Genomic DNA, 70,146 nt, shown 5'->3' on the forward strand with positions numbered 1-70,146 from the left:
CTATAATAATAATAATTTATACACTTCCTTTTGAAATTAATATTAAGAAAAATATTTCTTTTTGTCTTATCTCTTTAATGAAATCAGGGATGCTCAGACGGGGAATTGAATATAAGATTGTGCGTCTATGCACACTATTTTCAATTCGTCCTAATCATCTCGACTATCCACAAATTATTCCTTTTACCTTATCTCTTTTGCACCTTATAAGAAGATATCAAACACTAAATGGATTGAAATTTTCATAATAACATTTTAGAAATTGATTTTTTTTTAAATAAAATATATTTAAAATTTTTAATCAACTAGTTTTTCCTGAAAAATAATTTTACTCATAACACTTTATACAAAAAAAAAGTGGAGTATGTTACTCTAAAGTTGAAGTTTGTCACTTCTCCGCTTGTAGCGAATAACAACATTAGCTACTAAGATTAGCTTATCAGGGGTCTTGTATTCGAGTCGTAGAATTGTACCTACCATATTTGTGTATTACCTTGGTCCATTGGCTTTCCGTGGCTCTGAGGGTTATGTAGGCTTTAATGTGGGCTTGTAGGTGTGTTTCACGGCCCTAAGATTAAGCAAGCTTCAATGTGGACTTATAGGTGTTTCGTGATCCTGAGGATTAAACATGCTCATCTGGGCTTGTAGGGTGTTTCGTGATCTTGATGTTAGCAGGCTCCAATGTGAGTTTGTGGGGTGTTCCGTGATCCTGAGGATTAGGCAAGCTCTAATGTGAGCTTGTGGGGTGTTTTTTGATCCTGAGGATTAGACATGCTCCAATGTGGCTTGTAGAGTGTTTCGTGATCTTGAGGATTAGGCATGCCCCAGTGTGGGATGTAGGGTGTTCCGTGATCCTGAGGATTAAGCATGCTCTAATGTGGGCTTGTAGGGTGTTTTTGTGATCCTGATATAGACATGCTCCAAGGTGGGCTGTGTGGGTTTTGGATCCATTATTAGACATGCCCCCAATGTGGGTTTGTAGGGTGTTCCGTGATCCTAAGGATTAAGACATGTTCCAATGTAAGCTTGTAAGGTGTTCCGTGATCCTGAAGATTAAGCGCCCATGTGGGCTTGTAGAATGTTTTGTGATCCTAGATTACGTATCTTCCAATGTGGGCTTGTAGGGTGTTCTATGACCTTGGAGATTAGACAGTTTTTAATATAGGCTTAATAACCTCAAATACCTTAAAAAATAATAAAATAAAAAAGTTTGTCTTCGATTCAAGGAATTCTCCACGTGCATATGCATGTGTTTGTGATTATTTGTTCATGATTTTAAGGTTAACTCATTTCTTTGATTATCTTGTTCTAGTTTATCTCGTTATATTGTGAAAGGGTTTGTTAGATTGAAATTTGAGACAAAGCATGTAAACATAGAGTATGTACACTAAAGACTATCACATTTTGGTACTGTTATTAACTTGAAATTTTAGTATTTTCTGAAAACATTTAAATGTTTTTTTCTTAATTTAAATTTAATTTAAGCCCAGCTTTCTCTTTCTTTTCATTTTTGGCTTCTATGAGAAATTTATTAATACTCAATAAATAAAATAATGTGCCAAAAAAGCCAATTTCATGAAATCTTTAGATCAAAATTTGCAAGCATTTTTTTTCATATTTCGTTTGTTTTTTTAAGAAGATTTCCAAGAAATTTTCTAATCTAAAAATACTTTTATTTTATTATAATAAAAAAAATTACTTTAAAGTATTCCAAAGAATACACTCACACCATCCTTGTGTGTATTTTATTCCATAAAGTTGCTTTCACAAGGGCTTTGTGGCAAACAAAGCTCCAAGCTTTGAGCCCCCAAACAATTTTTTTGGGCCTAAATAAACAACCCCAATGTAAAATTTCAAGTGGGGTAGCTCACAAAACCCCATCTATCTCATAAGGTAATGTAATGTAAAAATGATTTTTTTTTTTTTTTTTTGGTATATTTTTCATACCAAATTCCCATCTCCAATTCTTGATAAGCTTCCCAAGTTCTAGGGTTGTGATTTTATAGCCAGGATGTTTCTTCTTTGTTCGACCTCTACAACAACTTTAATTCTACGAATAAAGATAAAAGTTGAACGTCAGTTTGATAACATGTATTGTCAAAGACTCCATTTTCCAATTGCTTGAGATTTTAGGGTTTTATATTCAATGCCACTCTTGATTAATTTTATTTCCATTGAATGAATAGGGATGCCAAATTTTTGCTTAACTAAATTTACATTTGTTATTCTTTACGATATGATATTTAAAATTTATAAATTAATCCAACTAAAAATTAGAAACCTAAGCTTTTCCCGAACAATTCGACCCTAGCCCATGGTTTTGACATCCTTAAATAAAACATCATCAATAATTATTGGGGCCAAATCATTACTTGGGTGGTTGAAATTGCAAAATAGAAAATGAAACCTAAGTTTACAAAGATTCATCCACATTGTGATTTGTGGGTGAGTTAACGCCTTTTTCCTCTCAAATAATGGTTTAATGACACTTTTCTACCCACAACTTTTAATACCATTTTACTATTTAAATTTATATTTCGTATTTGATTTCGATATCGTTGCACCTCATACCGCTACCATTCTCTTCCTCATCATCACTCCCTAAAACCCCTCAAACCCTACTCCATCCAACCGTACTATAATTGGCAATCGAGCAATTAATTTTACAAAGCTGCCCCTCCCAAGTCAAATTGCAATCAATCCCAACCATCAAAATCCAACCTCCACAACCAAAAACTCATCGCGCCCCATCTCTTAAAAACCCCAATAATAAACCGAGTTTGCTCTCTGTTCGCCTCCAGAATATAAATTTGATAATAAAATGATATTTTAAAAGTTTATAGATAAAAAGTGTCCTTAAACCATTATTTGGATGAGAAAAGTCGTTTACTCTTGTGGGTGGGTGAACATCCAACTCAAAGCTTGAAAGCAATTTTATCTTGGGCAACTTAGATTCACAAGTCATAATTTAGCAAATAAAATAAACAACAAAACAAAGTCTAAAATTTTAAAATTTTAAAATAAGAATGTCACTTCTAGATAGCTTGACTGACCATGAAAAAATGTAGTTATATAAGAACATGTTTTGATTGGATTTATTGATATATCTTGTAGAAAGCACATGGTACATGTACAAGTTTCTTAAAACTAGAGAAAGTATTATAATATTATTCCTATATTAATTTATACACTTCCTATGAAAAATATAAGAAAATACTTCAATAAAATACTTCCCTTTGCCTTATCTCTTTCTCTAATGGAAACACTTGATGAATGAAAACAAAAAATGTTTTTCAATGACAAGATGAAACAAGTTTTAACATGATCGAAAAAACAGACTCTCACACTGCCATCCATCCACACTAGAAAAATGAAAACAATAAAAACAACGGCGCAACGTAAAAACCACTTTCTAAAAACAGAGTGGTTTCAATTTCAATTTCAATTTCAATTTCAATTAAACACACACACACACTACTTTTTGTCTTCTTTTTTTGTGATGGACAGACATTGACATAAATATATTTGTATTTGTATTTACTTTTAAAATTTTGTGCCCAGTAATTAATAAGAAATTAACTTTACATCAATTATAGTTAAACACATTTTTAATAAGGTGGATAAGTTAATTGATATATTATTAATCAACATCAGGGGATAAATTATTAGTATTGGAGAGCTGTTAAATATTTAATATTATTAATAACGACAATTTATGAGAAATAAGTGGCTGCAATTTACGTAAATAATGCGGCTTTGTTTTCTCTTTAGCATACAACTTTGACAGCTTAAATTAATTAGTATACGAATAAGCTTATTTAAGTATATGTATATCAAAGAGTTCAACAATATGTTTCGTATAATCAACTTTGACAGCTTAATTTAATTATATTTTAATTAACTTAATTACTTGTATATTAACTAGGATAATTCATATAATTAATTAAAGAGTTTGACATTATTTGCAATACAACCCCAACGGATAGGTCTAGTAATCAAGGAGGTTTGCGTCCTTCCTCGAGTTCTAGAGTCAAATCTTGGGGTCACCTATCATAATAATATTATGGTTTATCTGGTCCTTTAGACTTATAGGGTATTCAATGGACCCTGAGACTAGTTGAGATGTCTATAAACTGGTCCAGACACCTCGGTTATGTATATATAATAATTTTTTTTTTATTTTGCAACCAAAATGTTTAGGCTAGCTTACACGCACCTTAACTAATCCTTGAAAGATACTACCTCAGCAACCCACTGAACGAAATAGAGACAACAACAGGAACAAAATAAAATAGTAAAACAAATCAAACAGTGAACAAAGAAAATAACATGCGTGATTTACCCTGGTTCACCCAATGTGGGATACGTCCAGCTGAGTCAATATTATTGCAATATGTCTCACCTCTCTCATTTATAATGAATGAATTGCTCTCATACACATAATAAGAGAAAAAAATGTTTATATACTAGGTTTAAGAGACTAAACCTAGTTTGACAAGGATTCATATTTCTAAACCCAACCCAACCCAATAAAGAATTAGTAATTTAAAAGAAATCCTACAACAAGACCCCCGAGTGCGTATCTGTTACCCATTAATGTTGAAGTAGTCGACAACTCCAACACCCACCTCCACGGCCTCCCATTTAAATTGCGGATATTCAAATGAGGAATCGAACTTGAGAATGTGCATCTATCCCAACTATCTCCAATTTGCCCTAACTATCTGGGTTTAATAAATAATTTTGTTAATACATCACGTCAAAGATACTCTTTAAACAAATAAAAAGCCAATCAAATCTTCATAGTGTGAAAACAAGAATATTGAACAATTATAATTATGTCAATTGTCTTTTTCTAATTTCTCAACTTATTATATAAGTTTCTTGTCTAAATATTCTTATCCAAAATTAAATAAATTGCAAGGAATATTTATTCTAATTAAATGGAAAACAAAATTTTCAAATATGGGTAGTGTTTATTCCTTTATACTTTGAACATATTTGGTACTAAATTACCATCTTTTGAAATGAATTTAATGATTTAGATAACATAATTAATTAACCTTATCCATCTTGTATAAATAATTAATTAATTTTCCTAATTAATCTAGGATTTAAACTCATCTTTTAGTGTAAACTTAATTAATTAGATAAACTAACTAAATTAGCAATTAATAATATTTAATAGGATATGAAAATTGAAAGCCCAATGGCTACTTCAAGTAGAAGTAATGCTTGGTTGGGTAAAAAGGTGAAGAAGAAGATAAGTTAAATTAAATACAATAATTAATCATGATTGAGATGGTAATAATAGTTTCTTTGAACCTAAACAAAATTCCAAACCAACATTAACATTATAGGCCTAGGGAGAGATTAGCCTAGACTTAATTTTTTTTTCATGTTCACATCCAGCCTGTTAATTTCAATTTCTGTAACTTTGAAGTTGACATTTTTCTAAGAAATTAATGATTATTCATTTTATTTAATATAATATAAAGTACTAAAAAGGAAAAATTATTTTGATAGTAGTTTTGGGCTTCATCATCATCATCATCATCATCATCATCCCACCCATGTTTTTGTGTAATCTTAAAATGGCTTGTGACACCACAACTTTCATGGCTCCAATTGATGACTTTGGACTATCTTGTAGGTTAGGGATTTAGGTATTTCCTTGCGTCTACACTAAGTATCAAATAAAGAGTCTTGTTATTAACTCGAGAGACACTAAGGACTGTTACCTCTTAACTTAAAACTTTTGAGTATGTTACTCTAAAGTTGAAGTTTGTCACTTCTCCGCTTGTAGCTGAATAACAAACATTTTAGCTACTAAGATTAGCTATATCTAAGGGGTCTTGTATTCGAGTCGTAGAAGATGTACCTACCATATTTGTGTAATTACCTTGGTCCATTGGCTTTCCGTGGCTCTGAGGGTTATGTAGGCTTTAATGTGGGCTTGTAGGGTGTTTCACGGCCCTAAGGATTAAGCAAGCTTCAATGTGGACTTATAGGGTGTTTCGTGATCCTGAGGATTAAACATGCTCAATCTGGGCTTGTAGGGTGTTTCGTGATCTTGATGATTAGGCATGCTCCAATGTGAGTTTGTGGGGTGTTCCGTGATCCTGAGGATTAGGCAAGCTCTAATGTGAGCTTGTGGGGTGTTTTGTGATCCTGAGGATTAGACATGCTCCAATGTGGGCTTGTAGAGTGTTTCGTGATCTTGAGGATTAGGCATGCCCCAGTGTGGGATTGTAGGGTGTTCCGTGATCCTGAGGATTAAGCATGCTCTAATGTGGGCTTGTAGGGTGTTTTGTGATCCTGATGATTAGACATGCTCCAATGTGGGCTTGTAGAGTGTTTCGTGATCTTGAGGATTAGGCATGCCCCAGTGTGGGATTGTAGGGTGTTCCGTGATCCTGAGGATTAAGCATGCTCTAATGTGGGCTTGTAGGGTGTTTTGTGATCCTGATTATTAGACATGCTCCAATGTGGGCTTGTAGAGTGTTTTGTGATCCTGATTATTAGACATGCTCCAATGTGGGTTTGTAGGGTGTTCCGTGATCCTAAGGATTAGACATGTTCCAATGTAAGCTTGTAAGGTGTTCCGTGATCCTGAAGATTAAGCATGCTCCAATGTGGGCTTGTAGAATGTTTTGTGATCCTAAGGATTACGTATTCTCCAATGTGGGCTTGTAGGGTGTTCTATGACCTTGGAGATTAGACAGGTTTTAATATAGGCTTAAATACCTCAAATACCTTAAAAAATAATAAAATAAAAAAAGTTTGTCTTCGATTCAAGGAATTCTCCACGTGCATATGCATGTGTTTGTGATTATTTGTTCATGATTTTAAGGTTAACTCATTTCTTTGATTATCTTGTTCTAGTTTATCTCGTTATATTGTGAAAAGGGTTTGTTAGATTGAAATTTGAGACAAAAGCATGTAAACTATAGAGTATGTACATCTAAAGACTTATCACATTTTGGTACTGTTATTAACTTGAAATTTTAGTATTTTCTGGAAAACATTTAAATGTTTTATTTTCTTAATTTAAATTTAATTTAAGCCCATGCTTTCTCTTTCTTTTCATTTTTGGCTTCTATGAGAAATTTATTAATACTCAATAAAATAAAATAAATGTGCCAAAAAAGCCAATTTTCATGAAATCTTTAGATCAAAATTTGCAAGCATTTTTTATTCATATTTCGTTTGTTTTTTAAGAAGAATTCCAAGAAATTTTCTAATCTAAAAAATACTTTTATTTTATTATAATAAAAAAAAATTACTTTAAAGTATTCCAAAGAATACACTCAAACACATCCTTGGTGTGTATTTTATTCCATAAAGTTGCTTTCACAATGGGCTTTGTGGCAAACAAAGCTCCAAGCTTTGAGCCCCCAAAACAATTTTTTTGGGCCTTAAATAAACAAACCCCAATGTAGAAATTTCAAGTGGGGTAGCTCACAAAACCCCATCTATCTTCATAAGGTAATGTAATGTAAAGTAAATGATTTTTTTTTTTTTTTTTTGGTATATTTTTCATACCAAATTCCCATCTCCAATTCTTGATAAGCTTCCCAAGTTCTAGGGTTGTGATTTTATAGCCAAGGATGTTCTTCTTTGTTCGACCTCTACAACAACTTTAATTCTACGAATAAAAAAGATAAAAGTTGAACGTCAGTTTGATAACATGTATTGTCAAAGACTCCATTTTCCAATTGCTTGAGATTTTAGGGTTTTATATTCAATGCCACTCTTGATTAATTTTATTTCCATTGAATGAATTAGGGATGCCAAAATTTTTGCTTAACTAAATTTACATTTGTTATTCTTTACGATATGATATTTAAAATTTATAAAATTAATCCAACTAAAAATTAAGAAACCTAAGCTTTTTCCGAACAATTCGACCCTAGCCCATGGTTTTGACATCCTTAAATGTAAAACATCATCAATAATTATTGGGGCCAAATCAATTAACTTGGGGTGGTTGAAATTGCAAAATAGAAAATGAAACCTAAGTTTACAAAGATTCATCCACATTGTGATTTGTGGGTGAGTTAACGACTTTTTTCCTCTCAAATAATGGTTTAATGACACTTTTCTACCCACAAACTTTTAAATACCATTTTACTATTTAAATTTATATTTCGTATTTGATTTCGATATCGTTGCGACCTCATACCGCTACCATTCTCTTCCTCAATCATCACTCACTAAAACCCCTCAAACCCTACTCCATCCAACCGTACTAATAATTGGCAATCGAGCAATTAAGGTTTACAAAGCTGCCCCTCCCAAGTCAAATTGCAATCAATCCCAACCATCAAAATCCAACCTTCCACAACCAAAAGACTCATCGGCCCCATCTCTTAAAAAACCCCAATAATATGAACCGAGTTTGCTCTCTGTTCGCCTCCAGAATATAAATTTGGATAATAAAATGATATTTTAAAAGTTTATAGATAAAAAAGTGTCCTTAAACCATTATTTGGATGAGAAAAAGTCGTTTACTCTTTGTGGGTGGGTGAACATCCAACTCAAAGCTTGAAAGCAATTTTATCTTGGGCAACTTAGATTCACAAGTCAATAATTTAGCAAATAAAATAAACAACAAAAATCAAAGTCTAAAATTTTAAAATTTTAAAATAAGAATGTCAACTTCTAGATAGCTTGACTGACCATGAAAAAAATGTAGTTATATAAGAACATGTTTTGATTGGATTTATTGATATATGCTTGTAGAAAGCACATGGTACATGTACAAGTTTCTTAAAACTAGAGAAAGTATTATAATATTATTCCTATATTAATTTATACACTTCCTATGAAATAAATATTAAGAAAAATACTTCAATAAAATACTTCCCTTTGCCTTATCTCTTTCTATAATAATAATAATAATAATTTATACACTTCATTTAAAGTAAATATTAAGAAAAATACTTCTTTTACCTTATCTCTTTAGTGAAATCAGGGATATTCAAAGAGAGAATCGAATTTGAGATAGTACGTCTATCCACACTATTTTCAATTCATCCTAATCATTTAGAATTTAAACTATTCTTCTTAATATTCACTAATTTGTATTATAGTGGCGACGTGACAAATGAGGTGACATCTGTCATTCTAGATGTCATGGCATGATATGTGAGAGTGGTGAAAGAGAATGATGTATGCCTAACATTATTGCTCAAACTAATTGCCATATATATAGTTAATAAAAACTAATATTAATTGCTTTAAATAAATAAAAATTGAGAATAAATGTGGTCACAACAATAATAAACGTGTATCTAGAAGCAGTATGATAAATATACAAGAAAAAATTCAATGAACATAAATTCTAATATTCCAGAAATGGAGAATACTTAATTAATTTTAACAACTTCTTCGTCCCAGTTGCATGAACCAACTACTTACTTCTTGTCGCCCTCTTACTTCTTTACTACTTGATATAAATTGCGTATGTTGTAGTTGTCAGAATTGAAAGGGCAAAAGAGACAATCAAAGAGAGCTGAAATATGTCCGAGAAATATATTTTGAGAGGGAAAGAGAGACAACTGAAATGGTTGGAGTATGCTTGAAAAATATCTTAAAAAAATTCAATTTAATTGTATTAAGTTGTTCTATTTGAATTGTGAATACACAACTTATTTATACAAAAAGTGTAATAGCTATATAATGATATAAAATAATGATACAATCTCAATAATAAAAAAAAAGAAAATTACACATTAGCATAATTACAAATGAGAATAATTCACATATTCTCATTCCATATCCAGACGATATGTAAATTAATGTCACATATTTTTTTCTCATATTTGCATGTCAACACTCCTCCATAAGTTTGTCATTTGTATAAATCATAAACTCCAAGCTTGCGTAATTGATGCAAATATTGTCAGCCATTAGATTATAGTGGATTGTTTACCGAAAGTTTGATTATGAGTTGAAGCATAACTTGAGGCTAGAGTGGGTTGATTAACAAAACAACTCAATAACCTATGATAATAGTAAGAGCTGAAAATGATTCAATATGCACCAAGAAAATTCCTAAGAAATTTCAAGTGGCTAGCTCACAAAACCCCATCTATGTTCATAAGGTAATGTAATGTAAAGTTCATATATACCAAATTCCCGTCTCCAATTCTTGATACAAGCTTTGCAAGTTCTAGGGCTGTGATTGTATTGCCAATGATGTTCTTCTTTGTTCGACATCTATAACAACTTTAATCCTACAAATAAAACAGATAAAAATTGAACATCGATTTGATAACATATAGTGTCAAAGACTCTCTTTTCCAATTACTTGAGATTTTAGGGTTTTATATTGGATGCCACTCTTGATTAATTTTTATTTCCATTGTATAAATTAGGGATGCCAAAAATTTTGCTCAACTAAATTTACATTTGTTATTCTTTACAATATGATATTTAAAATTTAATTTTTAAATCCAACTAAGTATTAAGAAACTCGAGCTTTTCCGAACAATTCGGCCTGAACCCAGGGTTTTGACATCCTTAAATGTAAACATCATCAATAATTATTGGGTCCAAATCAATTAACCTACGGGTAGATGAAATTGCAAAATTGAAAATGAAACCTAAGTTTACAAGAGTCATCCCACATTGTGATTTGTGGGTGAGTAACCATCCAACTCAAAGCTTGAAAGCAATTTTTTCTTGGGCAATTTAGATTCACAGGTCAATAATTTAGGTCAAATAAAATAAAGTATAAACAATAAAATCAAAGTCTAAATTTTTAAAATAAGAATGTCAACTTCTAGATAGCTTGACTGACCATGAAAAAAATGTAGTTATATAGGAACATGTTTTGATTGAATTTATTGATATATACCCTTCTAGAAAGCACAGGTACATGTACAAGTTTCTTAAAATTAGAGAAAATATTATAATATTATTCCTATATTAATTTATACACTTCCTGTTAAATAAGTATTCATTAAAATACTTCCTTTTGCCTCATCTCTTTCTATAATAATAATAATAATAATTTATACACTTCCTTTTGAAATAAATATTCAGAAAAATATTTCCTTTTGCCTTATCTCTTTAGTGAAATCGGGGATGTTCAGACAGGAAATTGAATCTGAGATTGTGCGTCTATACATACTATTTTCAATTTGTCCTAATCATCTCGACTACCCACAAATAATTCCTTTTGCCTTATCTCTTTTTCACCTTATAAGAAGATATCAAACACTAAATGGATTGAAATTTTCATAATGACATTTTAGAAATTGCTTTTTTTTTTTTTAAATAAAATATATTTAAAATTTTTAATTAACTAGTTTTTCCTGAAAAATAATTTTACTCATAACACTTTATAAAAAAAAAAAAACAAATTGTCACATCGTATATCGTTAACTAACACGAGTCTAAATCATATAAAAATAAATTTGTGAATTTTTAGGTTCCAACAAATAAAAAAAGACAAGACCAATGACAGCTTTTTTTTTTTTTGTTTTCCTTTTTTTTTTTGGTTCCTTCTTTAACTACTATAAGATCTGTGATTCAATCCATCAACATAAAGATTTTTTGTACCAAGTTCTATAATGATATAATTAATTCCTTAATTCGTTTATAATATGGCAAATTATTATGTACTTTCAAAGGAGAAAATCATTTATATGCTTCAATATTCAACACCCTTTGGCCATCAGTCTTTAGTCAATAGAATCCGGTGACTAGACCAAATCAAAAGATTATTTATTAACTTTAATTAGTGGGGAGTTTACTTTTTAATTATCCATTTTTATCTTAACTGATCTTTCACATTCCTTGAGTATGCTTCAAGTAATGAGTTTAAAATGGCAAATTTAGTCAACAAAACTTTAGAATTTCGTAGTAGATGCTCTTCTTTCATCCCATTTCCCCGAAGTTTAATACCACTAAGAGGAGGTTTTTTACACGGACATCCCTTAGGTTTATTAAACGAACAAGGAGACCTATAAGTTTTAGAATGCAACACATACACACTTACGGTTGAATAATGTTTTTGAAAAATAACTATAATAAGGATAGCTCAAGCAATAAGACGAGCGTTGAAATATGTGGTTAAGGTGTACAGTCTTAAGTTTTAATTCTCTTGGCTCTCAAGATTTAAGTGGGTAATTATGACAGTGGGCAGTGGGATGTTATACTAATCATCTATAAAGATTAGTCGAGATGCACGCGAGCTAGACTGGACACCCTGTTTCATAAAAAAAAAAAAAAAGTGTTAAGTGTTTCATTATGAAACATGTGGGTTTCTTTGTTATTTTACTAAACCTAAGGGGTGTCCACGAAAAACCTCCCACCAATGTAATTAACTTTTAATTATATAATTAACTTGTTTGTCTTACTTAGTATTAATGATGATTATTGGAACAATTGTCAAAGGAAAGCACTGACCAGCTTCTACCAGAATCTGATGTTTCTTCAAAGCACTTTCTGAAAAGCCAAAAGCACTTTAAGTTCTTTTCTTCGAAGTGCAGGTTATGATAACTATAGTCTATACCCAAACGTATATCTTTAAGATAATATTAAAGATGTATACAAAGATAATAAAATAAATTATATTTATTAATATAATTATCAATTAATAATATATTTGTAGGACGTACGTTAACATAATCCTTATCGATAAGGTGTTAAAGTCTAACAATGGTATCATTCTATGTGCTCGTATTATTACGTGTACAGTTATTCAACCGTAAAATAAATGATATAATATACTATTATTATGCATGCAACACATGTATTTGAATTTTAGTTTCGAAAACAATAAAAATATTTTCTGGCAACAAGTTGGTGGAGAAATTTATTGTTTTTTGTTTTTGGTTTTCAATTTTCATACTTCATTGCACACCTCATTTTGGTTTTTTGTTCAATAATTTGACATTTTCTTTCTTCATATAAATTCCCAATTTCTTCTCTTTTTTCACAACTTTGAGAAGTCGTTTACCTAACAAAATTTATTATTTTTTATTATTATTATCATTGAAACCTCGAAATTATTGAAAATTATTTAAATAAAAAATATATTTTTAGACATAAATAATTAAACAAGAACTTTAATAAATATAGGGCAAACAACAACTTCCCACCCAACGTTTGGTGTAACGGCATGCCTACCCTAAAAGTTTCAAAACGACAGTTTCCCACCCATTCATCCAGTTTTTCCGATAATTTCAATTGTAGAAAGACATAATGTTATGAGTGAAATTACTTTTAAGGTATTTGATCAAAATAGATAATTAAATCGTTTACAATATTGTTTTGAAGAGAACACCACATAAATGTTTCTCTAAGAAAAAGTTTTTATTTTTTATAATTATTCAAAAAAATATATTTTTATACTTTGTTGAACTACAAGGCACTTTCATAAAGTAACACTTATTATATAAGGTTAAGTATAATTTTAAACATGTAAATAACATTATCAGTTGACAACACAAAGACAAAAAATAAATAATTAATTAGTTATCTAGATGAAAGAAGATAAGATGGAATCAAATTACAAAACAATATTCATATTCAAAAAAAAAAAAAAAATCATAAAACACCTTGTATGATTGATTATTTCAAAATACACCCATGATTATTATAAAGCGTGATCACCGCTATGATTAAAAAAAAAAAAATCATTATTAAAAGTATTAAAAAAAACCGTTCTTTTAGGAGTATATAATGTTTTTTTATTAAAGTAATGTTAGGTCTATAACTCAATCTCACAACCCCAACATAACAGTTCGTTATTGGCCAGCTCAAAAAATGGGTATTGTCTGCTTGTATGGGTCTTGCTTGCTCATTTGCGAGTTAACCAATAACGAGCTATCACGTCAGGGATTATAAGAGAAGGTTGAATCTAGCATTATTGTTTTAATTATCGTGTATAAATTTTAAACTAATGAACACGTATGAGATTACTTAATAATAAACCCGAGTTTATTTCATCCGTTCTAAGATATCGTACTGTCTTAAACATAGCGGCGACGGAAACCCTAGGCAAGTGAGGCAATTTTATCCTATAATTTTATTTATTTTCTCTTTTATATATATAAGAAGGAAAGAAAAGAAAGGGGTTCCATCAATTAGTTTGAAAAAGACAAAATTTTTTTTTGTAGTTAGTGAGTTGGTCATGGTCTTGCATGGCTGCACAAAAAAGAGCCATTAAAATAAAAATAAAAATAAAATAAAATAAAAAACCCAAAAATGAAAATAATATTCCATTTAAACGACTAGTACTAGTTGTTGAGCTTGGCACCGCCGCACTGAGCCACCCACATGACTAGTTTGACTAATTTGAATTGAGTAAAGAGGACTATAGATTATTCTAGATCTTGAACTTGATCTTGAAAACTTATCAGTTGCCAGCTCTGCCTTTTGATATTTCATCACCACCGTCTGATTTTGGTTGCTGTAGACAGATAGAATAAAGGAAAAAATCTTGACTTTAACAAGAAGAAGATGATAATCATGACGTCAAAAGCAAGATAAAAAAGATAAAAAAGGTCATAAATGAACAAATAATAATAATAATAAAAGGGTTTTGCATGTTTAATGCATTGAGGATGGTTTTAACATTGAGAATAGTGAGATTCATGAGATTAGAAAGATAATTCATCAATTTTTGAGATTATTGAGCGTTATAATGATGTCGGGTGATAAAAAAAAGAGGGGTTTCTATCAAAATTAATACACAATAGTAAAATCAATCAAGTAGTTACGTGATTCACGTGATATACAAATTATAGTGGATTTTATAATAAACAGGATGAAATCTTATAAACAGTAAATTCAATAAAATTTAATAGTATAAGAATTGTTGAGACGGCAAATAATAACTATTTTCAAAAAAAAATTTACATCCGTCTGGATTTACCCGCAAGGTCACACAGTGAGTTGTTGTGAGATTAAAAAGATAAATTCATCCATTTGTTAGATTGTTGAGCATTATAATGATGTCAGATTGATTAAAAATTGTGTCTCAATATAAAAAAAATAAAAATAAATTGAATTATGTAATTATTGAATAAATATTTTAAATCAATTTTACACAAACGTTAAACATTCCAAGTGGTATGTTTGGTAAGTAAACTAAACTAAAACCACTCAGTTATTAGTTGGTAACGAATTAAATGCCGCAAAAAAACATTTAACTAACTAAACCACAAAAAACGTGCCCAAAAATAATTAATTTCTTCACCATTCGAACCTTCCGTCACCCTCACCCAACATATATAATATATTAGCTCCTCCACGAGTCCTACCTCTTCACTGTCGAAACCCCTTACGTCACCACTCCCTTGCCCATCACACAAGTAAAATGTATCAATCTAATCATAAGATATTGTTTTAATTAATTATTACATGGCGGAGTTTCATTTGCTTTGGTATTGGTATATCAATGAATTGGTACTTCCAATTACACCGGAGACTTTCTCTATGATCAGACATGGAAGCTGCTTAAGCTTCTCCCAGGCCCCACACACTTTCTCTTGCTCTACACGAACTCTTTCTCTCTTTCATTTAAATTCCTGATTTCTCTCATTCATTCTACTCTTCACTCACGCTTTTCATCCAAAACCTCCATGGATCTTAAATGTCGCTCTGTCCCGTCGGGATATTTTCTTCTTCTCCTCTTTCTCGTTGTGGCTCCTCCGTTTACGGCGGCGCAGACCAGTCCTGACCCGCAGACCGACCCGTATGCAAACATGCGGTTCAGTCCGTCTATGGCGATAATTATTGTGGTCCTAATTGCGGCGCTTTTCTTCATGGGGTTTTTCTCCATCTATATTCGTCATTGCTCGAATGACGCGAATGGCTCGAGCGTGCGAACGGCGACTGGTGGCCAGCGGTCCCGACGCGCTGCAGCGCGTGGGCTCGACGTGTCCGTGATCGAGACTTTCCCGACTTTCGTTTACTCTGAAGTTAAGGCGTTGAAGATTGGGAAAGGCGCGCTGGAGTGTGCTGTGTGTTTGAGTGAGTTTGAAGACGAAGAAAAGCTGCGTTTAATTCCCAAATGCGATCATGTGTTTCATCCTGAGTGTATCGATGCGTGGCTCAGTTCTCATACCACGTGTCCGGTTTGTCGAGCGAATTTGGTCCCGCAACCCGGGGAGCCAGTTCCTCAAGTTAGTGAGTTACAGTTACAAAACGAACCAGACCTCGAGGCACAAAATGACGTCGTGGATGGGGGACAGGAAGATTCGAACGGAAGCGGAGAAACACCTCTCACACAAGCGCCGGAACCCGAAGTAATAAGCGTGAACAGGATGTTGAACAGGAACCGTACACGTGGCTCGAGATCTAACAGGCCGCGTAAGTTTCCGCGGTCACATTCGACTGGGCATTCTCTATCTCTTGTGCAACCGGGCGAAGACACCGAGCGGTTTACTTTGAGACTACCAGTTGATGTGAGGAAACAGATAATGAACCGGGAACTGAATCGCGCTTATAGCTTGCTAAGTTTCCCACGGGAGAGTAGTTCGAGGAGAGGGTATCGAACCGGAGCTGGTGAAGGTAGTAGTAGAGGGAGAAACAGCCGGTGGATCGACCGGATGGACCGGTCCTTTAAATCAGACCGGTGGTTGTTTAGCAAGGCGGCACCCTTTTTCTCAAGAGCATCTTCAGTGAAGTCAACAAAAGTAGCTGCGAATGATGACAATGGAAGTACGGGTGGACCGGAGGCTTCATCGGCTCAACCGAGTCGGCCACCGGTTTAATGGTCTTTTTTTTTTTTTTCTTTTTTATAGTTGTACGACCAATTTTATGTAGATTATTGTCGATATTTTTTTTCTTTTAATATTTTTTAATTTGTAATTTGATTTGTAGGACTAGTGTATGTAAAATGAAATCACGAGAGACCAATTCCATTTGAAAAAAAATGGACTGAAAAATTAATTATAAAATCATCCCTTAGTGATTATAAATTTTACCCCAATAGTTTATGGGCAGCGAATTTTAAATTTTAGGGTTAAAGTCATCTATTCAAAGTGATAAGTTTAGACCGTCGTAAACCTTACATAAGAGTATAAAAAACTCACCGATATATATAATTAATAGTAATAAAAATTTTAAAATTTGATGGACTGTTTGAGAATTATCAATCTGAAGACGAAGACATTAATGTTTTTTCCTAAAATAATAAATATAATATTTTTCACACAAATTTCACATAGAAACTAGAATTAAATTTTCTCTAGTTAGTCGAATGGTTTAATAAAGACTTTTTGGTGCATTACTAAAAAAATCTTAAGTTTAAGTCTTTTTTCGATTGTTAATAAAGAATATTCATTGAAGTTTTTACTTGGTTTGTAGTTTCAGAATTCTGAAAGATTAATTAATATACGCATAAACTAATTCGAACACTTTCAATTATAAAGAATTAATAATTTGACCAACTCAAAACAAAGAGAACAAAAGTGTAGCAAAATCAGATTCAGTCTACCTAATTTCTCTAAACATGTATAATATAATTTCCTATATATATATAAACCCTTTAAAGGGTAGGGTTTCCTTTTAAGCTAGCTAAAGGATTTGAGTGCATCGAAAAATCCAAAATTAATTTAGTTTAGTTTGCGCTCCACGTTACTCTACTTTGAATAATAGGAAGAAATTGCTTTATTTAATTTGAATGCATCAACAGTTCAAACATTGAATATTAAGAAAACAATTGTTTCGTCATTTCATGGAAACAGCCCCTTTGTTAACAACGGCAAATTTCGTCATTTCATGGTCTATTCAACATGGGTTGGCTTGGAGTTTATTGTAATTATATATACCGCTCTTGGATTTTGGTTTATTACATACTTATCCGGAAATTTAAGATATTGGTATAATACCCCCTCATTCTAACCAAAGTTGAGGACAAATTGATAGTCTAATGATAGAATGGAAATTGCACAAATTGAAAACATGTTTCTAGACGAAAGGAAAAGAATCCTAAACCAAATTCACCTTTTCCCATTTCCTCCCGGTCGCTCTCCGATACAACTAATCACTTCTTATGGACCCTCGCCCACTTGTTGTCACAATGTGACACTCAACCCGCCTATACCGTTCTTGGATTTTGGTCTATTATTTCCTTATCCGACAATTTAAGATATTGGTATAATACCCCCTCATTCTAACCAAAGTCAAGGACAAATTGATAGTCTAATGATAGAAAGGAAATTGCACAAATTGAAAACATGTTTCTAGACGAAAGGAATAAAATCCTAAACCAAATTCACCCTTTCCCATTTCCTCCCAGTCGCTCTCCGATACAACTATTCACTTCTTATGGACCCTCGCCTCACTCATCGTCACAATGTGACACTCGACCCGCCCTCTTATGAAATCCAACAACCTAGCCTTCTTGCCGTCATTCATCACCACTCAAATATTATTATTATTATCTAGATGATTTTTTTTTTTTTTTTGTTGTTGTGGGGCAAATTTAGTGCAAAAAAATTACAGGACCTGTACAAAGGCCTTAGGGTGGAGTAAGTTATTCTCTTGGTTGGCCTGTGGTCCTTGCTTCATTTGGAAACATAAAGAATTAGGTATCATTGAATAGTTGCTTTTGCCTTTGAACTTCCACGAAAGCAATCAAACTTGAAGATGATGCACTCTACTTATATAAATACCCTATCACTTATTTAGTGCCACGAAATCCTCACCCGTCCTAATATAGAAATGTCAAATGGATCGAATCAGTTGATATGATATAAAATTATACAATTAAATATAACATGATATCAAATAATATAATGGAGTTCAATATAATAACAAAATCATTAGTTTAATATACACGAAGAAAAATATCAATTGATGTGAAGTGAAACGTGGGAAGTCTCCAACCTGACCACATTGCACTCCACATCAATCATGATGAGAATTTGATATGCAGAATCGGTAAGCGTTGTCTTACTATATACATGAAATACGTATAATTTATTGTACCAAATGTCTACCCATGCATCCAAGGGCGGATCCAGCCCATGGCCCACCCTCAAATTTTTTTTTCTTTAAAATATTAATATATATAATTTTTAGATTTTGACTCACCCTAAAAAGATTTTCTGGATCCGCCCTTGCATTCATCTAGAGCAATATATAATTTTGGAGCAAGTTTTCTTTGTGCATTGATCACATTGTAACTAACTATGGTTTGTCCTATAGTTAGTTAATTAATTCTTCCTCTCATAACAAGAAGATAAAGAGTTATAAAAATGCATAGATATGTGGGGTTTTGTGCCTAACTTAAAAGTAAGTTAAAATTGAAGCCTGCAAGAAGCAAAGTGACCTCCATCCCTCAAAATGTGCCATATTGAATGATGCCAAAAACCCTAATGTCTAGATTCAGTTTTGCTCCATGATTTTATTATTGGTACATACATACATACATACACACACCCTCTCGGTTGCTGATTTTATAGTAAAGTTTGCCCACAAACTTTTTCTTCGATATTATTTGATATCATGTCATATTTGGTCGTATTATTTGTATTTCAACCTAAAATTGCTGTTATTACCAAAATCAAAGCACGAAAACGAAAGTAGATACAATACGAAGATGCCACAAAGCAATATAAAGCTTATAACATGACATTTCATAGAAACAAGTGATTGGTTAAGGAAATGGTCCATTTCTAAATATGTACAAAGCTTTTAAATGAATAAAGGACACAATTATTGAACCCATGGCCATAATTTTGCTTCAATAATGTTTACAACTTCATAACCCAAATATTTATTTATTTATAATTTACGGCATGCTTTTAGAGTCTTTTTTACAAAATAAATTTGTCACATCTTAGTAAAAGACGTTCAGGATTCAGTTTATAAAGCTTAGATACCCATAACCAAAACCAAGTAAACACGTTTTCGGTGAAGGATGTTTGCATGAAATTTAAAAAGAAATCTACGTGAATCCTGTGAGGTTGTCATTTAGTTTCATCGGGTATATAATATTTTTTTATTTAAAATTATTTATTGGATTATTATATATATATTAATTTTTTATTTTATAAAAAGAGAAAAAAAATGTATTTTTCAGTAAATTTTTATAACACACAAAAAAAATTTAATATGTTTAAAATTCTATATGAGCATTTTTTTAATTTCCTCTTCAAGATACTATATTCTGAAAATTGGTTTTATCATGACACAGACGACGGGTCGGTCCTGATAAGAAACGCATATGATAGGTCGTTCGATTAGTATATGATGACAAACGAACTATGAATTGTTCTGACAAGTCGTTGTACTACGATTAAAGACAAACGCCATGTCGTCCACATACCAAGTGATCATCTTGCTTGAGGAAGGAATGAGGGAAGAACATTGAACAAACGAAACTTTTCTCGCAGAACAAAGATTCCCCACCAAGCAAAGCCTCAAAGCCGTCAATCCACGAACCCAAAATTGAAACTTGATGGAAAACGAAGAGCAGAACGCGCCATCAACACCACAGCAATCTTCTCAAAATAAGAAGAAGACAGTGATTACAATACCATCTTACCAAGAAGTAATAGCAAGCTCACAAATTAAATCAACGCCTCCACAAAATCTCTTCGCGCCATCCCAGTCTTTCTCTCAAGCCTTCTCTTTTATCAAAAACTCTGAATTTTATGACCCTCCACCTGTTAAACCAACTAATACCCAAAATCTGACTTCAAGGTTTGTTTGTTTGTTCTTTTGTTGTTGTTGTCGTTGTTGTTTTTTCTTTCTTTTTTTTGTTAGGTCCTTAATTGTTGTTTTTATTTTTTTTATAGTCAAGGTGGTGAAGTGAAGGGGGTGGTTTCTTCAAGTTCTTCTTCACAGCCGAATCTGGTTTCTTCAAGTTCTTCTTCAAATCCTAATCAGAATCGAAATGCCATTCTAGTTAGTCACAGGCAGGTGAGAGCTGTTTCTAATTTTTTATTTGAAAAAAAAAAAATCGATTCTTTTGGTAGTTTGCTGTGTTTATTGAGCTTTTTGAGAGAAACCAAGCTAAGAAAAGGAAACTTTTGTGTAGTAATTTAGCATACTATGAGTGGTTCAATTACAATATTTGATGAATTGGAGGAGCTTAATGTTATAAATGTTGTTGAATGAATGTTTGCATCTTTGTCAAATTTGTGTAAAATCTCTTTCGTTCTTGTTTAATATTTCTTGTGAGCTTGTTAAGAGTACGGTTAGTGCTTGTTTTTAGTTGGTATTCATGAATTAGCCTGAATATTGAATTTTCCTCCCGTTTGCAGAAGGGAAATCCCTTACTAAAATATATCAGAAATGTGAGATGGGCTTTTGCAGATGTTGTTTGTGACTACTTGATCGGGCAGAATTCATGTGCTTTTTATCTAAGGTTTGAAGTTCTGCACACTCTGTCATCTATTTCATTTGTCTTGTTTCTATTAGTACTATTAAACAGTTAAAAGTACTGGCAAAGTTAGTTGTGAATGTATATAATCGTGATGGTCAATAGAGATACATAGTCATTTGAAGTTGTAATTTGGTTTATATATATGAAGGTGCTGTGTGAAATTGAGAATTATAATGTCTACCTCAGTTTAAAAAAATTTCTGTTTCATAGTTTCCTCTTTAAGAATTTTGTAATATAATGAATGAATGCCTTAGAAATGACTTGATTAGCAATTACACTTGCAATGCACTTAAATCATGTCTGTTGCCTTTGGTTTGTATGCCTTGGAAATGACTTGTTGGCATTTATGCATGCAATGCACTTAAATCATGTTGCTTTTAGTTTGTGTTCGTGGAACAGCTTTGGGACTATTTCATCCACAGGCTTTTGTGTTGAATAGAATAACTTATCAATATTTGTATCAGATGCATTTTAAAATGAGATGAGCTCTTGTGAATCAAACCTCAATGTATTGATTCTTTGATGCAGTCTTCGATATCATCTGCTGCATCCAGATTACCTGTATTACCGTATAAGGGAATTACAGAAAAGCTTCAAGCTTCGCGTTGTTCTCTGCCATGTTGATGTGGTAAGTGTCCCTTCAAGGAGTGATAATCTTTCATGTCTTCTTAAGGATTCAATTTGACTTAATATTGTAAATGAAATTTGGATAACATGAAGACAGCTAAGTTTGGATTTTTTTACATCAATAAAATAAAGGATGTGATTACTCATTTTTCTTTTTTGTTTCAGGAGGATGTAGTTAAGCCTTTACTGGAAGTTACTAAAACTGCTCTACTACATGATTGTACCCTGTTATGTGCTTGGAGGTAGATTATCCATTTTTTTACTCGCAAATAAGCGTATAGGCTAAATAAGTTGTTTGTTTAGTAATGAGTCTGAGACTGCTCCCCTAGTTTGTTGGATAATTCATGTATGTATGAAAATCTTATAAGATTGTGTATATATTTCCTAAGCCTTCTGTTCAACAAATAAGTGGCTGTTGTTTCTTCACATTTCAGGTCCTGTTGTTATTAACTCTTTAAGAATCTGGAGTCTTTATGCAAGTGACTCAGTTGTGATCGAAGTTATGAAAGTTGTTTATTAAAATTTGAACGACCTGAATATGGTTCTCTTTTGACGAACTTCTTTTATATTTTTTGGTTGTAGCTTGGAAGAATGTGGTCGCTACTTGGAGACTATCAAAGTCTATGAAAACAAATCGGCTGACCTTATTCAAGGTCAAATGGATGCAGACTATTTATCACGGGTATGTTCCTTTTTTAGTTCTCCCGTCTCATGATAAATTTTTATATTTTACACTGGCTGAGGAATCTTTTGAAGTGATTAAACTGATCCTATGCTTCTTTTGATGTAGCTGACCCATGCCCTCACAACTGTTCGACATGTTAACAAGACTGATGTGGTTACCTTAGGGTCAACATTTGGGGTATGCTTGTGTGATTTGTTCAGATTTATTTACCTATCAAAGTATGGTAGTTGATTTGTTACTCCAAAACTCATTGACATTGTTTTGCAGTCTCTTTCACATATCATGGATGCATCCATGGAAGACTTAGCTCGTTGTCCTGGCATAGGAGAGCGCAAGGTATTATTTTTCTCCAAGATGAGACATGACATATGATGGGATTTCATTATTTTTTTGTGCATGTACCTATTTTGCATGATGCCATCTAGATGGTTGCTTAGAAAACTATTACCCTTTAAATGGTGTCTTCTTTATTTTATGTTTTTAACTACTAATAACCTACCTGGTCAATTTTTTTAATGAATCAGGTTAAACGTTTGTATGACACTTTTCATGAACCATTCAAGCGCGTAGTTTCCAGTCAACCTGCTATTCCAGAATCCACTTTTCAAAAATATGCTGAACCTCGCTCATTGAGTGAAGTGACAGAAGTGGAAAAAGACACAGAAGATGCAAGCAAACGTAGGAAGAAAGAACCCGAAAAGACTGTTAAATCAGCTCTATCTGCCGCTTTTGCCAAATATGCTGATAAAATTGGCAAAAAGAACAATAGATCACCTGCAAACAAGGAAGGGGAAACAAGTGCTGCCAAATCAGGGTCTGAAAATAAGAATGACAATGAAGAAACTGCTAGTTGATATTTCTACTTCCCCCAAAATAATTCACACTAACAGAAAAAATGAGCGCCTGATGAAATGGAAACGCTTCAGAAGATGTTATTGTTTCCTTGGATGGAAGGAAGGAAGGAAGACATATTGGTGGTGCATACTGGACGGGGTTATCTTTTCCTCCCCTTTTACGGTGATGTTTAACATGGAGAATCTTGAAATCTTGTGAACCCGGTAAGATTTTGTAGGGCTTAGAAATTATGCAGGCCAAAATGTAATCTATAGGTATGTATTATTGTATATATAAAAGAACTAAAATCTTTGGAAATTGATTAATTTTAACATCCCATTTTCTGAAGCTACAAAACTGGACTCTTGAGATAGTTTTCTCTTATCTTAGTGCGCTGTCAAATGATTCTTAGCAAATTTGGATTTGAGTTGGTATAGACTATGAAAACTCTTCTCCTTATGTTTTGGATGATCTTGTAGAGCCTTTTTTACATCTGTCTGGAGATAGTATTTTAGCATCCTTGATTGATCTTGAGATTTCCCGAATCATGTTAGTCACAACTTACTGCCCCTAGCCATTGTTTTAAAACTTGGCCCGGCCTGGCCGATTGAACCGGTTTAACCGGGACCTGGGGCCTTCACTGGGTTGGGTTACAAAATTTTCTATTAATTGAAAACCCTATAAATTAAGACATCAATCTGTGAACAATTGAAGGTTGTAATGTTAGGGCTTTCGAAGAGGAATTGCTGGTGAGTACAATGGTGGCAATGTGTCGATTTCCAGTGAGTGAATTGATTGGAAATCGTAAAATAATGTCGTCAGAAAAAGCCTGCCGTCATCGGCGATTGGGGAGGCGAACGGGGGAAGGGTGAGATAGGTTTTGGTCAAGAGACTAAGGGGAGTGTTTTCGTGGTAATGAGAGTGTTATTGTCATCGAAAACAAGCCATATTTGACGAGTCCAACGGTGGTGTTTGGGATATTTTTATAAGATTTTAAACCTATAAGCACTTAATGAATTTTTAAGAGTATTTTTCATAGATTTCAAACTTTTGGATATTGGTTAAGTTAAACCGGCCAACCCGGGACCCAGCCACTTTGCTGCGTTTCACTCCGGATTGGGTTTTAAAACATTGCCCTCAGCATGAAAATTGACCACCTTTATATGAAGTCAATTATTTCTAGAAAAGCTCATTATATGATTCATCTCAAATATTGAACACAAATGAAAGTGATGGCCAACTACCACCTTAAAGCTTGTTGTAAAAACCCTAACAATATCCCAAAAAAATGTCATGTTATCGGAGATAATGTTACCCTTCATCTTTACCATTAAATTATAGTCCACTCAACCCTTCAATTATACGGGGTAAAGTTACCCCAGAAGTAGATGAATCTCATTATGACTTTCAGGCTTTAGCTAACGTAAGGAATAGTAACCCAACTTAATTTTCATGTGAGTACATTATGTTATCTTCTCATGATGTCTCACTTGTTTACCTTATATTCAACTTCTCTGCAATAGCATGTGGGATCAAACATTCTTTCCCTAAATATTTAAGACTTTTCCCAAGTAGTTAAGTGTATTCTGGTGTTAAATCTGTGGTTTTTCTCTCTTTCTGTTCTCTTTGATGTTATGTGTTTTAACAGTATTTTTTACCCGTGATCTACAGCCAAACTTTGTCCCTTCGTATCTTCAAGACAAGACTGATATCTATTGCTTCTGAATTATGCCACTAACCTCCTTTTTGTCTCTTCCTCTCTACTCTCCAATTTTCTAATATTCACACTTTGTAGATAAGGCTATAAAAAAAAAAACATAGGCTTCTCTCAAAAATACACACTAGGTTGTTACACAACATAAGACAAAATTCTTCACCAAGATTCTTGGTTTCTGAAGTTGGGGCCAACAAGATAATGTTGCCTCATTATTTGTTCTTTTCATAGGCACATCATCTAGAATTCTACATGACTTGATTCTGAATATTGGGTCCACATACACTTTGCTCTGACCATATGCAGAATGTTAGCTTCTGATTTTTTTGTACAATCAACTACTTCTGCCTTTTAAAGAAATTTCTTCTGCTTCTTGTTAATGGATCCTGTTCAGGGTTACAGTTTTAACCATTGCATGCTTTTAATCATTTAATTGCTTTTTTTTTTTTTTTTTTTTTTGGTAAACCTGTTAATTTTCTCTCCCACTATTCGAACATAAGACTCTTAGGTACGGCTAACCTCGGTGGCTAAAGCCTAAAGGGTTTGCTATCCGGCCACAAAGGGAGAGGTTGAAAACTTAAAATTACTGCATTCAAGTGCACACTGGGAGTGAATCCATATTGTTACTCTTCACAGTAACTGATAAGTGACAATGAACATCACAAAACACAAATGAGACTTACTTTTTCTGTATAGTAGTCATTTGGATGACTGGATTTATGTTTTTTAAGCATCAAAACTATGGATTACTGTTTATTACCATCAGTTTCGATATACATGGCACGCGGCATGACTAGTTTTGCATTGCCAGCAAGATTTGCAGCACAAGAAAGGGCCATTTTGGCCTGCTTGAATGTATAAAAACTACCTTCTATCCAATTTGTTCCTAAACAATTGCTGGGAATTGTAGAGAAACAGAGAATATTGCAAAGCTGGCTCAACTTATTTGGGACAACAGTTTTATTCTTTGCCGAGACAATGTAGGATGCTTTTCTTTGTTCTAATGAGATGGACAGAAACAGTGTGGGGAACTTTGCAAACTCCAGAGAGCACCTAAAACCTGGGACTTGGCGTTTGATTCTGAAATCTGGAGGAACCAGATGAGACCATGGAATTGTTCCTCACTAGAGGGATTAGTGACTGTGCAACGTCTGTCATTAGAGGACGATACTCTGCTTCTGCTTGCACACACATGGCTGCAATGGCAGCTATCTATATAACCATTATAAGAAGAAACAATAGGTTTGTTAGTTGGGAAATTTTTTTTTTCTGATAAACAATAAAGGTGATTAAAGACAATAGAGAATTAAGCTGACCTGAATCAGATCCTTCTTTGAATATTGGCCCTTTAGAGAGGGGTCAACCATTTCTACTACTTTGTCTCTGTTAGTTAACCTTGGAAGAGCCTGACAAATTGTTGCATTGATAAATATTTCTTTAGAGTTAAGAAACTATACCAATAGTTTCTTTGATTGCTTTTGGATATATATATCACTTGCATGATAATTATAAGTTTGTGATGGAGTTTTGGCTACTAACCCATGAAACAAGAACATGTTCTCCAGGGGGCCTATTGGTATCTATGGGTACACGTCCTGTTAAGAGCTCTAGAAGAACCACGCCATAGCTGTACACATCTGATTTTGTAGTAAGCTTCCCAGTTGAAGCATACCTACATTACCAACATTTATGAAAACGGTTAGTCGGTTAAAGGTATACTTAAATTTCCCATCTGCACACTCAAATAATGAGAATGTTGTCATCGGAAATCCATCTAATGCAGAATCATAACTGCAGATTGTCTATGAGTACGGTTCCTTCTCCTCAAACAGGTTTATTAAATATGATAATGACAGTTTACCAACTGGGGACCTATATTTATGAACAGTTTTGTGCAAGATAGAATTGATAGAATAATTTATACCATAAACTGATAATGAACAAGTGCCATTATAAATGATGGAACACTCACTCAGGAGCTAGATATCCAGTGGTCCCCAGGATGCGCGTTGAAATCTGACCATTGATCTTGTCTGAGCCCATCTTGGCCAATCCAAAATCTGTCACCTTGGCACGGAAATTTTGATCTAGGAGAACATTGGAGCACTTGAAGTCACGGTGGATGATGGATGGTATCACTTGCTCATGGAGGAACTCCAGGGCTTTAGCACAATCAAGGGCTATCATCAATCGAGTCCCCCAATCCAATGGCTGATATTGATTGCTGGAGGGGTGTATATGTTGTTCCAGAGTACCATTAGACATGAACTCAGAAATTAGGAGTCTATGATCTTGGTCAGCACAATAGCCTAGTAGCTCCACCAAATAAGGAGAATGCAAGCGGCTCAGCAAATCAACCTACATTGTTAAGCATGTTAAAGAATGAGTTTCATGCAATATTTTTATCAATTATCTATTGCTACATTCAGTAGAAACAAAGTCACAAGCATCTTGAGCCTGCTCAGATAGGTAATTAAGATAGAAACAAAATTAAGAAGAGACAGAGAGCCAATGAATGCAAAAGATAATAAATGAAGTCAGACTCAGTCACCTCCATTCTAAATGCATGCTCCCCTTGCTTTCCTTCTCTAAGCAACCTCTTAATTGCAGCCAAAGTGCCATCACTCAACACTCCTTTATACACAGCTCCAAACCTTCCATTGCTTATCACATTCGCCTCACTAAATTTTTCAGTTGCAAATTCTAGCTCCTTGTATGTGAAAACTTGTACTCCTTTATATCTATTTGAAGCTGTACTTTTTAAATGGCCTCCATATAGACACCCGCCCTTCACATCTGCAACATTTTTTAAGCATAACCAAATCAAATTTTGCATCGAACATAAAATCGATGTGATACATGACTAGTTTGATAAAAAGGGAAAAGATTTTCATGAAAAGAAGACGGGGAATGAATTGAAAAGCAAAAAGGATGAACCTTGGAGTATAATTACTGATTTTTAATTACCTGGACTGGAGGCTACGTTGATAGTGGTATGAGCAATGAACCTACTACTGCTGCTCTTGTTGATAATGCCATCGCAACTGGCGTGGCCTTTTCCGGATTTAAGTCTCCGGAGCATTAGTATAACTAGTGCTAAAGCAAATAACACGACAACAGAGATGACTGAAACAATGATTATGATGATGGAATGGAAGGAAAGAATGAGATGGTGAGGATTATCATTAGGTAGAGAATGTTTGTGATGGTGGAGTGAATGAGTAAGGTTTTTCTCAGAGCCAAGACCAAGTGGCATTGTAGGTGCAATTGAATTGGTGCTACTTTCCATGAGCACAAACAGCAATGAACATACAAGTGAAATATGACTAATAAGAGAGATACAGAGAGATGGTTTTTGGGAAGATGAGTTGCAGGATTTTGCAAGTAAATTTAACTTCCTAGGAGCTCTTTTTTTTTTTTTTTTTACCTGTATGGCCTCAAATGCCTCTCTCTCTTTCTGTCTCTCGTGATAAATGAAGTGGCTTCTGTACTTATTCGTCCTTTGTTTTGTATCTTCTAAGGAATAGTCTTTGTCTTTGCAGCAGAAAAGCTTGGAAGCTTTTGCACAACTTCACTCCCGTCTTCAATCATCCAAATTATTAGCTAGTAATAACCAAACCCTCTATTTTGTATGTCCAATAAATAATTCTATCCCTCACTTCAGATTTATGTGACAAGGTTGAAATTCACCACCAAACATCTTGCAGCTGGCTTTATCCGAAAGGGCACATGGACATTTGTTTGTTTTATACCAGGATTAACTGAACAGATTTCANCAAATGCCTCTCTCTCTTTCTGTCTCTCGTGATAAATGAAGTGGCTTCTGTACTTATTCGTCCTTTGTTTTGTATCTTCTAAGGAATAGTCTTTGTCTTTGCAGCAGAAAAGCTTGGAAGCTTTTGCACAACTTCACTCCCATCTTCAATCATCCAAATTATTAGCTAGTAATAACCAAACCCTCTATTTTGTATGTCCAATAAATAATTCTATCCCTCACTTCAGATTTATGTGACAAGGTTGAAATTCACCACCAAACATCTTGCAGCTGGCTTTATCCGAAAGGGCACATGGACATTTGTTTGTTTTATACCAGGATTAACTGAACAGATTTCACTGACTGAAATCTTTGTCACCCAATTATTTACCTAGGACTTGACTGTGTCAATTACTCTTTGATAAATCATATGAATTGATAGTTTCCTCATCAAAGGTTAGAAAATTTGATGTCTCAACTCTGCAATAGAGTTAAGAGCATAACAAAACTGGGGTTTTATGAAGTTGATGGTTGCTTTGATTAAGGGAAAATTGCTAATCAAGGCTGAAGATCACATGAGTTGCCTAGTCTGCACAAGTTCAAAGCCACATTGTGTTTTGCATATTCTTCATATCTTTTGCTTGCCCAAGTTACAAGGCAACAGCTCATCTAGTTGTTTGACCTGCAGCTACTGAACTTGACCCTCTACTTACAATTCAGTTGCTCAGAAATACAACCCATAAAAAGTTTGGAGTATTATACAATTTTCTCCCATTATAGGCTGCCTAACTTATTTTGTTTCTCTGCCTTGTAATTACATCAATTCTTGTTGATTTAATGTACTTGAAATCATGAAATCATGAAATTGGCAAGAGAAACAATTTGCCTATTCTTTGGTGATGTGTGGTAGCAGATTTTACCAAATGGGTATAGACCCAAGTGATCTCATGGCATTTGAAGATTCCTACAATGCGTAAGGTAATCATCTTCAAGCTGTTTCTGGTTTAGAGAATTCTATTACAATCTATTTGACACATCTCGTATCTTTTTATTATTATTATTATTATTATTGAGAGTATTCGGACCAGTTCAACTAATCCTCTAGAGCCTTATAATTACTAGTTGGGTAAGAGGTCCAATCATCACCCTTATTAGTAACTAAGGAGACTTAAACTCAAGAATTCATGAGACCTCCTTTTACTCTTTTACCATTAGGTGACCTAGGTTTGCTAACTGAATTCGAAATGAATAGTGTCTATTTCATTGAATTCAAATTGTTACATGTAACATAAATAATTCAGTTTATAAGTCTTGCGTCCTCATTTGTATGGAACACAACTGTGCTGATTATACTAAAAAATAGACAGTATCCTATTTAATTGGGTGTGAACTTTTATATTTGATATGAGTAATTTAGTATTTACTCAAGTAACTAGATTAAGACAAACATACCGAGAACTAGAATAAGAGTATTAACAAATAGAGTATCCAAAGCTCTAAAATCTCCTGCTTCTTCTTGATGATGACTAAACATTTCTTCCTTTGTGTCTCTCTTAAGAAATGAGAGTGACACTGTACAGAATCTGACCCCCCCAAAAACAATAAACTATTATTATCTTTGTGGCATTGGTTGCTCTCTTATCTCTGTCTATTTCTTACCTAAGCCATTCTTATGTAAATGCTCATCTACAGTCACACAAGTCATGTGGCAGTTACATTTTTGGGATAACTGGATTGAGAATAGCAAAAGAATTAAATTCAAGTAGGGCCAATTCAAACTGATGGTAACATTATGCTAATTCATTAGCTGATGGCATGTCATCCCGATCCAGATCCGATACCATGTGATCTTCAACTACCCAAATAATCAAATAAATGAACTTTTAAGTTGAACACTTTATTGATATATCGATACGAATCTTACAATTGAAGATGAAAAATGCTATCTTTACAAAGACAATACAAAGAGAGCTACAAAGTGATGTCAGCAAGAAGGAAAAAACAAAGAAAGAATGGAAAAAGAGAGAGAGAGAGAGAGAAATCATGAAGATCAAGGATAGCAATTGTCTTTATATGCCCCCTTTGTATTTGTCTTTGTAAGACTAGCATTGCTCATTGAAGATTTACAGAATTTGTAATCGTACGTAAAATTCTGTGCTATTCTGTCAAGAATGAACATTCTTCATGAAATTATACTACGGGGTATCAAAATGTCCTACAACAATGTGTACCTCATCAAAACATGCAACTCAATGGTGCATAAAAAAGGTATCCCACTGGATATTTGGTTTCTCTGATCCAAATTATGAAATTTTGTCATTTCATCAATCATCTGGGAAACCGAGAAACCTGTTTATAAGCTTGGCAACTGGCTTGGCATCACCTGGATGGTATGGCAAGAGAGACTCCAAATCCATACCAGCTATAACTTGATGGAGGTCTTGAGGATGAGCACAATATAAATGCTTCCTCTCTGCTAGCTCTTCTGCTAGCTCACTTTGATGATTGTCCATCAAATCTTCATTAACCACCACAATTAAGGGTTTAGACAGTCGCAAGGTCTCAAATATGCTACCTGACCCTGCAACATGGCAGAACCAATTAAAAATGTTATTCCTTCATGTATGTGCATGTCTTGCAAGTGTATCAAAAAATTGAATAAAAATAAGTAATTAAACTGTCTCCTGCATAACTCCTAAAAAATATCAAGACTAAGAAGATAAAACTTGACTGAGATCATGTAGCCTATGCATATCTTAAAACAGATGACTTATAATTAGGGATTTCATTACAGACCATAAAATATTCTAATTATGGGTTCTGCATTATAGCCAAAAGATTCCATTCATTTAAAAATCAAACTCATTAATCAGCAGAGGATGGAGAAGTATAATAGAAGTCCTATACCAAGTTACAGTACAGAATTACAATTAGAGCAAAACAAAAAGTTACCATGTAAATTCAACAAGCAATTATAGGTATTATTCAATGACTTAGCTCATATTAGGAAAAAATATCATGAATTTGAAAAAATTTATGAAATTTTATCAGTCTATCTTCTCTTTGGATGCAAGCATAAGGGCAAATACATCACAATAATGATTCAAATTTAAGTTCTCTCAAGGATTTAGGTTGTCGTCTCAAATCCTTGCAAATGCATTCACTTGTTAAATTTGCCTTATATGGTGCGGCTATAAGGATTTGAGATGATACAAGCACCGCCAATTACAGTATTTTCTTAATTTAAAAGGAACATGTATAATGGGAAACTGACATCACCAGGGCAAGTCTCAGAAATAGCAAATGAACTATCATACCACAACTTTATAGACCTTTTAGAAAACCAAACCAAACAATAAAATTGTTTAGAATATTATCATGTCCTCTCAAAACAAAAGCCAATTATTTAGACTACAATTAACAGGAACGTGAATAAAATGCACAGTACAACAAAGGTACAACACAACAGAATAGAAATATGAGCTTACCAGCATGACTAATTACAAGAGATGCTGAACTCAGATGATTAGCAATGCTTGATGAAAAAGTGAAGTAGTCTACAGCAAGGGACCCATCTTCTCCAAGAGACTGCTGACAGAATGAACTCAAGATAATTATGAAAAATTACAAATCAAAAGAAAATATAATCACCTCGCTTTGGATTTTTGATGAAGTAAAAGTCAACGTCTTAACAAATTGCTTTTGTTGACGCAACAAGGGAGCCTGGACAAGTGCCACACAAAACTTTGGCAGATGGCCAAAAGTGGCATTATAACAATAATACTGATATGTCTAAGATAATTAATCATCATCATAAATAAAGTTGATTGTAATCCTTTAAATCGTTTCCAAGATAATGAATCAAAAAGTTCAAATAAAAGTCAACTTCTGTTTTTAGTTGAAACCACACTCCAACGATGAACATATTATTCAATTTGTGAATGTAAACTTTAACCTTAATAAGCACAGCAAGATTCTCTCATCATATTTATTAACTATATTCCCACTTGGCCCTGCAGGACTAGACATCCCTATTTGGTGACCTGGCAGGATTCTAGATTGCTATTGCCTACCTTATGTTTATATCAACAAGTGCCTAAAAATGTAGCTCCATAACTCCTAAGTTGGAGCTCCATGCATGTTTCCTGCATATCTCTGAAATGTAAACAGTCTTTTCTTTTCCCCATGTCTCCCCCACCTATGCTTTTACATGCAAAGAATTTGTTTTTAATAATTGTTTACAGGTCTTTCCCAAAGCTACTTAACCTGTTGAATATAATTTTATAGCAGCAATAACCCAACAAGTCAATGTATTACTTAACTAAACATTCATAACAAAAACTTTTACGAATTCACAAATATATGAACTTCAGCCTCAAATTTCACTACTTAACCTTCTTAAGACTTTCCTACAAATTACATAAACACTTCAGCTTAACAACAAAGCAAATAAGATCAAAATACTCATAACATCATTATCAGAAATCTCCATTTCACCCTCACAAATTGCTACTTTACAATTTGATTCAAAAACAAGAAAAACCAATTACACCAGCAAAAACAAAAATAAAAAAATAAAGAGAAACAAATAACCATTGAACTAAAGTAGGACAATACCTTAGTGGGCACATAAGTTCCTCGACCCATTTGAATGACAAGGTGGGTGTACCCTCTCCTAGACAATTCCTGTTTCACTTCCAAAGTATCCACAGCTTGTACGAGAGCATCAAAGCATGTCGTTCCCACAGTTACAAACACAATTCTCTTCAAGCCCACACTATCTTCAGTACCTCCCATTTATAACTTTGCTGCCTATAGCTACTACTGTCTAAAATGCACACCAATTAAGCTTGAACTCCTATTAATAATGCCAACCCATGGACATCAAAGAAAATCACAAGCTTTACACTCATCAATAGCAACAAACACAACAAATGACATAAATAACTTAAGCATTCCCATTTCAAAAAGCAACAAAACAACCCAGATAAAAACTTTTTTTAAGGAAAAAAAAACCCACATTCTTTAAAGTCATCAAAGGCAACAACAAACATCTCAAGCAGGAATTAACTTACATTATTATCTTGTTCATTACTAAAGTACTAATGGATACATTAGCATAAGATTTTTTTTAACGCATTCAATCTTTTGGATGCAAAACAAATGATTATACTTTGAATTTTAACTATAAAAGAACAAATTCGTTCTCCTAATCTCTAATAGATTCCGAATTGATCATTTTCTAAATTAAATTGACAGCCAAATTGGAAATGGAAGCAACCGAGGACATATGAACAACTCAATTCAAACACTTACAAAAAAGTTTCACCCGAAAGCATATCGAACACTCACCAGAATTTCAACGGTGAATACACCTTCACTTTCAATTTTCGAACTTTCAGTGATGCTACAAAGACCAGCCGGTCTCCCTCCACATAACACTTCGAATTTGCTGGTTTTTCCGCGATTTCCTCCTGATCAGGGGTTGTATTGGGTAAGGGATTGATTTCTTGTGTTGGCTTGGTTAAGTGGGTGGGGGGCTGCGGGTTCACGGTGGAGTTCGGTGCTTCTTTACAGGGTGAGGGAATATGGTGGTGGGGGTTGGGTTGGGGTCTCCTTGCCAAGGTCTTGAGAGAGCAAAACCCACAAGTCGGCCCAATCAGTATTGACCAATTTCAGGCCCATTTATGTACCCAAACTTTTGCACACCTGGCCCGGTTAGGATAGGACCCAGCCCACTTCCCTTAATAATATCTCTTTATTCTCATTATATATATATATATATATAGAAACTCGAATCTCAAGACCTTGATCAATAAAAAAGTAGTTTATAAACTTTTCTTACTAATTTTCTCTTATAAATACGATGTGACCAGTTTATAATTGATCCAACAATGGGTTCTCTCGAACTAATTACAAGCTATCGAAAAAGAAAGTTAATTAGAATAGTATGTAAACCTATCTTTATTGTTAATAAAAGGTTATGGTCGTGACAACTTTATTGGAAGGATTACATTACTGTAACTTATATGTGTAAGTTAAATTTCTGGTGATTGATTCATGCATGTATATTTTGTTTTCTCCATGGTAGATCATAAGCAAATCTTATTGAAAGGTAAACACAGATTCAACTTTCACTTGCAGTAGTTCATATGGAAGAAGCTCTTAAAGCTTATCATGGAGGAGGCGGAGGAGAGAAGGAAAGGAATATTTGGTCAACAAGTTAGCAGAAAAAGTGAAAAGAGACTAGATTGGAATGTCTAAACTTGAGGTTAAAGCTTGTTTCTTTGTATAATGAGTATGAACTGAAAGAAGAGGGGACAAAACAAAAGTGAGTTTGTACAGTTCTCCAACAGTGTCAAAAAGTGTTAAAAAAAAAGAAAAAGAAAGGAGAGAGAGAATCTGCTACTATTCTATTCTTCTTATTATTATCTCAGGATTTGAATCCGAATCCTGTTGGATTTTTTCTTTACAGGTCAAAGTATTTCTTCTCCATTTTTGTTCATGTCAGATCTTTAAATTCCTCGGGATTCCCTTTCTTCCCAAAGTAATACTATTCTATTTCTCTTGTCACTCATCCCTCCATACATCCCAGTTGCCTGCAGGTTGCCTTTTTTATGATAATTAAGCTTACAGAGTTAAGGAGAAGAGACTTGAAATGGGGTTGATTTTGAATGTTAAATTTAATTAACCACACCATTAACATCAATCACCTAACCATTTTTACGCTATGAAATGATACCTTGGTGCCTTGTTTTCAGCTTGTGGGGGTGATGCATTATTGAAATAAATTAAAGTTTGTTAGGAGATTGATTGGACCTGTAATTCTTGATAGGTTTGGTAGACCAATCCAACCTAATTTGGGTTCATGAGGCTCATTGTCAGGTCAGGTCAATTACCCAGAACTTTGGTTCCCACCAGCCAACCACCATCTTATCTGATATAAAGGAGCCCGTGTCTCTCTCTGTGTCCTGTTCCTGGGTTCCTCCTGCACCATGTCCACCCAGCAAGGGCTAGCTGTTCTACATAATAAGGACTGGGGACCCAAGCTTGTCAACCCCACAATTACCCTATCACCCTTCAAGAAGGTATTTATATAGTTTCACATGTGAACCACTGAACCAGTCATATCCTTTTATTATTGGTTCACATGAGATAATGTTATCTTGGAATGTTAAAATATGTAGTATTGTATAGAGTGAGTGTCAGTAATGTTTTTGTCAGCATCGGACGCTTACCCCACACTAAACAGTCCAATTATTGGGCTTTCTGGATTGGATGTTAATCTCTAGCCATAGCATACCAATCCCCTCTAAGCACCCTCTTCCTAAAGGATTCGAATGTAAAAGAATAAAAGAATATCTAATATAAAGTAAAAAAAGTAAGAGAATGATATAAAATATAGTAATTAGAGCTCTTATTTTACATATAATTCTAAGATTTTGAGAGATTAGTTGAATTATGCATAAATTAGTTTAGACACTTTCGATTATATAAAAAAACTCAAGCCAACCGAAGGCAATATGTTCTTAAAAGGACTCGAACTTGAACCCATGACCAAATTATAACTATTAGTATTAATAAAGACAGTAATTTTATCTCTTTAAATGAATAGTTTTACACCCAGAATTCAAGGTGATCCGACCCTCTTAACTCTAGTCTCGGAAGAATGGTGACCCTTAAAGCTCGAAACTTTAACGTGGACTGTGGACTATAGAGCGGCCTTTCTCTGGACTCTGGCTCCCTTTCTTGAGACTTTAGAATTTAGCAGTTTTAAACTCCATCTGTTGACACTAGATTCAAGAGTTATCTGTCTCAGCCTATAAATTGTTCAAACTCTAAAATTAAATTAACTTATTTATTTATAACATTTTTTAGTTTATAAGTTAGTGTTTAAATTTAAGCATTTGTTGCTTTAAACTAATTTTCATAAGCTGACAAACACCCCTAACTGCACAAGGCATCAGATGAACCGTCCGTAAAGACTAGACTGCAGAATCTATGGCTTTTTGCAGTATGTGACAGATGACATTTATTACTTTCCTCAATCTTCATTCTTCCATTCCTTCTTCACCGCCCACCCTCCAATTCTTAGGTGACCAGGAGCCTCACCAGACCCTTTGGATATTTGTAATTTCTTCTGTCTCTCTGACTTGGGAATCGGCTCTAATTCTCAACTTTGTTTTAGAAGACAAATAAAACCAAATAATCCTTAATAAAAATATTTATATACTACAAGTTATAAATTACAATAAATCACGCTTTTGAGACCATTCACGGACACTTATTAAAAGGGTTTCGTGACAAACTCATAAACTCATTTAGGTGACTTTGCAAATCTCGTGCACACTAGCCTTAAGGAGTTGGTGTGACAGTGAAGAAGATTTGCTCTTTTTATTGATCTTTTTGGTTTGAATTATGAGACCACTTATCATATTTGTGGTTTGTCTTAGAATATTGAATTTGTAGGGTGTTTAATGAGTCTCGGAGATTAGTTGAGATATGCGTAAACTGGTTTGGACTCCAGTAAAAAAAAAAATCCCTTAATGACTATTCTTATTAACAATCCAAATAGATCAAATTCAAGACCTCTTAAATAATATACCCAAAAATTATAGTTAACTGTTGGACCACCTAATGATAGTTAAGAAAATGCAAACTTAATAATGGAAGATTTAATAAAGACAGTGACAAAATTATAAAGAGATGTTGAAAAATTAGTGTTAGACACAAACTATGTTTCTTCGTGATGAGAAGAAGATGAAGTTTGGAATCTTTTATTAACCAGAATAAACTCTCTATATTCAAAGTGATTCCATAATAAAAAAACTTCGACAGCTGCCTGAGAATTCCATTGAAACGCCCAAGTTCATGTGCATAATTTGATGAGTATTTTATGTTATTCCTAAACATTCATAACAAAAACTTTTACGAATTCACAAATATATGAACTTCAGCCTCAAATTTCACTACTTAACCTTCTTAAGACTTTCCTACAAATTACATAAACACTTCAGCTTAACAACAAAGCAAATAAGATCAAAATACTCATAACATCATTATCAGAAATCTCCATTTCACCCTCACAAATTTCTACTTTACAATTTGATTCAAAAACAAGAAAAACCAATTACACCAGCAAAAACAAAAATAAAAAAATAAAGAGAAACAAATAACCATTGAACTAAAGTAGGACAATACCTTAGTGGGCACATAAGTTCCTCGACCCATTTGAATGACAAGGTGGGTGTACCCTCTCCTAGACAATTCCTGTTTGACTTCCAAAGTATCCACAGCTTTTACGAGAGCATCAAAGCATGTCGTTCCAACAGTTACAAACACAATTCTCTTCAAGCCCACACTATCTTCAGTACCTCCCATTTATAACTTTGTTGCCTATAGCTACTACTGTCTAAAATGCACACCAATTAAGCTTTACACTTATTTAAAGAAACAAAAATGAACTCCTATTAATAATGCCAACCCATGGACATCAAAGAAAATCACAAGCTTTACACTCATCAATAGCAACAAACACAACAAATGACATAAATAACTTAAGCATTCCCATTTCAAAAAGCAACAAAACAACCCAGATAAAAAAAAAAACCCACATTCTTTAAAGTCATCAAAGGCAACAACAAACATCTCAAGCAGGAATTAACTTACATTATTATCTTGTTCATTACTAAAGTACTAACGGATACATTAGCATAAGATTTTTTTTTAACGCATTCAATCTTTTGGATGCAAAAAAAATGATTATACTTTCAATTTTAACTATAAAAGAACAAATTCGTTCTCCTAATCTCTAATAGATTCCGAATTGATCATTTTCTAAATTAAATTGATAATCAAATTGGAAATGGAAGCAACCGAGGACATATGAACAGCTCAATTCAAACACTTATAAAAAAGTTTCAACCGAAAGCATATCGAACACTCACCAGAATTTCAACGGTGAATACACCTTCACTTTCAATTTTCGAACTTTCAGTGATGCTACAAAAACCAGCCGGTCTCCCTCCACATACCACTTCAAATTTGCTGCTTTTTCCGCGATTTCCTCCTGATCAGAGTTTGTATTGGGTAAGGGATTGATTTCTTGTGTTGGTTTGGTTAAGTGGGTGGGGGGCTGCGGGTTCACGGTGGAGTTCGGTGCTTCTTTACAGGGCGAGGGAATATGGTGGTGGGGGTTGGGTTGGGGTCTCCTTGCCCAGGACTTGAGAGAGCAAAACCCACAAGTCGGCCCATACAGTGATTGACCAATTCCGGCCCATTTACGTACCCAAACTTTTGCACACCTGGCCCGGTTAGGATAGGACCCAGGCCACTTCCCTTAAAAATATCTCTTTAATCTCATTAATACCATATGATTTTATATATATATATATATACACATATATATAGCAAGAAACTCGAATCTCAAGACCTTGATTAATAAAAGAGAAATATCACGTTCACAAACTTTTCTTATTATCTTTTTCTCATAAATACGATGTAGTAGCTTGTAATTTGTCAGTCACAATGGATTTCATCTATCTAACAATGAGTTTCTCAGACTAATTACTAGCTATCGAAATAAAAAAATTAATTAAAAAAGTTTGTAAACTTATCTTTATTGTTAATAAGAGGTTATGGTCGTGACAACTTTATTGGAAGGATTACATTACTGTAACTTATATGTGTAAGTTAAATTTCTGGTGATTGATTCATGCATGTATATTTTGTTTTCTCCATGGTAGATCATAAGCAAATCTTATTAAAAGGTAAACAACACAGATTCAACTTTCACTTGCAGTAGTTCATATGGAAGAAGCTCTTAAAGCTTATCATGGAGGAGGCGGAGGAGAGAAGGAAAGGAATATTTGGTAAACAAGTTAGCAGAAAAAAGTGAAAAGAGACTAGATTGGAATGTCTAAAGTTGAGGTGAAAGCTTGTCTCTTTGTATAATGACTACGAATTGAAAGAGGAGGGGACAAAACAAAAGTGAGTTTGTACAGTTCTCCAACAGTGTCAAAAAGTGTAAAAAAAAGAAAAAAAAAGAAGAGAATCTGCTGCTGTTCTATTCTTCTTATTATTATCTCAGGATTTGAATCCGAATCCTGTTGGATTTTTTCTTTACAGGTCAAAGTATTTCTTCTCCATTTTTGTTCATGCCAGATCTTTAAATTCCTCGGGATTCCCTTTCTTCCTAAAGTAATACTATTCTATCTCTCTTGTCACTCATCCCTCCATACATATCAGTTGCCTGCAGGTTGCCTTTTTTTATGATAATTAAGCTTACAGAGTTAGGGAGAGAGACTTGAAATGGGGTTGATTTTGAATGTTGAATTTAATTGACCACACCATTAACATCAATCGCCTAACCATTTTTACGCTATGAAATGATACCTTGGCGCCTTGTTTTCAGCTTGTGGGGGTGAGGCATTATTGAAATAAATTAAAGTTTGTTAGGAGATTGATTGGACCTGTAATTCTTGATAGGTTTGGTAGACCAATCCAACATAATTTGGGTTCATGAGGCTCATTATCAGGTCAGGTCAGGTCAATTACCCAAAACTTTGGTTCCCACCAGCCAACTACCACCTTATCTGATATAAAGGAGCCTGTGTCTCTCTCTGTGTCCTGTTCCTGGCTTCCTCCTGCACCATGTCCACCCAGCAAGGGCTAGCTGTTCTACATAATAAGGACTGGGGACCCAAGCTTGTCAACCCCACAATTACCCTATCACCCTTCAAGAAGGTATTTAGATAGTTTCACATGTGAACCACTGAACCACTGAAACCACTCATATCCTTTTATTATTGGTTCACATGAGATAATGTTATCTTGGAATGTTAAAATATGTAGTATTGTATAGAGTGAGTGTCAGTAATGTTTTTGTCAGGATCGGACGCTTACCCTACACTAAACACTACAATTATTGGGATTTCTGTCCTTCGTTAGGATTGGATGTCAATCTCTAGCCATAGCATACCAATCCCCTCTAAGCACCCTCTTTCCAAAGACCCCAACTCAAGCCAACCAACCGATAAAATAATAAAAGAAAATCAAATTCTCTTGATGATAAAAAAGTAAAAGAAAGATTTAAAAGGTGGTCATTAGAACTTTTACTCAATTGATAGTTCTAATGTTTCAAAAAATTAGTTGAGATATACGTATTTAATCATTAAAAAAAAAAAAAAAGACTCAAGCCAACTGCAAGCAAGATGCTCTCGAAAGGGTTCCAACTTGAACCCATGACCAAGTTATAACTATTAGTATTAATAAAGACAGTAATTTTATCTCTTTAAACGAACAGTTTTGCACCCAGAATTCAAGGTGATCCGACCCTCTTTAACTCTCGTCCCGGAAGAATGGTGACCCTTCTAACCAACAAGATTGATGATGTGATAATAATTGAATCGGTATTGAAGTGATCTCTGAAGTTAATCAAACATAAATTGTGGTGGTACAGTTTTATTAAAGCTCGGAACTTTAATGTGGACTGTGGAGTGTGGACTATTGAGCGGCCGCTCTCTGGCTGTCTTTCTTGAGACTTTAGAATTTAACAGTTTTAAACCCCATCTGCTGACAGTAGATTTAACTGCACAAGACATCAGATGAACCGTCCGTAAAGACCAGACTGCAGAATCTATGGCTTTTTGCAGAATGTGACAGATGACATTTATTACTTTCCTCAATCTTCCATTCCTTCTTCACCGCCCAGTCCCACCCTCCAATTTTTAGGTGAGCGGGAGCCTCACCAGACCCTTTGGACATTTGTAATTTCTTCTCTCTCAGACTTGGAAATCAGCTCTAATTCTCAACTTTGTTTTACAAGACAAATAAAACCAAATAATCCTTAATAAAATATTTATTGTTATAAATTATAATAACAGATGAATATGAAACAAGGTATATATTAAGAGTAATGTTAAATTTACACAATTCTTTTACACCATATTCATTACATCATGATGTGGTATATGCCATAACTATACAAATTTTTAATTATTTTAAACTTTTAATATTATAATAAAATTGGTGTGGTTGTGACATATATCACATCATGATGTAATAAAAATGGTGTAAAAAAGTAGTATAAATGTAGTATTACTCATATATTAAAATCTATTCCGCTTTTCAAAACCGTTTATGACAACCCATTTAGGTGAATTCGCAAATCCCGCACACGGTTACGAAATAAGCAATAAATGATAATCCATCACGCTTTTGAGACACCATTCACGGACACTTATTAGAAGGGTTTCATGACAAACTCATTAACTTAGGTGACTTCGCAAATCTCGTGCATGATTAACTTCAAAGAGATTAGTGTGACGATCAAGAATATTTGCTTTTTTTTATTAATTTTTTTATTCAAATTTTAGGACCACCTATCTATCCTATCATATTTATGGATTGCCTTAAAATATTAGATTTATAAGATGTTCAATCAGTCTCGAGTACTAGTAGAGATGTGTACAAACTAGCTCGGACACTAGTCATAAAAAAATAATAAAATCTTGTGCATGACTTGTTACTTTGATATCAATTGTTATACACATCAGAACATGTAAGTCTCAATTGGATCGTTATACAAATATTTTATCATAGAGTAAAAAAGAAAAATTTCGCATAATAGGAAAATGAATTTTTTTTTTTTTTTTTTTGGTGATCGAGGATGTATGGCCCAACTTGCGAGCACCTCAACTAATCTTCAAGCACCCTAAAGTTGACAGCCAGGTAAATCATCTTAATGGCCACCTTTATTAGCAATCTAAATGGATCAAACTCAATATTTTTTGAATAATATACCCAATAATCCTAGTTAACCGTTAGACCACCGTGTGATAGTTAAGAGAATGCAAACTTAATAATGGAAGATTTAGTAAAGACAGTGACAAAATTATAAAGAGATGTTGAAAAATTAGTCTTAGACACAAACTATGTTTCTTCGTGATGAGAAGATGATGAAGTTTGGAATCTTTTATTAACCAGAATAAACTCTATATATTCAAAGTGATTCCATAATAAAAAAACTTGACAGCTGCCTGAGAATTCCATTGAAACGCCCAAGTTCATGTGCATAATTTGATGAGTATTTTATGTTAAAAAAAAGAAAAAGAAACTGATCAGTCAAAGTTACAAAAAGCGAATATGAACAAGCCCCACAATCAAAAAAGCAATTTCACAGGGAGATTTCTGTGGGCTTTGTGCCCTGTGGTGGGTGTGAGTGGGGCGTCCTTTTTGTCACCATTCAAACATCTTTTACAGTGGCAGGAAATGAAAATATAAATATAAAGATGGATTTAAGCACCTAATTTTCTAAATGGGTTAGCCTTTCAAGGACCACAAACAGTAATTTGGTTTGCTAAAGAAGGGTCCAAACTCAGAGAAAATTATTGTTCAAAACAGCTTTCAATTGGTGTTCTTTTGACTCTTCAGTGGATTGTCTCTTTGTTATGCAATAGCAAGTTGTGGAAGGAGAGTTTTGAATTTGCTTTTGGCTTCACTTTTCTTTTTAAAGCCTTAAGCATGAACTCTGGTAAATTGCTTTTATGGAATTCTTCTGATATATATAAGTCTTCTTCTTTTTCTTTTGCTGGTTGATTCCTCTGCCAAAAAGAAGAATTTTTTTAGTAATTACCGATTATGTAAGGCATTTGATAATTACTTGAGTTCGATAATATCGAAAAGAAACGTCAAATTTATAGTAATGGTCCAACATAGGGTTACCTATTTGAGTAGATATTATTCACTTTAGCATTTACACAAATGTCCGTCCTCTATTGACTTCAATCTCGGATCAATCAACCACAAATTATGAACGACGTAAAAAGTTTTCACTATACACTATTACTTAACTCAATTAGTCCTACCCGTTTTGTACTTCTTAGAATTGAGGCAAACAATCATTCACCCTCACGAACTTGTTTTTAGGCTTTACGACAACTTAATTCACCTCAAATAAGTCTATACTTAATATTTTAGTCATTATACAATGTTTTATCAGTGTATTTTATAATTTTTATGTTTTTGGTTTATAAATTTTACGTCATATATATATTGACACCATAGTTATCAAATCATGTATCGTATCGTGTATCAAAAATCTAATTTTTTGAATCGTGTAAAGTGTATCGTATCATAAGATACGCCTTTTTCAAAAAAATTAATAAAATAATAAAAATTTCTAAAAATTAATATCATCCCCAAGATTAATTAAAGAATTTTATGGTATTATTGGCCTTAAATTATGGTATTACATAATCAAAATTAATCACAAAATTTCAAAATCAATGTCAATGTCTATATCTCCACTTATATTGCCTTCGTTTGGTTGATTTTTTAGAATACTACTTTTAGTATTCCCAAAAAAGTTAAACAGTAAAATACCCAAAAACTCACAATATTATTCAACTTTTTTTAAACCCCTTAAATTTATTAATTTAATTAAATACCCCTAAATATTTTTAAAAAATTACAAAAACACCCCAACAATCCACATTTACCAGATTCTGGTCACCCGTGCCGAAAAATGGCTGGAATTTGGTAGGATGGCGCACTACCGACTAAATCTGGTCGGTAGTGCGCTGATCTAGTCTTTTCCGGCCAGATCCATGGTGGATCTGGTTAAAAAATGTCAGATCTAAGGCCAAAGATCTGACCGTTGACGGTCAGATCTTTGGTCGTAACCAGTCGGTAACGACGACCAACAAACGGTCGTCATTGACCATCAATGACGACCGTTTATTGGCCATCGTTGACAAGTAAATACGGCCAGATCTAGCTGTAGATCTGACATTTACCGGCCAGATCCACCGTGGATCTGGCCGGAAAAGGCCATATCGGCGCACGACCGGCAAGATCTAGCCGGTCATGAGGCCAATAAGGAGACTCCGGCCACCCTCCGGTGGTGGTGGCCGGCTGTCCGTATTTGAGGGTGGGTTGGGGGTGTTTTTGTTAACTTTTAATGTTTTGTTATAGGGGGTGTTTTGTAAAGAAACAAACAAGGGGGTATTTTATTAATTTGTAAATCCTGCATCGTAATACCTGCCCAATTTAACTTTTTTCAAAAAAAATTTCCTAAAAACACAAAATTGTGAACCAAAAGGAGCCATTATTATTATCATGTAAAATGGGCAATACATATTTCTCTTCACTTTCTCCATGCAAAATGGGTTTAGTGAATCGGGTTGGGTGATCCGGTTTCGACCCGAAATTTTTTTAGACCTTTGGCCCAAATTAATAAAGTCATATCAATTTATATCGATATTTTTAAAGATACGAACGGATACATATCATATCGTAAGATACATATCATATCGTAAGATACATATCAACGTATCGAAAAGTTTAAGATATACTCTCTGATATGTATCGTTGGTGACCTGTATAGAATCGTATCATATAATATATATCGGGTATCATAGGATATTAACAACTATGATTGACACTGCTTTTTAACAATATTAGTGATAACAAATTGAAAGTGAATATTTAGAATATGATATTTTCCATTATGTCTGTATTATATATTATCCCTACATTTTAATATAATAACCAGCCATTAAATTTCACTAAAATCCATTGTCATAGTGGCCTATGATGTTTCCAACATCACAATTTTCTATGGTTCCCCATTTTCAGATAGTCAAACAAGCAATTATTTAATCCCATAAAACAAGGAATCAGATAAAGGGACTCCTTGACCCATGGCCTCTCATGTCCTACTATTTGCCCAAATATTTTAGCTTTTGGCCTAATAGGACAAAGGGATAATTTGTAATTTCATGTTCTGGTTTGAAAAAAATCGAATTCAAATATTTTCGATTCAATTGAGTAAAATTATTATCAGCTTTGAGACGTGTAAATTCATTTTTAAAATTTTTTACATTTTTTTTTCTAACTTTTCATCCTATGATTGGATGATAAACTATTTAGTCATTAGTATATATATTGCTCATTGGAGATTTTTGAACTAGCCAGCTTACATCTTAACTAATTTTATAGGGTTTTGAAGTTGACGATCGGATAAAAGGAAGTGTTTGTTTAAGCTTATAAACTAGTCAAACTAGCTTATAAGCTCTAAAATTAAGCTGGCTTGTTTGTTTATAACTTTTTTGAGCATATAAGTTAAGCTTATAAGCAAAAAAAAAATAAGTTAGGGGAGAGGTACTTTTTTCTTTTCTTATAAGCTAGTTTGACTAAGTATATTACCACATTATCCTTGTTTAATTTTAAAATTCTATAGTATACCCTTATTTAATGTAGTACCTTTTTTAGTCATTTTATAATAAAATGTACTTATAAGCCACATTTTACCAAACACGTCAATTACTTATCAGTCACTTATAAGTACTTTAATCAAACACGTAATTACTTAAAATTTCAAATGCTTATAAGCTAAAATTAGCTTATAAGCAAAAGCTAATTTTCATAAGCTCAGACAAACATCCCCAAATTCTCTCAATGACCACCTCTATTAGAGCTTGTGGGAACTCAAACTCAGAAACTCATGTTAGAGCTCTTTACTCTTTTATCATCAGACCACCTAATGGTGATTTATATTTGTTTAATTACCTTAGTCTATTGTGCTTATTACCCAAATAGCTAAAGGATAGGCTTGTTACCCGGTCAAAAGGGAAGAGGTTATTAAAAAAAAAATTAAATTACCCGAAACTCATATACCAAATTAAGCGGATAAGAGATCACCAAATCAACACTGCGAAGATATATGTCACAGTGATATTTTCTATTAATAAAAATTAAAAAGTACCCAAAAGTTGTATAATACATAAAATTGGGTTTTGAAAATAAAATTTAAAAAAAAAAAAGATTTTTAACAACTCCTACGAAGATTTATAACATTTTTATTTTTATAATCTTAACAGAATTTTAAAACAATAAAATCTACATGTATAAAAGGGTATTGAATATTGACCAACAGTTGAATATTTTTCTACTTAATGACTTTAACATTCAATGCATATTAAAAATGAATTAAACTAAAACAAGAAATCAAAGCACACGTGAAGGATTTAGTTGTCCATGTGCCTTGACAAATATGATCTTTCTTCTATTATATAAAAATTGAGCTAAATTTGAAGATGGAATCTCATTTAATAATTAACGATCCAACTGTCAATTATTCTGTTTCACTTTTTTTTTTTTTTAAATTGAGATATTTATATCAGTTTGCACACATCTCGACTAATCTTTAAGGGAAGTTATCTCACGGTCAGTAACGGATCCAAAATTTTTTATTAGGGTGGGTCAAAATAAAAAATAATACCATATAATATTCATATTCTATGTTTTTAGTTGAAATTGTCAAAAAAAAAAAAAAATTTATATATAAATATTTTTTTTTTTAAATTTGAGGATGGACCATGGCCCACCCTCGACATACTATAGATTTACCCCTGCTTACAGTAACCCACCATCGTAACCCTTAAATAAATCATGGACAAAATACTACCTTTATGCCCAATAGAGAATCAAACTATTTCACTTTTCCTCGTAAGGGATTTTCATAAAAATATAAATTTATTGATTTCACTTTCAAATTTTTCTGTTGAACCCATGTGGTTGATCAAGGCTGGCCAGGTGCCCAAGCTCATGTCACATAATTTGTGTAGCTGATGACCTCATCTATTTGGTCCATCCACACTTGGATTTCTTTGTCTGGTTAGTCATAACCCTAATATTATTTATACGATATTTTGTTGCTGTTTCTTGCACTCAAAAGATGCCTTTACACCTTAACACAAAAATTTTCAAACGATCCCATAATTACTCATTATTAATTTATATCTTACAAACATCATTTTGTTATCAACCTTCTATTATAGCTTTCGCTACAGTATACAACTGTAAACTAAAGTGTAAAACTTGTAAAATATCGGAATGCAATAATTAGATAACCTTTTTATTTGAATGAAATCTCGTTAATTCAAATTATCTTTTCGGTGTTAATAAACGTAAATTTCTATAATCTTAGTCATACAAGTAATATTAAGTTATTGAAAATCTATATGAGTTTCGCTCCGATATATGATTGTATTGATATGGTGATACCTCTACCCATAAACACTCTACCCATAAACATAAATTTGTCAAACAATGTCGTAATTACTCTTTTTTAATTTTAGTTGCACAAACAACATTACATTATTGAGATATAGCTAGGTTTTACTACGTTACATGAATGCATCAAAATATATCAACGTAAAATTTGTAAAATTATAATGTAGAACCATTGAGCAACCCCCTCCTTACGGTTAAGGTAATGACTTCAGACATGGGCCAGCTCTCGTAGGGACTAAGGTAACGGGTGGTGTGTACAAGGCTCGTAAACTAAAGAGTAAAACTTGTAGAGTACTCTTATACAGTACCATTGTTTTAAAACTCGGATCGGAGGGCAACCCGTTTTGTTGCCCAGGTCACGAGTCAACCGGTCCAACCGGTTGGACCGCTGGCGTCAACAACAATTTTATTTTAAAAAAATTACATATTAATCCCTTGAATTTTAATATATTACCAAAATTCCCCTAAAAAAGTTCAAATTAGTCCCTGAAATTTTTATTTATTTCAAAAATTCTCCAAAAAATTACCAATTAATCCCTAAATTTTTGACATATCTCCAACCCCTATAAAATTCAATTAACCCTTATAATTTTGAAATATTACAAAAACCCTCCTAAGACCTAAACCGGACCCAAAAAGCTGCCAGTCCAGGCGGTCTGGTTTTTAAAACAGAGTACAGTACAGTATTGCAATAAATAGATATAATATTAACATTTAGGATGAAAATGGGCAAACCCAGATTATCTTTTCAATGTCGGTAAAATACACATAAAAGCAGGAAGATATTAAGCAGATAAGGACTCATTATAGGAATAAACTAAGGTAAACCCTGGAAGAAAAAAGTTAAATTTTGAGTTATAGAGAAGAGATCTAGATTTTAAATCAAATCTTGGGAATTTTTAAAGAGAAAGAAGATATGATTATCAAATTGTTTTACCATAATGTGGCCAGAAATATAAGCTGTCAAGCAGAAGACTGATAAAAAGATAAAGGGTAGCCGAAGTACAGCTCGTGTACATATGTAGTCGATCGTATTTTACAGACAGAAAAAATATCTACTTGTGTTGTGTATTTGTTTGTTTAATATCTTATTATTCTAATGATGCCTTGCTGCCTGTGCAACCGCCTTCCCCTCTCCTTCTCTCTCTCTCTGGTATTATAAAAATTAAAGTTCAGAACAGCTCACAAATCACAATGTCCTCAATTACACTAAACAAAGCTCAGCTTGCAAAAGATAAGTTTTAAATGCTCAACAACTGCCTTTAACTCTTTCAGTCTTTTGTCTCTTAAGACAAACCAAACCAAACCAACTTCAACTTTGTTCTTCTCTCTTCTTTCTGTTCATTTCACTACTTCTCAGATCTCTCTGGCTTCAAAAAAACAAACATGAATAAGCAAGATTTCATGAAGTTACAGGTACTCCATCTGTCTGTTCATGCTTTAAAGACTATTTCTTTAGGACCCTTTTCTTTTCTGCTTCTTCTTATGCTTTAACTTGTCTTGAATTTCTTATTACTTTCTTGGTTGTTAACACTGTTTTTCTTGTTTTTGTTTCCTTTCTTAGCAGTCCTGTGTTCTCAGAGTGAACATACACTGTGATGGCTGCAGAAAGAAAGTGAAGAAACTTTTGCAGAAAATTGATGGTATGCTTCTTTGTATGCTTCTCCTTATTTTACTGTTCTTATAAGGATGTTTAGTGAGTTCAAGTTTTATTTTTTTGGTTAAGGTTCTTAGGCTAAATTGGTGTTAATTGTTTTGTAATTTGTGATTTTAGGTGTTTATTCTACAAGCATAGATGCAGAGCAAGGGAGGGTGGTAGTAACAGGCAATGTTGACCCAGCCATTCTCATCAGGAAGCTTGAGAAATCAGGGAAACATGCAGAGTTATGGGGGCCTCAAAAAGGTTCAAACAACTACCAAAATCTTCTCAACAACCAGTTCAAAAATATGCATTTTGAGAATGGGAAGGGTGGTAAAGACAACAAATCTCAAAAGGGTGGTGGGAATAATAACCAACCAAAAGGTGGCCATCAACAACAACAAATTATGCAGCAATTCAAAGGGTCTAAGGATATGAAGATGATGCCCCACAAGGATAAAAAATCTGTCAAGTTTCACTTGCCTGAGGATGAGTTTGATGATGAGGATTTTGATGACGAGCTTGATTATGATGATGAAGATTTTGATGATGAGTTTGATGATGATGAAGAGTTTGATGAGGAGGAGGAGTTTGGCCATGGCCATGGCCATGCTCACCATGGCCATAATGGTCAAAACTTTCCTAACAAGATGATGCCCATCATGAATAATGGTCATGGTGGGAAACATGGGCCTCATGTGATGATGAATAATGGGGCTGTCATGAATATGAAACAAGGTGGTGGTAATAATGGTAATGGAGGAAATGGTAAAAAAGGAGGAGTTATTGATATACCAATTGTAATGATGGGAGACAAAGATGGTAAAGGAGACAAAGGAGGAAAGAAGGGAAGCAAAGAGAGCAACAAAGGAGGGAAGCAAAGTAAAGAAGGTAAAGATAAAATTGATGGTAAAAAAAAAAGCGGTGGTGGATTTCTAGGGTTTGGTAAAAAGAAAGGGGGTGAAGATAAAAAGAGTGGTAAAAATAGTAGTGGTGGTGGTGGGTTATTAGGGTTTGGCAAGAAGGATAAAGATGAGAAAGATGGTAAAGGTAGTAACAAGAGTGGCAAGAATGGTGGTGGTGGAAACAATAATGGCAATGGGCCCAAAAAAGGTGGGGGTAAAAATGATGGATTCCATGATATGAAGAAAATGAAGAATGATTTCCATGATTTTGATGTCACTAGTCATGGCAAGGGTGGTAAAGGAAATGGAGGAAATGGTCATGGTGGTGGCCATGGCGGTGGTGGGGGTAAGAATGTGGGTCAGATGGGTCAAATGGGACAAATGGGCCAGATGGGCCAGATGGGTCAAATGGGTAACCATCCAATGGCCCAGATGGGTAACCATCCAATGGCCCAGATGGGTAACTATCCAATGGGGCAAATGGGAAATTACCCAATGGGTCAGATGGGTAATATTCCAGCAGTGCAAGGACTACCAGCAGCAGCAGCAGCAGCCGCAGCCGCAGCAGCAATGAATGGTGGATATTATCATCAAGCGATGGGGCCGGGGAACCCTTACAATCAACAATATATGGCAATGATGATGAATCAACAGAGGATGAACGGTGGCAATGAGATGTACCAACCAATGATGTATGCAAGGCCTCATCCAGCTGTTAACTATGGACCCCCACCACCATCAATGAACCCTCATGTAACTGATAATTACACTCACTTCTTCAGTGATGAGAATGCTAATAGTTGTAGTATCATGTAAAATTATTTAGAAATAGTTTTAATCTTGTTATTGGGTTTTTGGTTAATTCTCTTGTGTTTGTGTACTTTTGTAGTATCACTCATAAAACAAGGGTGCAAGGTTTAAGAAATATACAATATTTGCCCGTAATGGGTATTTTTTGTTTCATCTTTTCTCCCCTCTCTTTGATTCTTTCAACTCTTTCACTTCTCTATTACCATGAAAATTTGACCTAGTTAACTTTGGAGTCTCGGAAGACTAGTTGTCTCGGAAGACTAGTTGGAATATACATAATCTGGTTTGGACATCACAGATTTAAAAAAAAAAAAAAAAAAAAAGTGTTGGTTTTGCCAAGTGTATAATGTTGTTATGGTCAATAATATACTTGGGTATTGCTTTAGAAGTATATAATATCTTTAGGATGAATGATCCCAAAAGTGGACATGTCGACAAGTAGCTTTCTCAAAAGAAGAGATGTATCTATTTGCTTTAATATAATGTTGGTTTCAAATATCAAACGTTTTGGCATCAATCCCCATCCATTCCAGCCTAAAACGCTCTATTTGCCTTCAACTTTTGACTTTAATCATTTGAGTTCTTCAATTATGTGTTCACTTTAAGCCAGTTTCATCAGGACCCTCATGCTTAATCTCAAAACAACTTTGAGGCCAAACAAGCTTGTGTACCACTGCAAAAAGATAGCTCAACAGTCAACACATCTTTTTGTGACCAACATCTACAAGAAAACCCCTCTACTACAATGTTAGACTCGGCACAATCAAATTATGGATGACCAAAACCAGATTGCTATAACATATATAATTCTTGATGTGATATGTTCAATCATTTGCTATAACAAAACCAGAAATTTAAATCAATCATGGAGATGAAGATGAAGATGAATACTACCTGGTGATGAGAAAAGAATGCAGTTGTCATATGCAGGATGACCAAACCTCTAATTTTCTACACCCCCCGTCCCCTTTCTCTCTCTCTCTCTCTTTCTACTATACTGTTGTGCGAAACATAAGGGATCTTTTTATCTTTTTTAGTTATTTTCTCTTGTTCTACAGTTTTCTTGTCCCTAGTTGAGCATATATATTAGCTGCCCTCTGTGCATGAATTGTTTTTAGTGAATAATATATATGTTTGAGTGAAGTTTTTCTTTCTTTATCGCTTGCTTTTTCTTCTAGCTTTCTGCACTCTGATAATTTACTGATCGAAATTCACTGACATTTTCTACATATATATAGTATGAGAGCCACAGTGATCCTTGATCATGGCAGAACCATAACAGACAAGCTCAACCAGTAGCTCAGACAGGAACAAGCACTACATATACTTCACTTACACAACCTGGTTTTACTAATTTAATCACACAAACCATGTTCTTTTCATGATATGCTAAATTTGGTTTAAGTGTTGGGATTTGTAAATAATATACATTGTCTCTGTTGTTATTGCCTTCCATTTACTTGAATTTGGTATTATCTTTTAATATTAGTTAATTAAATTTAATAGAATTTAAGGTATGCGCAAAAGGGTCCGAACACCTCCGGTCATTAAAAAAAAAAAAAAAAAAAAAGGTTATTAATAATGATTTAATAAGCTTTTACCATATTATATGTTGTTATGGTCAATAATTTTTGGGGTATTACTTTGGAAGTCCATAAAATCTTAGTATGAATAATCACAAAAGTGGGCATGTATACAAGTAGCTTTCTCAAAAGAAGAGATTTATATGGTCTATCATTTGAGTTCTCCAATTATTTGTTCACTTTAAACCAGATCATCAGGAGCCTCATGCTTTCTGATGTTTCAAAGTGATTGGTTCCACTTTCCGGCTCTGAATCTGACCACATCTGAGGATCTGGCCTCTTCAAATGGGCTGTGCCCATTTGGGTTCCAAGCCCACTTTAATGGCCCAGACTAGCCCATTTAAGGTCCAGTTCTTGCATGACCTCTTGTCTAGTTAGGGCTCTTCTCATTGCCAAGTGTCTCCAGCCTCGCCAACTCATGTATTGTTCTCTTGTTACGATGCTCATCTTCTGCCTGCCTCAGCCAAATTTTCCATGTGAACTTCCTTAACCCAACTCAAATATGTTCCAAGCTCTCTGATGAACAATGAGCACACCAAAAACGTCCATATTTGATCTAGGGAAACCCTCATTCCAAAAAAAAAAAAAGGTCCCATCATCTGTTTATATAAGTCAAATTAAATTGGGTTACATGACAACAAACTATATATTATGCATGTTGTGTCTAAACTATTTCCTCTAGCCAAGCTTTCCTGGTTCTGGAAAATGACTTCTTCTCTTTGTTTTCCTCACTTCTTCTTTTTGATCTTCTCTTTGGTCATCCTCACAGCGCAATCCCGAACAATTTTGAGGCCAAACAACCTTGTTCTACCGCTGCAAAAAGATAGCTCAACACATCTTTTTGTGACCAGCATCCACAAGAGAACTCCTCTACTACAACTACCCTTTGTTGTGCACTTAAATGGCCAATTCCTGTGGGTTAGTTGTAAGCACGACTACTTATCTTCAACCTACCACGCCCCCTTTTGCCACTCCACTCAATGCGCCAGAGCCCAAACCTCTTACTGCCACACTTGCGCCTCCGCAGCCAGACCCGGATGCCACAACAACACATGTGGGGTCATGGCTAGGAACCCCATCACACGCCAAACAGCCATGGGCGAGCTTGCTCAAGATGTGCTCTCAATTCAATCCTTAAAAGGGTCCAACCCCGGCCCTTTGGTTTCTATCCCTCAGTTCCTCTTTGCTTGTGCACCTTCCAAACTTCTGCGGAAAGGTTTACCGAAAAATGTTCAAGGAGTTGCAGGACTAGGCCATGCGCCAATCTCTCTACCGACTCAACTTGCCTCACACTTCGGCTTCCCACCAAAATTCGCCTTGTGTCTTCCTTCAAAATCATCGACAAACGGTGTCATGTTCTTTGGAGACGGGCCTTATTATATGCATCCAAATATTGATGTTTCACGTTCGTTAAGCTACACCCCTTTGACAATAAGCCAAGAGGGACATTACTACATTCCCGTAACATCAATAGAAATAAACAACAAGCCTGTCCCGATTGACACATCCTTGTTAACTTTCAGTCCTCATGCCGGAACAGGCGGCACAAAGCTCAGTACAGCAAAGCCTTTTACAGTTCTTGAACACTCAATCTATCAATCTTTCACCAAGTTCTTCACCAGCCAGCTCTCCGGGATACCACAGATGAAAACTCCTGTGGCGCCATTTGGAGTGTGTTATGACACTAAGAAACTAAGCTACTCAAAGATTGGACCCCAGGTGCCGAACATAGACCTGGTGCTGCAGAACCAAAACGTGAAGTGGAGAATCAGTGGAACAAACTCGATGGTGGAGGTACGACCCGGGGTAACATGTTTAGCATTTGTTGATGGAGGGTTTCGGCCGAGGGCTTCAATTGTTATTGGGAGTCATCAGTTGCAGGACAATCTTGTGCAGTTTGATCTGGCTAAGTCGAGGCTTGGGTTTAGCTCCTCGTTGCTGTCTCGGAGGACTAGTTGTGGCAACTTCAACTTCACTACAACTAGTGCAACTCCATAGATGAGGTTGTGTGAGAGGTTTATGTAAATCATGTAAAGTTCTACTACTTTACCATGTCAAAATAATGGAATAAAACACTTGGTTTTGATGGTTTGATACTTTGATTACTACTCAAGAAATTACATTTAATTAAGAAGGTCAAGAGTGTAAAGTTTAACGGATATGGGAAGCATACGAAAACATGAATCGGGGTTTAAGGAATGAAATTGTTATATCTATACATAAAATTTAAAGAAATTTGTGAATTTTGTGGGACGAAGTACATCAACCTACAGTATAGAGTAAGTGAGATGTAGAAGTCATCTGAGCAGCAATTTGATAGTGGATCATGGTGGTGGGTTGTTGCTAATTTCTTTCGACTAAATAGTTAAGATATGTGTAAATTAGTTTGGATACCTATTAAAAAAATAAATGTAAAGGTCTTAAATCCACATTGTCAATATTGATCATTTAACTTGGTATTAGAATTAAAGGTTTAGCTTATTGTATTTTATAATCCATCTTGATTTTAATATTTGAGTTTGACGACCCCATCTTTACTTTCTTGATAAAGCGAAAAGACTTTCTTGATCATATCAAGATTTGATAGATCATATATGAAGAAGCAATCGGCATATTCCCACATGAGGTTTGGCAAAATCTTAAGTTAGTACCTCATATTGCATTTATTATAGATTCTCACTCTTAAAGTAACAGAAAATTATTTAGTGTAACGATCAAATGGTAAAATAGACATTTTGTAGGAGTTGAAGCACATTAGTAGTTTGTCGCCTCTAACAGTGCTTCGATGCATTTTAATCTAATGCGGCACACGTTAGTAGGCGTTGCGCCTAGCATTTTTCACCTTTTCTAGTGATTCTTCCACCCAAAATCACTCTTGTCATCACCATTTGAACCTGCATCCTCCTCTCTACAAAACCTTACCCTTCACCCTACCCAAATCACTCGTCGATTGCCGGCCATGACAGCCACGCATGCAACTATTTGTTGCCTATTTTCGACTGTTTTGAGCGGTGACAACCCCAACTACCACTACCGTTTGACTCCTCATCCCCCCTACAAAACCCCCAACCTTCCTGGCCATGGTAGCTCACCGTTTGCCGCCAACCACTTCACTAAAAAACGTGATGAACACGAAGCTCTCGGCCAACGAATGGTAACTAACCAGTTTTTGGGGATAGAGGGATTTTGTAGAGTTGGAGACATTGGTTGTAGTGGTGGTATCCAATTGGATTTTGGATATCGGAATCGATCGGAATCCGGTGAAGAACACTGAAACCCTAAACCTAACGGCGTTAGTGATCAGAAGGGTCAATGAGTTAGGAAATAGAGGGGTTTTGGAGTACGGGCAATGGGGAAGATGATGGAGGTGACAGAGGGGTTCAACTCTGTTGGAAAACAGCCCAGATCAGGCAAAAACCAAAAGGGTATGCAGTCACCGAGGACGTTGTTGAAATAAATTTATAGTAAATTGGTTAATTTATAATTTTACTAATTTAGGGAGTTAAAAGTAATTTATTAATTTATTTGTCAAGGGTATTATGGTAATAGCACTCTCTGTAACCTAAAAATCGACAACAATGTTAATTTAAAAGTAAGAATCTAGAATAAATACAACCAATAATACCAACTTGAGATTTTGTCAAAGCTTGGGTAGAAATTTTGTAAAACTCAAACTGTCAAAACATTATGATAATGGTGGACACTGGACTTGCGGCTTGGGCCTTGGGGTGGCCATAGTCACAATTTTTATTATTAATTTTTAAATATATTCCATTCCTTTAAATTTAATAAATTTTACCCCTTAATATTTGCCCCCTTCATCGTGATCCTTTTAAATGCAATACCTTAAATACACTTTTGTTTGGATCTCCTCATGACTTAATTGTTACACCTTAGTCACCTCACAAAGGCTCAAACCTAATTTCTTGGTTTCGTCACTGATTAATGATGAGATTCAAGATCGTATAATTATTAAAATGTTTGTAATAGTTACCAACTCTTGTTGTAAAGGTGATAAAACTTGACTATATATATATATATAGCTCATTTTCTATAAATATTATAAGAGGTTTTTGTATAATTTTTTTAATATTATTTAAAAATTTATAATAAAGAATTAATAGTTAAATTATTGAAATGTTTATGGAAAATAAAAAGTTGTTTTTCTTGGTCTTATACACATTTTCCAAAACAAAAAATAAAAAAGAAAAATGAAAGAAAAAGAAAAAGAAAAATCATATTCAAAAATCAAAACCTAAAAATATCCACGTCAGCAGTTGGACTCACCAAATGATCTTAATCCTTAAGCACGCGTATCATCCAATCAAATTGCTCTATTAACAGAACCCTGGTTACAGTTCAACAGTATATTAAAACCCACAAACAAAAACGAAAAACAAAATTAAAATTAAAATAAAAAAAAACAAAAACGAAAACAATAAAACGAGCTGCAGCATAAACGGCAATACCAAAAAAATGCATTCATTTGGGTACAGAGCCAACGCTCTGTTAACGTTCGCCGTAACCATTGTCGCCTTAATGTGCGCCATCGCTTCTCTATCTGACAACCTTAACACTCCTTCTCCGACTGCTGAAATCCAGGTCAACTTACGAGTGTCTTTTATCTGATTCGTTGAATTTTTTTTTTTGGATCCGTCTTTGATTCGTGTTAGAATTAAGAGAACCCATTTGGGCTTTTGTGATTTTGACTTATTTTTGTTTTATGGGTTTGTGTTTTTTGTGATTGTAGGTAGTGAATATTAATTGGTTTCAGAAGCAGACGCATGGAAACGATGAGGTAATTTTTAAATTTTTTTGATTTTTAGTATTGATTGTTTTTGTAATTTGTAGAAGCTTTGTTAGATTTATGGGCTTTGAATCTAAATTATGTGTATGATTAAGTAATTAGTTTGATAAGTAGAAGCTTTAATTGATGATAGGAATATTGATAATTGTACATCATTATTTTGTTTATACTAGTTTAATGTGTGAGAGTTTAGTTTAATACATGATAAGGTGCGGCTTTGGTGATAGTGAGTGCTCTTGTTACAGTAAGTTGATCATTTAGTTCGCAGCTGGGTCATTTGGAATTTCATTGTTGATGACGCCTTTTTCGGTAGGGATAGTAATAAGTATATTGCTAGAGGAGATTGTAAACCTAGACTCGCCTTGGTACGGGTTCGATTCCCAGTCATTGTGCAATGCTGAAATGGTATGCGTGTTGTGGGGTCATTACTACCCCAGCTAAAAACATTAGGCAGTTGATTTAGGAGTTCCGGAGGATATGATGAGGGGGCTTCCCTCGCCATCTGAAAGAAGAAAATCGAACTTTGGAGAATGATAATGGTCATTATTTTCTAAGTGAACCAGAGTTCTTTTTATGGTTTCCATAATTCACATTATAGGAATTATGGATCGAAAGGGACAAGCCTGATTTAATACATGCATAGCTCTTCTTCCATGGATGTGTTGTGTTGTAAGCACACATTATTATGTCATTTATCTTCTAGCTCTTGATTCCAAATTTACTCTTAAGTAAATTTTTTCTTGTATGCAGGTCAGCCTGACATTGAATATAACCGCCGATTTGCAATCTCTGTTTACATGGAACACCAAACAGGTTGATTGTCCAAGTTTTCTTTATCTCTTTTCATGTAGAGGCTTTAATAGTTATTTGCTGATTAAAAGTGCTTTTCCAAGGTGTTTTTAGTGGTAGGTTGATACATAAGAGGTTTCCTATGATTAGACATTGAGAAAATTGAATATGCTCATCTCTGACATGTAAACATGTTAATTAAACCCCGTAGGAAATGTATATATTGTTTTTTTATAATCTTTTAGCAGTTAATTAATTATTTCAACTTTTTCCTGTTTCAAATCCTATTTACTAATTCAATGGGATGCCCAAATATGATAGGCTTATTTGCCCAGTTCCTCTTTTACAATTATTGTGCGTAAACTTAAAGCTGATTTGAGATTTAAACATCGCCTTACTACTCGTTGCAGCTTTTCATTTTCATAGCAGCTGAATACAAAACCCCAAAGAATGCACTAAACCAGGTAATCTCAAGGATTGTGGGTGCATATATTTTCTGAAGTACAATTGTTTTCTATTTTTGCGGTCATTTTAATATTGTGTCATCCGTTCTAGATTATGAACTTATGAGGTAATTATTAGGCTATAATGATTTGCCTTTGTGTTCTTCCTCCTCATAAACACCCACTCTGTGCCAATATTATATTGCATGTGAATTTTAAAAGTACTTATCAGATCTCAGGTTTATCTGCTTGAAACCATGCTCTTTACTTGATTGACTTTGAATGTTGTTGCACAGGTATCACTTTGGGATGCTATAATACCTGCCAAAGAGTCTGCCAAGTTTTCCATTCACACCTCTAACAAGTACCGTTTCATTGATCAGGTGTGCCATCCTTATGAATTGTGTTTATCATTCTGTCTACCAATATTCATAAGGGAACTTGCGTGTTTTCTTTACCAAAATTGAATTTGATTCTCATATTTCCCATTTCCTTTTCCATGTAGGGACACAATCTCCGGGGTAAAGAATTCAACTTGACATTGCACTGGCATGTCATGCCAAAGACAGGCAAGATGTTTGCCGATAAAATAGTCATGTCTGGATACCGCTTGCCAGTGGAATACAGATGAGAAATATCTCGAGTGTATGATCTTGTTGTAACTTAGTCTTTTTGTAAGGGGATATTGAGGATCAACTTAACCATAAAACTAGAAACAAGGAACGTTTCTTGTCATTGTTTTGCTTTCAATAACTTTAAACCTCTATTGCAAAATCATGGATTATGGTTCTTTCCTCGGAAGACATTTTTGATCGTTTTTTTACCAATTTTGCCTGCAATCCCCTTTTGAGTCTCTACTAACAAAATTTGAAATCTTATTTTAGAAAAAAAAAAAAAAAAAAAAGAAGCAAACAAGACTAAAAATCCTTATTTTAGAAAGGGATTAATAAACTTGGTGAAGGAGGTTGAATCATTATTGGAACTCTGATTGATCTGAGCATAATGTAGTGATTTTCTAATACCTTGTAAAATGTAGTGGAGGTTGAATCCAAATACTCTCATAATCTGATTCCACTGCTTTCTTGAACCAGCCACAAGGTTGTGGACACAAGTGAGTTTCTGGTTCCTTATAAAAATAAGAGTAAACTTCATGAAGCAATTATGACGTACAGTATTGGCTAATTCACTTGCAGCCCCCACTGCCGGAACTAATATACATTTTTCCCAACCTATAAACAAAATTTTCTTCTCCAAATTTTCACATTCAACCAACTTCTTCTCTGAAAAATCAACCCTAAAAACAAGACACCAATCATCATCTTTAAAACATGTTTATAAAACATTCCCATCCGACTCAATTAGTCTATAACCGTAGATAAGTGCCCATGAGGGAATTGCAATAGAAAGAACATCAATTAGATCAAGAACGATTTTCTGCTCTTTTGCTATAATCTGAAAGGAACTTAACTAAATTTTTTCACCTCCAAATATACTGCTAATACTAGCACAATATAAGACTCCATCCAAATTAAGAATATCTCGTCTAAAATCTTTTAAACAATAATGAAGAGTTCCTCTTGTATCTCTAGGCCTACATGTGTAGATTTTCATGCATTCCCAACCTTCCCAGCATTGATCTCTCAATACTACAAATATCACACACTCTCTGGAAGTTGGATTGCCTGAGAGTATTACCCGATGACTCTCAATGTATAGATGAGTTTCCAATGCTGAGAGTTTTATTGTTTCATCAGTAAAGGGATTATAGAAGAAGAAGAGTAAACTACCAGGACGATACCAACGGACATTCTCTTCTAGTTTGGATATAAGAATCCAACCATAATTTGTAACTTCAAACCTTGATGCAAATGGTAACTTCTTTTTAATCTCATGCTTTGTTTTGTTAGAAGGGTTGTAAAGATAACAAGTGCCAATGACCTTATCATGTTGGTTGTACTTGTGAGCAAATATCCAAGGCAATTGATCTCCAGATTTGATAGCATGAATATTCCATCGCCAACTTTTGCAGATGGCTTGAAAACGAATTTGATCATTGAAATATAGATGTTCCATTATCACGCTTAGTATATCAACCGGAAGATTGGACCATGACTTAATAGCAAATATTACCATGCATTCCGTTTCAGGAATCAAATCGTCAATAGTGTTTGCCAATTCACTAAATATAAGAAGAATATTAACTGAGTTTAAATGAACATTAGGAAAATTAAAAAAAAAAATATTAAAATTTGAATAATAATATGGATCCCTTTCATCTAAAATAAAGATCTTCTTAATTCTTATAGTAATTAAAATAAAATAAAAGAGAGTAAGAGGAAACAAAATCAATGAAAGGATTAGGGAACTCTTAGGTCATTTATGGTATGTTCTAGAGAATTATTTTGTCAGTAGTATTTTGAAGCAAGAAACCTTAACCCAACAAGAAACTCATTTTTTATTTGTGATTCAAAAATATCTTTCAAAAACTAAAATATGATTCATATTTAAAATTGTTTTCAGATTAAAATCTATAGAAAACAACTTTTACCCGTTTTCTTATTTTACACAAATTTTTACAATTGTATTTAAAAACTATTTTTGAAAACAATTCGACTCATTCCTTTTATCTTTTGTTTCTAAAAACAAAAAACTAATTTTAAATTCTATGTCAAACTTGCATTTTTTTAAAAATAAAAAAAGAAAAAGAATACGAGTTTACAGCTATATAGCTCTTATTAAAATTAGAAAACTAAATAGAAAGAAGGACGTCCTACAAAATTAGGAATTTTTTTTTTTTTTTAAAATATGAGTTATTTTCTTAATATTATTACTAAATTTTGTTTAGAACTATTTAATAAATGGTCCCGAAAATAGAAAACTTTGTTGGAATTTATTACAAATCCTATAAAACAACAGCAAAACAGCAGAAAAACCAGCACCAAAACAGCAGAAAAAAACAACAAAAAAATAGCAGAAAAACAGTAGCAAAACAGCAGCAAAACAACAAATAAACAGCAATAAAACAGAAAGAAACTATGGCATCAAGGCGTGAGAAACGCTGTCCTTAAGATCAAATTTTCACCTCATTGGAAGGATCTTCTCGGTGCAAATGGCTCAAATGCGAACCGATCTCCAGGATATAATGATGAACTTCTATTTAAAATGCACTATTTTACAGAAGCTTAGAACAGTATAAGATAAAGAAGAAGTGGTAAAGGAGAGTCGGAAAGAATTAAAACGTAGAGACAAAATGAATTCTCTCAAGTAGAAAAATTGTCACTGCATAAAAGAGAATAAAACACCAATTTTTATACTTGCCTCTTGCTTGTAACATCCATTTTTTTAATTATAAAAAATGAAACTACCCCGATTTTATAACAGCTAATTTTAATTAAAAAAAAAATGAAATTGTCCAACCATGATTTGAATTGTAAAGTGGCCGAAGCAATTGCAATTGCATTCAAATCATAACAATCCAAAATTTTAATTACATTTAAATCATAATAGTCCAAAATTTAATTAAAAATTGGTATTTTAAAATACCATAACAACTCAGCTTTTATAACAAACTTAGCATGCAAAGCGTGTTTGGTATATCAACTAACTTTTGATAGCATAAGTATTCCATAACCAACTTTTGCAGATGACGGCCGGCCCGAAAACAGATTTGATCATCGAAATATAGATGTTCCTATATCAACCAGAAGATTGGACCATGACTGGTAACACCGTCATGACTCATATTGGATTTGAAGGAGTTTGTTAATGTGTATAATATTGAAAGAATAACAATTTAATGTAATAATATTCAACTATATACATATTGCGTTTTCGATGAATCTTGTTTGTAAAAGGATTAATTAATAAGGAGAGTTGTTATTGAATTAGAAAACTAAATAAAAAGGCATGCATTACGTTTTAGGAACCAATTCGTCAATAGTGTTTGCCAATTCACTATTGAAGTAAAATATAAGAAGAATATTTATCGAGTTTAAATGAACATTAGAAAAATTAAAAAATACTATTAAAATCTGAATAACAATGTATTACTCCCTTTCTAAAATAAGATTATAAGAATCTTCTTAATTCTTATAGTAATTTAAAAAAAAAAAAAAAAGAGTAGGGGGAAACAAAAATAGGTTTTTTTTTTTTTTTTTATATATATATATTCTTGCCTTTAAGTTATTTTTTTAATGAAATATTTCCGTAATGGTAATATGAGATAACGATTATAAAAATATGAATTATATTATTAAATTCATTGGCAACGACTTATAATATAGGGTGGCCAATTTATGAAAAATTCATCAAATTTCTCAGTTTTAAACAAGGCAATAATCTAAGGGTCTGTTTGGGAGTTTTATGATAGTGGTTATGAGGGTAAACCATCGTAACGGTTTTGAGGGTAAACCATTGTAACGATTTTGAGGGGTTTTTAGTAGCGGTTTTTAAAACACTTAACCTGTGCTTGAGAGTTTATTTTCCAATGGTTCTGACAGTTTTTTAAAATGATAAATTTATATATATGCCCATAAAAATACCCGAACTTCAACCAGTATTTGAGAGTTTTTTTTTTTTTTTTCAATTACCAATACTTAGTATCATAGTTCCTTCCAAGTTTAATTTATTTGTAAGTTATTTCATTGTATATTATTTAATTATTCATACAATCATTCGAAATCTGTCATTTTAAGAGAATAAATATGCTGCCACAATGTTGGACTTCGCAAATTATCAATATAACAGTCGCAACAACATTTCTAAAAAACAGTTTTTTGTTCTTTTCTTCAATCAGGGAAGCAAAGCCATAAAAAACAATCCTTATTTAACAAACTGACAAGGATTTAATCAATCACCTAAACGCAAATAGAAAGAATCAAATAGAGGAAAAACCACTTACTTACAAGGTAAAGAAATGCAATTAAATTGTATACAGCCTGCAGAAGAGTTTACCGGATTAAAAGAACAAAAAGTTGAAGGGGAAAATGAAGAAGAAAGAAAGAAAAGCCTTCATATCTCTAATGAAGGATTATAAAACCTAAGATAAAAGATTCAAAAGTATTGTAACAATCATTTAAAAGTTGAAGATTGAATTGGGTTTGAAGAAATTTTTAAACTAGCAAAAGGATTATTGTATATGAATAATAGTAGAAAAGGGTTTTTTTGGGATAAAATTTTTAAACCAACCAAAACACCCATATTTGGGATGTTTTATAAACCCCTCAAAAATATATTACGTTGGTTTTGGGGGTTTTTTAAACCAGTCAAAACCAGTTCATAAAAAATTTGGCAAGCAATGTTTTTTAAACACCTCAAAACCAGCCTAATTACAAAACCTCCTAAAACCAGTGAAAAAAAAAACTCCCAAACAGACCTGTCAAAATCAATTATAGAAATAAAATCCCTATTGACAAAATATAAGAAAAATATTATTAAAGTTTCGATGAATATTAGGAAAAAAAAAATTAACATATAATCATTTTTTTTAAAATAACAACCTTCTCAAAGTATTAAAATAATAATAATAATAATTAAAAAAGGGGCAAACAAAAATAAAATAAAATTACCAACTTGGTGAAGGAGGTTGAATCCTTACTGGTACTGGAAGGCTGATAGAATACTCTCATAATCTGATTTCTCTGGTTTCTTGATAGTTGATCCAGCCATAAAAGTTGTGGACACAAGTGAATTTTTGGTGGGTTATCAAAAGTAAGACATGAAGGGGATGTAGCTCAAATGGTAGAGCGCTCGCTTTGCATGCGAGAGGTACAGGGTTCGATCCCCTGCATCTCCATTTTTTTGGTGCTAAATATCCTCTAAAATTTTCTTTGTTTTCATCGTGAAAGTTTCAAGGCAATTGATGATGGATAATTTGACCAGTGTAGGTTTTCTGCAAGTTTTTCATTGTGTAAGTTTCTGGGCAGCTGAGGATGGATTTGATTGTAAGTTTTCTAAGCTTACTTATCAATTGGCTTTCTCTGGTCAAAGATTTCTGTATCTAGTTGTTTGCTTCCTTGTCCCTTCCTTTATTTGTTTTTTAGGATCCTTCAACTCGTTGACAATTCTACAAATAAGATAAACAACGATCTTAAATACCTTATACCACATCATTCTTTATATTATATTTGACTCTTCCTATTCTTGTGCTGATAGTTGTTGGCATGTTACATTCGGATTCCGTGTTCGTCTTTTCCATTGAATCAGGCGGCTTATAGTTAGTTTACCTTGTACTCAATTACTTCATTATTATATAATACTCATTCCAGGTCTTTGATTTTAAAGACTTCGACTACTTGTTATATATCCTGCTTTTGTAATCCCTGTTTCATTATCAGTTCATTCGATTGGCTTGTATTTTTAAATCTCGATTGATAGAGAACAGAAAGGGAAAGATAGAAAAAAAGGATTGAAAATGGAAGAAGTCGGTGTTTCTGTTGCTGTAAAACTTGCAGAGTACTTGGTCGATCCCATTGTTCGTCCAATTCGTTATTTCTGGAACTATAAAAGCAACTATAAGAATCTCGAGGCAGAAGTTGAAAAGCTCAAGGATGCTAAAGAAAGGATACATCATTCAATTGTTGATGCTAAAAGAAAGGGGGAAGAGATTGAACGTGATGTTGAAAATTGGCTGATTAGGGCGAACGAGACCTTTGATGAGGCAGGGAAGGTCTTTGAAGATGACAATCAAGCAAACAACCGGTGTTTCAAGGGGTTGTGTCCAAATTTTAAGGCACACTATCGATTTAGCAAGGAAGCAGTAAGGGAGGTGGAGGCTGTTGTTGAACTCCTGGAAGAAGGGAAATTTAGCAGAGTTTCGTTCAAACCCATTCCAGAGGAGATTTGGCCACCTATCAAGAGTTACGAGGTCTTTGAATCAAGAATGTCCACTCTGAAGAATATATTGAATGAGTTAATTAATCCTGATGTTAACATCATTGGGGTGTACGGGATGGGTGGCGTTGGCAAGACAATGCTAGTGAAGCATGTTGCCCGAGAAGCCAAGAAAAACAAGCTTTTTGATGAGGTAGTTTATGTTGTTGTATCCGAGGATCTAGATGTAAAAAAGATTCAAGGAGAAATTGCAGATGAATTAGGTCTGGAATTCTCTGAGGAGAGTGAAAATGGAAGAGCCAGGAGGCTTCGTGCACGGTTGCAGAGAGAGAAGAAGGTCCTTATCATCTTAGATAATATTTGGAGGCATCTTGATTTAGATGCAGTAGGAATTCCTTTTGGAGAGGCTCATAAGGGGTGTAAAATATTGCTTACGTCCAGAAGTCAAGAGGTAGTGTCAAATGAGATGGATTCTCAAATTGATTTCTCGGTTGGAGTTCTAAATGAAGAAGAAGCTTGGCTTCTGTTTAAGAAGATGACAGGAGATTATATCGAAAACAATGATTTGCTATCTGTTGCTAAGGATGTGGTCAAGGTATGTGCTGGTTTGCCCATTGCCATTGTGACAACTGCAAGGGCATTAAGAAACAAGAGTGTATCTGTATGGAACGATGCCTTGCTACAACTGAAAAGGCCTTCTCCGGGAAAATTCATCGGAATGCAAGTGCCTTATTCAACTATAGAGTTGAGTTACGATCGGTTAGAAGATGAAGAACTCAAGTCAACCTTTTTGCTTTGTAGTCTAATGGGATTTAACTACAGTGCTTTAATTACAGACTTGGTGAAATATGGAATGGGTTTGCGTTTATATGAAGGCATCAATACAATGCAAGAAGCTCGGGACAGGGTATATACCTTGGTCTATAAACTCAAAGCTTCCTGTTTGTTGCTTGACAGTTCTACCAGCGAAAAGTTTGCAATGCACGATCTTGTTCGTGATGTTGCTATATCAATTGCACGCAGAGACCGAAACATGTTTGCAGTGAGAAATGAGGTTCTTCCAAAGGATTGGTTAATCAATGTACCAAAAAATTGCACTGCAATGTCCTTACGTAGTAATGATATCAGTGAGCTTCCTGAGGAGTTGGAATGTCCACATCTTCAATTTTTCTATGTATACAGCAAGGATCTTTTTTTGAGAATTCCAGACAATTTTTTCGAAGGTATGACTGAACTTAGAGTTTTAGATTTGACTAAACTGCATATATTGTTGTTGCCTTCTTCACTTCAACTCCTAGTAAATCTTCACACATTATGTCTAGATCGTTGCATTTTGAGGGACTTAAGTATTATAGGAAACCTGAAGAAACTAGAAATTCTTAGCTTTCTCAGGTCTGACATCGAGCAATTGCCAGGAGAAATAAGTCAATTGACTCAGTTAAGGTTGTTAGATTTGACTGGTTGCTCCAAACTAAAAGTAATTCCACCTAATGTCATATCAAGCTTATCCCAATTAGAAGTGTTGTATATCGGTCATAGCTTTGTTAATTGGGAGGTTGAAGGATGCGACAATGAAAGATGCAATGCTAGCCTTGATGAGTTGAAGCATTTGTCCAACTTGACCACTTTAGATATACATGTTCATGATGCCAAGATTCTACCCAAGGGATTGTTCTCGGAAAAGCTGGAGAGGTACAGAATATTCATAGGAGATGAGTGGGACTGGTCTGGTAATTATGAAACTTCAAGAACTTTGAAGCTAAAGCTCAATACCAGCATTTTCCCAGAGGACAACATTATCTCTCAGTTGAAAGGAGTGGAAGATCTATATTTAGATGAATTGCATGGTGTTGAAAATGTTCTTAATGAGTTAGACGGAGAAGGTTTTCCACAATTGAAGCATCTTCATGCCCAAAATAATCCATATTTTCTATGCATTGTTGACTCAGCACATTGGGTACCTCACAATGCCTTCCCCCTCTTAGAGTCAATGTTTCTTTGTAATTTGATTAATATGGAGAAGATTTGCCGTGGTCAACTCACTGCAGGGTCATTTTGCAAACTCAGGACCATAAAAGTGGAAAATTGTTCTAAATTGAAGAATATCTTCTCATTCTCCATTGCTAGAGGCCTTCCACAGCTTGAAACAATTGAAGTGAATGGATGCAGTAATATGGAAGAGATATTTGCTATTGAAAATGAAGATGAGATCAATGACAATGAAGCGACTGAAAAGATTGAGTTTAGTCAATTGCGCTCCTTGACACTAAAATCTTTACCATGTCTCACCAGCTTCTGCTCTAAAGTGAAAAGTTCAAATTTAGCCATTTCGGAAGATGATCTTGATATTCCCACGGCACTTTTCAGTGAAAAGGCAGGTGAAAGATAAAATTTTTCTGTTATTTTATTCTTTTTGCTTCTTCTCATTTGTTAACTAATTAATCTAGATGAAAAGAAGAATAAACAAAGACTTTTTTGCAGGTTGCATTCCCTAACTTGGAGGTCTTGGAACTGTTTGCAATAAATTTTGAGAAGATGTGGCACAACCAACTTCCAGCAGGATTTTCTTGCATTCAAAATCTGACGCGCTTGATTATGTGGGACTGTGGTAATATAAAATATCTGTTTTCCTCTTCTACAATTGGAAGCCTTGTGCAGGTTCAATATCTTGAGATATGCAAATGTGTCGTCTTAGAAGAGATAATATTCATAGATGAATTCAGAGGAGAAGAGACTAAGGATATGATTTTCCCTCGATTAAACTACCTAAAGGTAAAAGACCTTCCAAACCTCACACAATTCTGCTCAGGAGATTATATTGAACTTCCTTCCTTGAAATAACTGCAGATAGAGCAATGCCCTGAATTGAAGGCATTCATCTCAGAAAAAAACAGTACAGACCTGACAACTTCCAAAGAGGAGGGAAAGATGAGATCAGTGGAGGTTCATCAGGATGGTATAGAGCCTTTCTTCAATGGAAAGGTAGATTATTTAAAGCTTTTCTTTGTCAGTTGTGCTAGCTTTAAGGTCTTGTAGAATTTAAATTATCTTTCCCTTCTTTCCCTATACTTTATTTCCAATTATTCTTTTTTTTTTCTGCATTCGATTTCCGTCCTGCTTTCAATCAGGACTAAAAAGAATTTCTAACGCAATGGTCTGGATATAAAAACCACAGGTTATTTTCCCAAACTTAGAGGAACTTGTAATTTCCCACATGGATAGCTTAGAGATGATATGGCACGACCAAGTTGGTGAGTCTTCATTTTGCAAACTAAAATTGGTGAAGGTTGAATGCTGCAATAAGCTACAGGCTGTGTTTACATGTAATTTGCGAGGAAGATTTTCAAGCCTAAAGTCGCTGACTGTTTCCGATTGTGGTTTACTTGAGGAGATTTTTCAAATCCAGGGGCCAAATTTTGAAGGCACAAATTGTGCAGCAGAAACTCAGTTAAGATATTTGCATATTAAACTCCTACCAAAATTGAGGCACATATGGAGTAAGGATTCCATAGGAAGTGCCTCCTTTCAAAATCTACGAGTAGTGACGGTTTCTGAATGCCAGAGACTGAGAAATGTGTTTCCAGCCTCCATTGCTAGTAGTCTTTTGCATCTTCAAGAGCTTGAGATAAACACTTGTGGTGTAGAGGAGATCGTTGCAGTGGACGAAGTGCGGAAAGAAACTGTGTTTGTCTTTCCGCAGGTGACCTCCCTGAAACTTTCTAACCTAGCAGAACTTAAATTATTTTACCCTGGCATACATACTTCAAAATGGCCAATGTTGAAAAAGCTGGCTGTGTATCATTGTGATAAGGTGAAGATATTTGCTTCAGAATTTAATATCGTCCAGGATGATAATGGGGAGTACCAACTTGATCTCCAAACTCAACAACCCCTCTTTATGGTTGAAAAGGTATGAGACTTAATAGTTTTTATGTTCTATTTTGGGTTAATATCAAGGAATATCATATATTTTGAGGGAATATTTTATCTAACTTTTTCCTGTTTGGTCTCCAGGTCATCACCAATTTGGAGAAGTTGACATTAAGTGGAAAGGACTGCCAGAGCCAATTTCCGGAATATCTTTTTCGCAATCTTAAAGCTCTTGAGGTAGTTGCAGATGAATCCACTGCCTTTCCACTTGGTTTCCTTCAGAGATTTCACAATTTGGAAGAGCTTGCATTGAGTTTTAGTTCATACAAAGAGATATTCTTACATGGAGAGGCCCAGAAACATGCTGGAACTCTTGCACAAATAAAAACTTTGAAGTTGAGCTCACTTTCTGATCTG

At 34.0% G+C, this 70,146-nt stretch overlaps 9 protein-coding genes and 1 non-coding gene across 18 annotated transcripts in view; 7 read left to right on the forward strand and 3 right to left on the reverse strand.

Annotated features, from left to right (window-relative positions):
* The first annotated feature begins 15,458 nt into the window (after positions 1–15,458).
* Positions 15,459–16,833, forward strand: LOC116134900 (E3 ubiquitin-protein ligase ATL6-like). Its single transcript, XM_031420588.1, has one exon. It carries the CDS (start codon positions 15,603–15,605, stop codon positions 16,734–16,736), a length of 1,134 nt encoding a protein of 377 aa, XP_031276448.1. The 5' UTR covers positions 15,459–15,602; the 3' UTR covers positions 16,737–16,833.
* Positions 16,834–20,294: 3,461 nt separating this feature from the next.
* LOC116134882 (DNA excision repair protein ERCC-1) lies at positions 20,295–23,914 on the forward strand. Its single transcript, XM_031420563.1, has 9 exons — positions 20,295–20,676; positions 20,772–20,895; positions 21,240–21,343; positions 21,890–21,989; positions 22,154–22,230; positions 22,571–22,670; positions 22,779–22,850; positions 22,941–23,009; positions 23,198–23,914. The coding sequence occupies exons 1-9, from the start codon at positions 20,432–20,434 to the stop codon at positions 23,525–23,527; spliced, it is 1,221 nt and encodes a 406-aa protein (XP_031276423.1). The 5' UTR covers positions 20,295–20,431; the 3' UTR covers positions 23,528–23,914.
* A 2,063-nt stretch (positions 23,915–25,977) lies between these two features.
* Positions 25,978–28,537, reverse strand: LOC116134987 (probable serine/threonine-protein kinase PBL7). Its single transcript, XM_031420669.1, has 6 exons — positions 28,189–28,537; positions 27,773–28,017; positions 27,194–27,579; positions 26,761–26,893; positions 26,538–26,627; positions 25,978–26,433 (listed from the first exon to the last, which is right to left on the reverse strand). The coding sequence occupies exons 1-6, from the start codon at positions 28,508–28,510 to the stop codon at positions 26,275–26,277; spliced, it is 1,335 nt and encodes a 444-aa protein (XP_031276529.1). The 5' UTR covers positions 28,511–28,537; the 3' UTR covers positions 25,978–26,274.
* A 2,566-nt stretch (positions 28,538–31,103) lies between these two features.
* Positions 31,104–39,176, reverse strand: LOC116134997 (UDP-N-acetylglucosamine transferase subunit ALG13 homolog). 7 transcript variants are annotated; one of them, XM_031420695.1, is made up of 4 exons: positions 38,923–39,176; positions 38,177–38,380; positions 32,464–32,563; positions 31,104–31,556 (listed from the first exon to the last, which is right to left on the reverse strand). In XM_031420695.1, the coding sequence occupies exons 2-4, from the start codon at positions 38,354–38,356 to the stop codon at positions 31,300–31,302; spliced, it is 537 nt and encodes a 178-aa protein (XP_031276555.1). In that variant the 5' UTR covers positions 38,357–38,380; positions 38,923–39,176; the 3' UTR covers positions 31,104–31,299. The 7 variants fall into 7 exon arrangements, with proteins under 7 accessions (XP_031276555.1, XP_031276557.1, XP_031276550.1 ...); XM_031420697.1 differs by having other exon boundaries at positions 38,177–38,383; XM_031420690.1 differs by having other exon boundaries at positions 38,177–38,387.
* Positions 39,177–49,116: 9,940 nt separating this feature from the next.
* Positions 49,117–51,559, forward strand: LOC116134994 (heavy metal-associated isoprenylated plant protein 34). Of its 2 annotated transcripts, none has more exons than XM_031420679.1 (3): positions 49,117–49,468; positions 49,620–49,695; positions 49,827–51,559. In XM_031420679.1, exons 1-3 carry the CDS (start codon positions 49,439–49,441, stop codon positions 51,410–51,412), a joined length of 1,692 nt encoding a protein of 563 aa, XP_031276539.1. In that variant the 5' UTR covers positions 49,117–49,438; the 3' UTR covers positions 51,413–51,559. The 2 variants fall into 2 exon arrangements, with proteins under 2 accessions (XP_031276539.1, XP_031276538.1); XM_031420678.1 differs by having other exon boundaries at positions 49,121–49,468; positions 49,617–49,695.
* A 2,135-nt stretch (positions 51,560–53,694) lies between these two features.
* Positions 53,695–54,987, forward strand: LOC116134955 (gamma conglutin 1-like). The gene has a single exon (XM_031420630.1). The coding sequence runs from the start codon at positions 53,695–53,697 to the stop codon at positions 54,985–54,987; it is 1,293 nt and encodes a 430-aa protein (XP_031276490.1).
* Positions 54,988–57,413: 2,426 nt separating this feature from the next.
* On the forward strand, positions 57,414–59,829 carry LOC116134904 (signal peptidase complex subunit 3B). The gene is made up of 6 exons (XM_031420591.1): positions 57,414–57,591; positions 57,740–57,787; positions 58,547–58,609; positions 58,996–59,049; positions 59,325–59,411; positions 59,534–59,829. Exons 1-6 carry the CDS (start codon positions 57,466–57,468, stop codon positions 59,657–59,659), a joined length of 504 nt encoding a protein of 167 aa, XP_031276451.1. The 5' UTR covers positions 57,414–57,465; the 3' UTR covers positions 59,660–59,829.
* Positions 59,830–60,495: 666 nt separating this feature from the next.
* Positions 60,496–61,101, reverse strand: LOC116134957 (F-box/kelch-repeat protein At1g57790-like). Its single transcript, XM_031420632.1, has one exon. The coding sequence runs from the start codon at positions 61,099–61,101 to the stop codon at positions 60,496–60,498; it is 606 nt and encodes a 201-aa protein (XP_031276492.1).
* Positions 61,102–64,749: 3,648 nt separating this feature from the next.
* On the forward strand, positions 64,750–64,822 carry TRNAA-UGC. The gene has a single exon. It is a non-coding gene; the product is annotated as a tRNA-Ala (tRNA).
* Positions 64,823–65,211: 389 nt separating this feature from the next.
* The window catches only part of LOC116134867 (probable disease resistance protein At4g27220), a 5,670-nt gene continuing 735 nt past the window's right edge, over positions 65,212–70,146 (forward strand). Inside the window, exons 1-6 of one of the 2 annotated variants that reach the window (XM_031420542.1) lie at positions 65,212–68,233; positions 68,341–68,415; positions 68,518–68,631; positions 68,707–68,841; positions 69,035–69,769; positions 69,874–70,146. The exon at positions 69,874–70,146 is cut by the window's right edge and continues 735 nt beyond it. In XM_031420542.1, coding sequence (XP_031276402.1) covers positions 65,441–68,233; positions 68,341–68,415; positions 68,518–68,631; positions 68,707–68,841; positions 69,035–69,769; positions 69,874–70,146 — 4,125 coding nt within the window. In that variant the 5' untranslated portion in view covers positions 65,212–65,440. Of the gene's footprint in view, positions 68,234–68,340; positions 68,632–68,706; positions 68,842–69,034; positions 69,770–69,873 lie in introns of both variants that reach the window. The other variant, XM_031420541.1, reaches the window with a different exon arrangement.

Source organism: Pistacia vera, unplaced genomic scaffold (assembly GCF_008641045.1).
Source record: "Pistacia vera cultivar Batoury unplaced genomic scaffold, PisVer_v2 Contig292, whole genome shotgun sequence".
Lineage (NCBI taxonomy): Eukaryota > Viridiplantae > Streptophyta > Magnoliopsida > Sapindales > Anacardiaceae > Pistacia > Pistacia vera.

Excerpts from the sequence above, each read along its gene's own strand:
- LOC116134900 (XM_031420588.1), top strand. The coding sequence starts at position 15,603 with ATGGATCTTAAATGTCGCTCTGTCCCGTCGGGATATTTTCTTCTTCTC.
- LOC116134882 (XM_031420563.1), top strand. The coding sequence starts at position 20,432 with ATGGAAAACGAAGAGCAGAACGCGCCATCAACACCACAGCAATCTTCT. Across the intron at positions 20,896-21,239 it reads TTCTAGTTAGTCACAGGCAG|AAGGGAAATCCCTTACTAAA; the intron begins GTGAGAGCTGTT and ends TCCCGTTTGCAG. Across the intron at positions 22,851-22,940 it reads CCTTAGGGTCAACATTTGGG|TCTCTTTCACATATCATGGA; the intron begins GTATGCTTGTGT and ends ATTGTTTTGCAG.
- LOC116134987 (XM_031420669.1), bottom strand. The coding sequence starts at position 28,510 with ATGGAAAGTAGCACCAATTCAATTGCACCTACAATGCCACTTGGTCTT. Across the intron at positions 26,894-27,193 it reads ACTGGATATCTAGCTCCTGA|GTATGCTTCAACTGGGAAGC; the intron begins GTGAGTGTTCCA and ends TTGGTAATGTAG. Across the intron at positions 26,628-26,760 it reads AACATGTTCTTGTTTCATGG|GCTCTTCCAAGGTTAACTAA; the intron begins GTTAGTAGCCAA and ends ACAATTTGTCAG.
- LOC116134997 (XM_031420695.1), bottom strand. The coding sequence starts at position 38,356 with ATGGGAGGTACTGAAGATAGTGTGGGCTTGAAGAGAATTGTGTTTGTA. Across the intron at positions 32,564-38,176 it reads GAACTTATGTGCCCACTAAG|TCTCTTGGAGAAGATGGGTC; the intron begins GTATTGTCCTAC and ends TTCTGTCAGCAG. Across the intron at positions 31,557-32,463 it reads TCTTGTAATTAGTCATGCTG|GGTCAGGTAGCATATTTGAG; the intron begins GTAAGCTCATAT and ends GCCATGTTGCAG.
- LOC116134994 (XM_031420678.1), top strand. The coding sequence starts at position 49,439 with ATGAATAAGCAAGATTTCATGAAGTTACAG. Across the intron at positions 49,469-49,616 it reads AAGATTTCATGAAGTTACAG|CAGTCCTGTGTTCTCAGAGT; the intron begins GTACTCCATCTG and ends TTCCTTTCTTAG. Across the intron at positions 49,696-49,826 it reads ACTTTTGCAGAAAATTGATG|GTGTTTATTCTACAAGCATA; the intron begins GTATGCTTCTTT and ends TTGTGATTTTAG.
- LOC116134955 (XM_031420630.1), top strand. The coding sequence starts at position 53,695 with ATGACTTCTTCTCTTTGTTTTCCTCACTTCTTCTTTTTGATCTTCTCT.
- LOC116134904 (XM_031420591.1), top strand. The coding sequence starts at position 57,466 with ATGCATTCATTTGGGTACAGAGCCAACGCTCTGTTAACGTTCGCCGTA. Across the intron at positions 57,592-57,739 it reads CTCCGACTGCTGAAATCCAG|GTAGTGAATATTAATTGGTT; the intron begins GTCAACTTACGA and ends TTGTGATTGTAG. Across the intron at positions 59,412-59,533 it reads AGTACCGTTTCATTGATCAG|GGACACAATCTCCGGGGTAA; the intron begins GTGTGCCATCCT and ends TTTTCCATGTAG.
- LOC116134957 (XM_031420632.1), bottom strand. The coding sequence starts at position 61,101 with ATGGAACATCTATATTTCAATGATCAAATTCGTTTTCAAGCCATCTGC.